This window comes from Nicotiana sylvestris, chromosome 7, assembly GCF_000393655.2.
Source record: "Nicotiana sylvestris chromosome 7, ASM39365v2, whole genome shotgun sequence".
NCBI lineage: Eukaryota > Viridiplantae > Streptophyta > Magnoliopsida > Solanales > Solanaceae > Nicotiana > Nicotiana sylvestris.
The window spans coordinates 164,178,822-164,250,910 of record NC_091063.1 but is presented as its reverse complement, the minus strand read 5'-3'; the positions used below and the strand labels follow the sequence as shown (position 1 = coordinate 164,250,910).

Genomic DNA, 72,089 nt, shown 5'->3' with positions numbered 1-72,089 from the left:
TCCAATGGCCAGGATCAAAACACACCCCCCGTATATAACCCCTCATCTCTCACCCCACACCCCCAAGCCAGACCCCTCCCTCATCTTCGTCTCCCTCACCATACCCAAACCCTACGAAACCCTAGTGCCGCCCCCTTTTCCCCTCACCGTAAACTCGGCGGCAAGGACGCCGGTGACCACCATCTTAACACCCTAGGACCACCTCGACCCCCTGAACACAGATCCACCAGCCGTGGGTCTCGAATCCTCCCCCACCATCTCGAATCTTCATTTGAAGATTCGAGCCGGACTTCGACCTACACCAAATCACCCCAAATCCATGCCAGGCACTCCCCTGACCTCCCTCATGACCAAACCAGGTTTGGTTTGGCCCGAATCCAACCAGGACAACCTGAATCCCAAATCTGCCCTTAGGAACCCTAGAAGTCCTGAGTCCGATTTTTGTCCGTTTGAACCAGAAAATTAGGGTCTAATGGACCTTAATTGAAGTGTTCTCAGTTGAGAACACTTCGATTAAAGTCCGTTCAACCCCAAGAAAGGTCGATTCAAATTCGAGCTAGGGCTTTCTGATTTTTCAAGCCTTTAAGGTATTTTTGTTTTCCTTTTCTTTGTCAGTTCATTTTGTTGTTGTTATAGTTAAATGTATGGTCATATGTCCAAATGTTTAGTTGATTTATTTTGAATTTTTGTGTCGATTGTTCTGTCCACCTTGCCCGGACCTCTATATTTGGTCAAGTCATTCTTCATTTACTGATGGTGTGTATGTGTGTAAACTATACAATCGACTGAAATTGAATTTGGTCGATTAATTAGTTTCCAGGGCAACTTTTGTTTGGTCAGTACAATTTGAATCACATGTTAATACTGTTGGATTCTGGTCATTGGTTTCGATTGTATGTGTTGTGATTCGCGTAGTCGATTCGATATATGTCGTCAATAAGTTTCAATTTGGAATGGTATTTATTTGACTCATATGTTTGATTTGTCGATTAAGGTCTGAGAATTAAATGCACTATGTCTAGTTTGTGCATTTGAATCGAAAATTGTTTAAGGATTGCTTATAGCTGCAGTTTTAACATAGGTTTCAAAGTTCAAATTGACATAGAATCTGTCCCTACGTGGACAGCATGTGCATTGTCAGTTATGAATGAGTTAGGGTGTATTTGGACAGCATGTGCTGTCAGGGCATATTCAGGCTGCCCATACCCTGATTTAGTTTAGAAATAATAAACCATATTTAAAGATAGGACTGTCAGGGGAATATCATGGGAGGGGGCTTTTATTTTATCTGGGAGTGGAAAAACAGCAGGAGATGGGAGGGATTTGATTTCGTTTAAACAGGCTATTCGAATGGGCTGGGGGAGGCTATAAAAAGAGAAGGGTCTCGATTAGTTAGGAGGGTTTTTTTCAGATATAAAAACAGTCCTAAAAAGAGAACAAATTCAGTTTTTGGTGGGCAACATAATTCCATCAGGCTTTGGTTTAGTTTGAAGTCTCAATAGTTGATACTGTTTCTTTTTTTTTGGTTTGACTCCAATTCGTTGAAACTTCCTATGCAATCTACTGGTCCAACCTTGGTTTGAGTTCAAGTCCATTTTGAGTTTTGCATGCTGTTTGTTGCTACCTGGTTTTCACAAATCTTTTCGGGTTTCGTTTGAGTTGTTCCTGGTGCACTTTGTTACTGTCACTGCTGCTGTATTTGTTGTTGTTGCTTCCATTCTTGTTGTTGTTGCTGCTGACTTCTCTGTATTCTTTTCTTCTGTTGTATTCAACATCCAGGTACACACTTTGAATCTCACACTAATGTATCAGTAACAATGAGTATGAATTGAAAGATGCAAAGGAGTTCAATCATTTGCTGCTGTAATTACAGCTTTAGAAACGTTGTTAGATTTGTGTAATTTTAGTTTGTAGTTCAATAGCAAACTCATGAGGTAGCTTGTACTTAATTGGAACCTTAGTTTGTTTACGCTGTTTATTTAGTTGTTTTAGTTGACCGCATGACGTAGAGTGCACATGTGTTTAGTAAATTGATAGGTGAATCTCATCTCTATTCTTATTCTAAACATGTAAGGCATGCTGCTTCTAATTTGGCAAGAGACGCAATTTAGTTCTAAGTCATTTAAACTAACTCTATCAAATTGGATTTCGTTAGGCAGTCTATAGAACCATGTTCGAATCCCATTAGTGGCAGTTTCTAGTAGTTAATTCCCTTAATCTAGTTTAAATAAATTAGTTAAATTCAACTCGAGAAACGTTTGGAGTAAGTTTAGCATTTCATCAAATCTTGTATGCAATTTCTCTTATCAAATTAAAAGCATGTTCACCCATGGAATAAGGCACGAAACAATTCCCGCCTCGTAAATAATTAATCAGATAATTAACAAGAATCCGGAGTTGGCCAAACATGTAACTCAATTAGTATGTATTTTTCTTTCTTCCATTTCTTAGAGACGAACATAATAGAAAATGTAGTCATTGTAGGCTAATCCTTTTTAAAAAAATAATGAGACGAGCCTCGCCAAATAAAAAATGCAAATTACGGGGCCCTCAATAATTGGTCATTATTTATACTTAGAATTTGGGATGGACTGTTTAGTGAATGTCACTGCCTTTCCCAAAGATAATAACGCGTTAGACCCTTTAGGCGCGATTTAATTAAATTACATTCTTAAATTCGGGTGCGCATTTATGTGACCCAAATTCAAATCTCGACGGAGTCGGAATGTATTAACAACCACGGGTGCATTGATTGTGACGTGGTTCGAGATGCATTTTCACGACGTTGCAATTCTATAAAAAATAATAATAATAAAAGCGGCTTAAACTTAATAAAAGCACATAAGTCATAACATGTATTTAAATCAGATATTTAGCCATTATAACAATTTAAGCGACCGTGCTAGAACCACGGGATTCGGGGGTGCCTAACACCTTCCCTCGAGTCAACAGAATTCCTTACTTAGAATTTCTGGTTCGCAGACTTCATTTGGAAAGTCGAAAATTTCCTCGATTTGGGATTCAAGATAAACCGGTGACTTGGGACACCAAAAGCCAAACTTTTCCCAAGTGGCGACTCAGAATTAAATAAATAATCTCATTTCGAATATCGTCACTTAAATTGGAAAAACTCCCTCGCGCATTTTACCCTTCGGGGCGGGCGCGCAAAAAGGAGGTGTGACAGCTCTGGCGACTCTGCTGGGGAACGAACCCAGAATCTTTGGTTCAGGGTTCAAGAATTCGAGCTTAGAATAATTGTTATATTTGGCTTTATTATCTGATCTTTATTACATGTTTGGTCATAACGTGCTAAATGTTGTCTTTTACCGCTTTGATATTATCTCAACTGTATATAAACTGTGCCGAAACCCTTATCTTCTTACCTCCGGGGAGGAGCTTGCTGGTCAATACTCCCTATTCTGTTAGTGTCATACCCTGAAATAAGAAAGAGGCCGGACAAGTTACAAAGCCGGACGATCTCGCGGGTCCCCGGTACGTAGCCCCCTCCTCGACTCGAGTTGTCCGCTCGGGTACACAGTCTAGAACATATACCCACGATGAACCTAGTATAACAAAATCTCATGTCGGATCCCTAGTAGGAACGCTTATTTGTATCATGTTGCATTAGACATAGGGGACTCAACACAGGGGTTGGGTCCGTCTAGGACAAGCAACCCGAAATGAAAAGACCATCCTGCTGCATCCTGTTTGTTTTGCGCATTTATTTGTTTCAGATCTGCATGCTGACCGGTTTCTGAAATTGAAAAAAAAATTAAAGAGAAAAAGAAAATAGCAGTGTAGGGAGACAACTACTTATTTTTAGAAAAATAAAACCAATGTCCAAGTAGTGTCAAAACCTCGCCGAAATTTTCTTTAAAAAAATGAAAACAAAATTTGTCTTTTAGTTTGATTTATTAAAAAAAACATATATAATACACTTTCAAAATCCAAAAAAAGTATTTGTTTAAAAATTTTAAAAAAAAAGGAAAATTCAAAATTCAAAAAAAAATATTTTTTCTTTTATAGTATCTCTTTCATAAATTTAGACTAATAGTCCAAATACTTCCTTAGAAGATTTTTTGAAATTTAAAAAAAAATGAAAAGAAGTTAAAATTCAAAGACAAAATGTTTCTTTAGTCATCGTCTCTTTTCAAAAGATAATGAAAAAAAACAAATAAAAAAAAATCGAAATCCAAAAATATTTTCTCCTTTTCCTTGTAAGTATTTTATTCAGAAAAAAGGGTTAGTTTATTTCCTCTACGCCTGATCGGACCGAACTACGCGGGTCTGATTCTCACCGGATGTGAGATACGTAGGCAAACCTCATCGGTTCCGACCCCAATTTTCAAAAAATCCAAAAAAATATTTTTCATTAGTTCCTTCTTTAGAAATCTTTCCTTAGAAAATTCAAAAAAAAAAGAAGAAGTTTTAAAAAAAAAAACTCAAAAAAGGGGTAGTTTCCTTCTTTCCGAAGTATTTCATATGGAAAAAGAAAAAAATAATAACAATAAAAAGATATAAAAAATCAAAATCCAAAATACGGGTTTCGTTTATTTTGAAGTATTATTCCAAAAAATCAAAAAAAAAATATCAGAAAAAAAGAGAATCAATATATATATATATGAATTCTTTAAAAGTCTTTCTTTCGTAAATGTCATAGAATTAAAAATTAAAGTCCAAAAATATTTTTATTTTTTCTGTAGAAGTACTTTTGTAAATTTAAAAAAAAAATCCAAAGAAAATATCCTTTTAAAATTAAGAGACGACAGCCAAAATCCAAAAAAAATATTTTCTTTCTTATTTAGAAAAAGAGAGAACAAATGAAAATTCAAACAAAAATATTTTTACTTTTAAAATTCTCAAAGTTCCAATCAAAAGAAAAGGAATTGTTTTTTTAGAAGTCTTTCTTTCAAAAAATAAAAATAGAGTCAAATTCAAAAATCCAAAAAAAAAATATCCTTTTATTCTTTTTTTTTTTAGAAAAATCCAAAAAAAAAAAAAGTTATTCACGATCGACCGAACTACGCCGGTTTGATTCTCACAGGGTATGAGATACGTAGGCAACCCTCATCGGGTCCAACCTCCCCTTTTTCAGAAATAGCCTAAAATGTCAGAATTTTAACTTCATCATAAATGAGTCGGGTGATGTCGTTTTGTCAAGAATAGCCGAATGTTCCCGAAAGGGACGCCGGAAGGTTGACTTTGCACAAACAACCATTTTTGGTCATTTTTGAACTTTGGCCAATTTGCCCAACAACCTTGGAATCCTCGTCCCCGAGGCTCTGTGAGGCCGTGTTCCCAATGTCGGGTCACCATTCTGAAGAAAAAAAAAAGAGGTCATAAATAAATCAAGTGATGATGTTGTTGTCAAAAACGGCCAAATATTCCCGAAAGGAACGACGGAAGGCTGACTTTGCATAAACGGCCACTTTCAAATCATCTTTTAAAGTTTTGATCGATTGAACCTCACAGCCTTAAAATCTTCATCCCCGAAGTGTTGAAAGGCCGTGTTCGAAAATCGGATCTTTCTTTCTAAAATAATAGTCAGGTCATTTTTAGTCAAATCATTTTTGCTTAGATCACCTTAATAAATGTGCAGGGTGGGCACAATGCAAAATGAACACTTTTTAACAGCAAATGTTTTGAACTACGTAATGATCTGATTCACGCGGCATCGTGATACGTAGGCAATCCTCATCGGATCCGGTCACATTTTTAACTGCAAAAATTGAAAACAGTAATAAAAAATAAGAAAAATAATAAAAAACAATAAAGGGAAGCCTAAAAAAGCCGGAATGACGCATGTCTTCGTTGCAAACATGTAGAAATTTATTTAACTGTATAGGTGCATCATGCCCCGATGTGAGATTACCTATCTGTTATTTGTTTCGAACTAACCGTTTGTTTGCCGTTGAGTCTTTCCAGGTTTTTAGAAAGGTGGTTGGTTTGATGGAAGTCTGGCCTCACATTCATACTTCACGAGGTCGAAAGGGAGTGTTCAGTTACCCGTTGTTAAGACAAGAGGGAGTATTCACACTTACTTCACAAGATCGAAGGGGAGTATAACGATGTCTTCGGAAATTCCTTTGCCGACAATCCCTGTCTCTAAGGAGAGTTCAATCTCGGCCGTCCCGACTTTCGAGTCAACAACTGCTGAGAAAAACAGAATCCTGAGGCTCCGCGTGATGGAGATGTTGGATGACTGGAATAATGGAAAGGATCCACCGAGTGTAATCCCTGGGTTCCCTGAGTTGTTCTACAGAACAAGTGGGACTTCCAATATCCCCATAAGCTATCCAACTACCCCATTCGGGTACCCGGCCATTTCAGCCCACTCCGCAGGATCACCCTCTGAGTCTTGCCCTTGGATGTCAACGACGGATGTCGCTACAAGCATATTCACCGCACCGCCCTGCCCAATCATGGCACAACCCACTACACACAGGCCCAATTTTGACTCTTCCTCATTCACCTTTCAAGCACCATCCTTCTCATTGGAACCAACTCGGTTCACCACCAGCACTCATCCTCAACAAACTCAATACGAGTTTGCACCTGGGCAGGATCAGAACCCCAAAATTGCTGAACAAGATGAGATGGCGAAAAGGATGAGGAGCCTCGAGCAAAGTTTGAAAAACATGCAAGGTTTGAGCGGACAAAAGAGCGTCTCCTATACCGATCTATGTATGTTCCCTCACGTGCACCTACCCGTGGGTTTCAAAACCCCAAAATTTGAGAAGTATGACGGGCACGGCGACCCCATTGCTCATCTCAAAATGTATTGCAACCAACTGCGGGGAGCCATAGGCAAAGAAGAATTGTTGATGGCATACTTCGGGGAAAGTCTGGTAGGAATCGCCTCAGAGTGGTATATGGACCAGGACATATCTCGTTGGCATATATGGGATGATCTTGCCAGAGATTTCATAGGGCAGTTTCAATATAATATTGATATCGCACCGGACAGAAATGCCTTGTCAAACTTGAAGAAGAAACCCTCGGAAAATTTCAGAGAATACGCCATCAAATGGCGCGAGCAAGCGTCAAGGGTAAAACCTCCCATGGACGAGATAGAAATGGTCACTACTTTCCTCCAGGCTCAAGAGTCTGATTATTTCCAAAACATGATGTCAGCCATGGGAAAGCCTTTCGCAGAAGCGATTAAGATTGGGAAGATGGTGGAGAATGGTCCGAAAACGGGTAGAATTTTGAGTCAGGCAGCCATAAGGGTAACCTCCCAAGCCGTCCAAAGTGTAACTGGAGGAATGGCAAGAGGGAAGAAAAAGGAAGAGACATCCATGGCGGCATCATAGGCAGGAGAATATCATAATCCCAGGCTTTGTTCTTCGGAAAGAACCCCGCAACATTATTTCCCCCACCAAAATGTGACCTATGCTCATCAGCTCTACATGGTCATGAGCACCCAGCCTTACGTCCAGCGGTTGCAGCCATCCAATCGGGGACAAGCTCCACATCCCAGAAATCAGCCTCCTCACCAAAACCACTACAATCCTCGACCTTCCTAGAATAATTTCCGTCCTCGGGAACCACCCAGGAGACCCAACTATACACCAATCGGTGAACCCTACTCCACCATATTCCCTAAGCTTGTCCAGATGAATTTGTTGCAGCCCATACCACCAAACGGGTAGAACCCGGGATCACCATCATATCAGCGGGGTGTTAGGTGTGCATACAATTTAGGGTAGAAGGGCACGACACCAACAACTGTTGGACATTGAAACAAGCTGTAGAGAATTTGTTAGAGCAAGGGAAGATTGTGTTGAAAGACGAGGACGTCCCAAATGTGACCAATAATCCGCTGCCCGCCCACAATAACGGGCCGATAATTGGGATGATTTGTGAAGACAAGGAATTTGATCCGGCGCTTAAGGCCATAATTGCTATTGCTAATACAGAAAGGAAGCCCAAGGCAACCCCGGAGCAAGAAAAGGGAAAAATTGATGTATCCAAGCAGGCCTATATGGTATGGGGGACGATCAAACCACCTCGGCTGAACGAGCCAGTGGTTGTTGGACGCATACCACAGAAGCCAAAATACAGTAAAGAGGAAGATGATAAGGCGTTCCCGCTCGAAGAGAGTGAGGAAATATGTGAGGCGATGGGGAAAAAGCTATGCGAAACACACGTGATCCAGCCAGGAGAGGGCACTAGCACCGCTGAGGTATCGTACATGGGACCAAGCACCAAGCTTCAAAACTGGAAGGCTACGCCATTCTTGATCAAACGGAAGTCCTAATGGACCTGTCCTGCCACTTTCTCTGCACCATGAGCTACCCTAGGGTGTAACTCAGATTGTTTTTCTTCAGTTCCTGTTTTTTAATTTCCCGAATGTCAACCCTTTTGTTTTATCTTCCCAAAATTCCAAGAAATGAAATGATGTTTCATCGCTCACTTTCTTTTCAGAGATCTGCTATATTTTCTTTTTTTAGTTCTCTTCAATTCTGATGATGCAGCTTTAAATAACATGACATGCCTACGGACTTCATGCCCAGATCCCGAGAACTCCGTCAGACTTCAAATAATGAGTCAAAATTTGAAATATAAAGAATTTGAGAAAATAGGAACAACTAAAGAAAATTGGTTCATGGTTTGGAAAATGTCCGTCACTGAAGCAGAGTTTGAGGACAGTAAATGGGTTTAGACCCGTACGGAATGTTAACCTTAATGACTGCATTTTGTCACGAGCAATTGTACTGACAAAGAAGGGTACATACGTCATTGGAAAATATTTCCAAGAGGAGCATTCGTATCTGGGCGACGTCGAAAGAAATGACGCCGACCCCACTTTAAGAGGTTGATTCTTGTCTACGTCATCCTCTAAAGCAGATGTAGTGCTATGTCTAAATCGCTCTGGCGATGTCTTTGCACAGTTTGAGATGACGAAGGCTTTCATTCTCGCTACCCAAACACTATCAACCCTTTGCAAGCCCTTTTGAGCCGGTTACTCTTCTTTGATTACCCTCTTTGGAACCTGAAAGTATTAATCGAAAAAAAAAATTGAAATGAAAAAGACCAAATAGAAAAAAAAAGGGAAGAAGAAGAAAGAATTAGAAAAATAAGAAAATATATATAGATACAATGAATATGAGGAAAGGAAAAGGAAGTGAAAAACAAAGTAAAGCAGAAAAAAAAAACCCAAAAAAAAAGTGGCCTGAACTACGTTTGACTTGATTCCGAAAGGATACGTAGGCAACCTCTCCCTGGGGTTCAGTCAGACCAAAATAAAAATCCAAGAAGTCCCCCAAAAGTGAAACTGGGGCAGAAGTTATAATGGTTCGGCAATGATCCCGCCCAAAAGGTTCCAAAGTTGTAGTTCAATCCCAATTCTTTTCACCCCAAACCTTGTCCAAGTCCTTCTGATCAATCGGCAAAGACAGGAAAGTGGAAAACATCATTGTTGGAATCTGATAGAAATCAAATTGAGAAGAATAAAGTGAGAGAGTCTTATCGGTGAAAACCTTCGGGCACCATGAGGTGATTGAGAGTAGAGAAATCAAAATGAGAGAGGTCGATTAGCGAAAACCCGCAAAGGGCGTGGTCGACCGGAAAAAGGATACTTCATCACTGAAAGTCCTGGAAAGGTTCTCCGGTTTAGAAACCCAGATCAATAGGTTCATGAGAAGCTGGAGTTTGATACGGATCGGACATCCAGTCCAAAAGGCATGTCATGTCAGTTTGAAGCCAGCATGCACTCCAGATAAGTCCTTCTTTTCTCCCCGAAAGGGACGCTTCTCTTTAAACTCATATGCTTTCCTTTTGCATAATTTTCTTTGAATCCCTTTCGATCTAACTCTGATTCCGTAACAATTACAAAGAAAAGGTGGCAGGACCGGTTTCACAGGGCCCCGCCTGGCAAGAGTCAAAGAAAATGCACGGCCTCAGTGGCGCGTCAGTCCCATCCCGACTGGCCATGGTAGTTGATTTGCTTCCCAAAGTAAAGACGTTCGAAAGAAAAGAAAAGCCTACGAAGGCAAAATAAAGTTGGAAAGGTTAAGTCCCACACGGTTAGCCACTGCAGTTTAGATTTGAGGATCAAAATCCCTGACGCAAAACCAACAAATCCCCACAGGGTCTCCCTTCGTAAAAATCCTTGTCCCCCTTGTAATATCCCCCAAAGAGTCTGCCCAGCAAATCCCCAACAAGTCTGCATTGTACAAGTTCCCACAGAGTCTCCCCAATAAAAAATCCCCACTGAGTTGGCCTCGTAAAGAATCCCCAAGCAGAATGGGATGAAAGAACCAAAGCCTTACACGAAGAAATGATCACAAATCCGGAAATGCGAGTCTAATCGGTTTAAAATGGGTAGCCTATGAATCCAATCAAGGGCAAAGTTTCTCAACAGGAATTAGTCCAAGACCAAGCAATTGAACGATCAAGACCACCGAATCAACCACCGTTTTCAAACTAACAATTTTTCTTTGCTTAGGAAAATTGAGACAGGTGCAATCCAAAGCAACCATGCAAGAAGCATGTGTAACCCAAAATAAATGAAGCGTGCGAGCATTGAAACAGCTTTGCAGCAGGAAAACAACCAAAAGTGCGTTTCCCCGGAATTCTTTCATGCATTTTTGATAAAAAAAAAATAAAATTATATATATATATATATATATATATATATATATATATATATATATATATATATATATATATATATGAAAACCAGAAAGAAGACAAGAAATAAAAATGAAAATCCCCAAAAGAAAAACAAATTATGGTAACATAGGACCTCATTCCTCAACTATCTCGGTATAAACCACGGATCTCCTTGGCATAATCCAAGGAGTCTTTTTTTTATCCAAATCCCCGGCATAACCTGATGAATCTCACGGCATAACCCGATGAATCTTTTCGGCACAACCCGATGACTTCCCCGGCATAACCCGATGAATCTTCCCGGCATAACCCGATGAATCTTCCCGGCATAACCCGATAAATCTTCCTGGCATAACCCGATGAGTCTTCCGGCATAACCCGATGAATCTTCCCGGCATGACCCGATGAATCTTCCCAGCATGACCCGATGAATCTTCCTGGCATGATCCGATGAATCTTCCGACATAACCCGATAAATCTTCCCGGCATAACCCGATGAATCTTCCGGCATGACCCGATGAATCTCCCCGGCATGACCCGATGAATCTTCCCGGCATGACCCGATGAATCTTCCAGCATAACCCGATGAATCTTTCCGGCATAACCCGATGAATCTTTCCGGCATAACCCGATGAATCTTCCCGGCATGATCCGATGAATCTTCCCGGCATGACCCGATAAATCTTTTCGACATAACCCGATGACCCACCGACATAACCCGAGAGCTCTTTCCCTTTTCCGGCATAACCCGACGAATCTTTCCGACATAACCCGGACAGTTTCCAGCATAACCTGGCAATCCTCCCAATTTAGGGCTCCGATCCCTAAGTTGAGCATTTTCCATTTAGCCAGCATTAGGGTTCCAACCCTGAACTAAGCATTTTTCTGTTAGCCAGTATTAGGGCTCCAACCCTGAACTGAGCATTTTACATTTAGCCAGTATTAGGGCTCCAACCCTGAACTGAGCATTTTACATTTAGCCAGCATTAGGGCTCCAACCCTGAACTGAGCATTTTTCTGTTAGCCAGCATTAGGGCTCCAACCCTGAACTGAGCATTTTCCATTTAACCAGCATTAGGGCTCCAACCCTGAACTGAGCATTTTTCTGTTAGCCAGCATTAGGGCTCCGATCCCTGAACTGAGCATTTTCCATTTAGCCAGCATTAGGGCTCCAACCCTGAACTGAGCATTTTTCTGTTAGCCAGCATTAGGGCTCCAACCCTGAACTGAGCATTTTTCTGTTAGCCAGCATTAGGGCTCCAACCCTGAACTGAGCATTTTTCTGTTAGCCAGCATTAGGGCTCCAACCCTGAACTGAGCATTTTCCTGTTAGCCAGCATTAGGGCTCCAACCCTGAACTGAGCATTTTTCTGTTAGCCAGTATTAGGGCTCCAACCCTGAACTGAGCATTTTCCATTTAGCCAGCATTAAGGCTCCGATCCCTGAACTGAGCGTTTTTGCCTTATGACGACATTAGGGCTCCAGCCTCTAAGCTGCGTTTTGCAGACTAGTTTTTTTTTTATCCCCACATCAGTGCTGTAGATTATTATGGCAATTAACTCACGAAATTTTCCTAGTGAAACTGGGGCAGAAAAATTTCGTTCGTTTGTTTTGTTTTGTCTCAGCAGGTTTGACCTCGAGGCGCATGGATCGAGATGACCTACGGGGTGAGTCTCAATCTTGAATAAAGAAAAGAAGAAAAGGATAAGAAGAAGATATTCCGAGATATTGGAACAAACAAAGGGCGGATCACTCCAAAATTTGATCAAGGTCCCGAACCCCGCCAATTCCGTCTCACTCAATATCGCAGAAATAAAACAGGCGCCTACAACTTGCAAGCATCAAGATTCGGATCGAAGTCTACAAGCAAAATCAGCTAAGACCCAAGATCAAGTTACAAAAGAATTATAGATAGGAATCTTGTAACTAGCAGTTGACAGGCATAAATAGTTAGTTCAGTTTCAATTTCCTTTGGTTGTAATAAGGTGGTCGGTAAGCAGTAGCAGCAATAACAGCAAGCATTGCAATCCCATGGTAGTCCCAGCTACCAAAGTTTCCCGAACTACATTGACCTGATTCCTGTTTAGCCCAGGATATGTAGGAAATCATCGAAGCAAAGATTCGGTCAAATCTTTCAAAATGTGCTTCACACGGAGTATTCCAATATGCAAAAATCGCTCATATCTGCTTACTTTATCTTTGCACGAAAACTCTTCGTGTTTTCGGACAAAGAGGGGCAGCTGTGAGCACGTGATTTTTGTTTACGCGACAATCACTCCAAAAGAAATCAAAAATAATAACAAATGGTCTTATTGTACAATTTTTGGAATTTACGTGGCATTTTTGGTAGTTATTTATGGTCCTGTCCATTTTTATTTTTTTTGTCAAACAAAAATACAAAAAATATATGTCGTGTGTAACTAAACCATAATTCGGTTATTAAAAGGAAAATCACAAAAAAATGCATCTTTCATTCTATCCGTTGCCATGGTATGATTTTACCTATTTAAATATTTTAATATATGTGTTATAATTGTGTTAAGTGTTAATTAATGGGTGTTTAATTTTACTTTAATTAGGTGTTGTGTTTTAAATTAGAAAATAAAGGAAAGAGTGCAAATTGTTTCAAATATCGGATTGGGCCAGGTTTTCTTTAAATTTGAGGCCCAAAAGCAGCCCAAGGCAGCCGGTCCAAGCGACCCATCTCCCAGGCCACCAAACGACGTAGTTTGACACCAAAACTACGTCGTTTCAAGGACAACCCATCTCAGCCATTCAAACCAGGTTGATCTGACGGCCATCGTCCCATCGCCCTTACCCATTACCTAACCCGACCCATTCCACCCAAAGACCAACCCGGTCTCACTTAACCAAACGATGTCGTTTCCGTTAACTGAGAGATCCAGGTCGTTGATCTCGACTGATCCAATGGCCAGGATCAAAACACACCCCCCGTATATAACCCTTCATCTCTCACCCCGCACCCCCAAGCCAGACCCCTCCCTCATCTTCGTCTCCCTCACCAGACCCAAACCCCACGAAACCCTAGTGTCGCCCCCCTTTCCCCTCACCATAAACCCGGCGGCAAGGACGCCGATGACCACCATCTTAACACCCTAGGACCACCTCGACCCCCTGAACACAGATCCACCAGCCGTGGGTCTCGAATCCTCCCCCACCATCTCGAATCTTCATTTGAAGATTCGAGCCGGACTTCAACCTACACCAAATCACCCCAAATCTATGCCAGGCACTCCCCTGACCTCCCTCATGACCAAACCAGGTTTGGTTTGGTCCGAATCCAACCAGGACAACCTGAATCCCAAATCTGCCCTTAGGAACCCTAGAAGTCCTGAGTCCGATTTTTGTCCGTTTGAACCAGAAGATTAGGGTCTAATGGACCTTAATCGAAGTGTTCTCAGTTGAGAACACTTCGATTAAAGTCCGTTCAACCCCAAGAAAGGTCGATTCAAATCCGAGCTAGGGCTTTCTGATTTTTCAAGCCTTTAAGGTATTTTTGTTTTCCTTTTCTTTGTCAGTTCATTTTGTTGTTGTTATAGTTAAATGGCTGGTCATATGTCCAAATGTTTAGTTGATTTATTTTGAATTTTTGTGTCGCCTGTTCTGTCCACCTTGCTCGGACCTCTGTATTTGGTCAAGTCTTTCTTCATTTATTGATGGTGTGTATGTGTGTAAACTATACAATCGACTGAAATTGAATTTGGTCGATTAATTAATTTCCAGGGCAACTTTTGTTTGGTCAGTACAATTTGAATCACATGTTAATACTGTTGGATTCTGGTCATTGGTTTCGATTGTATGTGTTCTGATTCGCGTAGTCGATTCGATATATGTCGTCAATAAGTTTCAATTTGGAATGGTATTTATTTGACTCATATGTTTGATTTGTCGATTAAGGTCTGAGAATTAAATGCACTATGTCTAGTTTGTGCATTTGAATCAGAAATTGTTTAAGGATTGCTTATAGCTGCAGTTTTAACATAGGTTTCAAAGTTCAAGTTGACATAGAATCTGTCCCTACGTGGACAGCATGTGCATTGTCAGTTATGAATGAGTTAGGGTGTATTTGGACAGCATGTGCTGTCAGGGCATATTCAGGCTGCCCATACCCTGATTTAGTTTAGAAATAATAAACCATATTTAAAGATAGGGCTGTCAGGGGAATATCATGGGAGGGGGCTTTTATTTTATCTGGGAGTGGAAAAACAGCAGGAGATGGGAGGGATTTGATTTCGTTTAAACAGGTTGTTCGAATGGGCTGGGGGAGGCTATAAAAAGAGAAGGGTCTCGATTAGTTAGGAGGGGTTTTTTTCAGATATAAAAACAGTCCTAAAAAGAGAACAAATTCAGTTTTTGGTGGGCAACATAATTCCATCAGGCTTTGGTTTAGTTTGAAGTCTCAGTAGTTGATACTGTTTCTTTTTTTTGGTTTGACTCCAATTCGTTGAAACTTCCTATGCAATCTACTGGTCCAACCTTGGTTTGAGTTTGAGTCCATTTTGAGTTTTGCATGCTGTTTGTTGCTACTTGGTTTTCACAAATCTTTTCGGGTTTCGTTTGAGTTGTTCCTGGTGCACTTTGTTACTGTCACTACTGCTGTATTTGTTGTTGTTTCTGCCATTCTTGTTGTTGCTGCTGCTGACTTCTCTGTATTCTTTTCTTCTGTTGTATTCAACATCCAGGTACACACTTTGAATCTCACACTGATGTAACAGTAACAATGAGTACGAATTGAAAGATGCAAAGGAGTTCAATCATTTGCTGCTGTAATTATAGCTTTAGAAACGTTGTTAGATTTGTGTAATTTTAGTTTGTAGTCCAATAGAAAACTCATGAGGTAGCTTGTACTTAATTGGAACCTTAGTTTGTTTACGCTGTTTATTTAGTTGTTTTAGTTGACCGCATGACGTAGAGTGCACATGTGTTTAGTAAATTGATAGGTGAATCTCATCTCTATTCTTATTCTAAACACGTAAGGCATGCTGCTTCTAATTTGGAAAGAGACGCAATTTAGTTATAAGTCATTTAAACTAACTCTATCAAATTGGATTTCGTTAGGCAGTCTATAGAACCATGTTCGAATCCCATTAGTGGCAGTTTCTAGTAGTTAATTCCCTTAATCTAGTTTAAATAAATTAGTTAAATTCAACTCGAGAAACGTTTGGAGTAAGTTTAGCATTTCATCAAATCTTGTATGCAATTTCTCTTATCAAATTAAAAGCATGTTCACCCATGGAATAAGGCACGAAACAATTCCCGCCTCGTAAATAATTAATCAGATAATTAACAAGAATCCGGAGTTGGCCAAACATGTAACTCAATTAGTATGTATTTTTCTTTCTTCCATTTCTTAGAGACGAACATAATAGAAAATGTAGTCATTGTAGGCTAATCCTTTTTAAAAAAATAATGAGACGAGCCTCGCCAAATAAAAAATGCAAATTGCGGGGCCCTCAATAATTGGTTATAATAAATACTTAGAATTTGGGATGGACTGTTTAGTGAATGTCACTGCCTTTCCCAAAGATAATAACGTGTTAGACCCTTTAGGCGCGACTTAATTAAATTACATTCTTAAATTCGGGTGCGCATTTATGTGACCCAAATTCAAATCTCGACGGAGTTGGAATGTATTAACAACCACGGGTGCATTGATTGTGACGTGGTTCGAGATGCGTTTTCACGGCGTTGCAATTCTATAAAAAATAATAATAATAAAAGCGGCTTAAACTTAATAAATGCACATAAGTCATAACATGTATTTAAATCAAATATTTAGCCATTATAACAATTTAAGCGACCGTGCTAGAACCACGGGATTCAGGGGTGCCTAACACCTTCCCTTGGGTCAACAGAATTCCTTACTTAGAATTTCTGGTTCGCAGACTTCATTTGGAAAGTCGAAAATTTTCTCGATTTGGGATTCAAGATAAACCGGTGACTTGGGACACCAAAAGCCAAACTTTTCCCAAGTGGCGACTCTGAATTAAATAAATAATCTCATTTTGAATATCGTCACTTAAATTGGAAAAACTCCCTCGCGCATTTTACCCTTCAGGCCGGGCGCGCAAAAAGGAGGTGTGACACCCATGTACCCCAATATCCAGTTTCCACTTGCGTTTCTGAATACTCCCCCCAGGCCTCCCTTGCTCGAATTCCCTGTTGCAGCTCCATCAGTATTTAGCTTGAATGAGTTGTTGTTTGGTGGCTCCCATTTTACCCAGATGTTCTTCATTTTTTTTGGGTTCTTTATCCAGCATCATTATAGCATATTCAGTAGCCTTTGTAATTGCACATTTTGAGTCTGCCCTATCTCCTTGTTATTGAAGAGGTTATTATTCCTTGTTAGCCATATTTGCCAGAAACAGAAAGGGAGGAGCTGTTCCTAAGTAATAATGTTGTTGTATGGTTTTTTCTTCAGGGTTGCCCAAGTGTTTGGCCAATCTATGGTGTTGAAAGCATGGATAGAAGTATTGATTTCCTTATTTCTTTTGGAGATGATGTCCTGCCATAAAGTGTGTGCAATGGTGCATTCAAAGAAGATGTGTATTGAGGTTTCATTTGTTTGGCTGTATTGGTGGCAAATGGGGTTTGATTGTACCCCCACATAATGGAGGTAGGCCCCAGTGGGGAGCCTTTCATGGAAAAGTAACCAGAAAAAGGATTGTATTTTTTTGGTACTTTTAGCTTCCAAACCCAAGTGAAATTGTGGTCATGGTTTCCTGACCTTGATCTAGGATCGAGTAGGCTGATTTTGTGGAGTATAGACCATTTGGTGTTGCTCCCCATATCATTCTATCCTCGTTGACTGGATTGGGTGGGATGAAAGTATTGTGGATGGAGTTTTGGACATTTTGAAGGATGATAATAGAGAGAGTAGAGAGGTCTCACGCTCCATGTTGATGGACATTTGCGACTGTTTTGGACAAATCTTCTCTTATTAGAGGACCTTGAATTAGTGACCTTATGGGAGGGAGGTTGTTTATCCAAGGGTCGTTAAAAAGTTAACTATGTTCCCTGAGTGAACTACCCACCTTTTTGCTTGGATGCATGTTTCCTATCCTTTCAGAATGTACTGCCATGTGTGGGACTTGGCCTTTTTGGGAGGGTTCCTCCAATTGCAGTGTTTTGCAATAAGCGTTTTTTCCCAAAGGGATGTTGTGGTTTGGTATAGTCTCCAAGCAAGGCCTAAGTGCTGGGCTTTATTCTTTAATTCAGCTTTCTGAATCCCCAGTCCCCCTTTCTCCTTAGGCTTTGTAACTGTGTCCCAAGATATCAGGTGCATTTTCTTTTTAGTAGTAGTGGTGCCCCAGATAAAGTTCCTCTGAACTTTATCAATTTCTTTAGTTATTTTTGCTGGCAGTTTGATGTATTGCATGACATGATTCAGAATTGAGTTTAGGGAAGCTTTTGCCAGAGTGGTCCTTCCAGTCAAATTAAGCATGTTTGTTTTCCAACCTGCCATTTTTTGAGTGAAGATTGTCAATAATGAACTGGAAATCACTATGAGTGGGTCTTTTGTGGAAAATTAGGAATCCCAGGTACTTCCCAAAGTTTGTTGATGCTTTTATGGAGAGAGAGTTTGAAATGAGTTCCATTTGATGAGGTTGGCAGTTAGCACTGAAACATACTTTGGACTTATTGAGATTGATTTTTTGCCCTGATGCTAGATTGAAAGAATTAAGGGTATTCATGATTGTGTTGCAACTTGGAAGGTTGGCTTTTGCAAAAAGAGTTAAATCATCAACAAAGAAGAGAAGTGATATTTTAGGGTCATTTCTGCTAATGCTGATTGGGTGTCATTTCCCTTGGGTGACATTGTTATCAATGGCTCTTGAAAGCCTTTCCATACACATGATGAACAGATATGGTGAGAGGGGGTCACCCTGCCTAATGCCCCTAGTGGGCATGAAAGGGGTGGTTTGCTCTCCATTGACAATTACAGAGATGGAGGAAGAGCTGACACATGACATGATGAGATTGATAATTGTGTTTGGAATTTGAAGCCATGGAGGGTTTGCTTAATGAAAGACCACTCAAGTCTGTCAAAAGCCTTCTCCAAGTCAATCTTTAGGAACATGACTGGATTTTTCCTTCATTTTCCCAAAGTGTGAGATGTATTCTTGGACTATGATGGCATTATCGAAGCTTTCATGTTGGATAGGAAGCTGGCCTGGCTAGGCCCAATGATGAGGGGGAGGAAAGGCTTGATTCTATTGACAATGATTTTTGTTACTGTCTTGTAGACAGTGTTGCATAAGCCTATGGGTCTGAAGTTTTTGATCATTGTGGCTTGAGGGCATTTTGGAATGAGGCATAGAAGGGTTTCATTCATTACTAGGTCCATAGTGGATGTGGAGAAACATTTTCTGCAGTAAAGGATGACATCCTTACCCACTATGTCCCAGTATTTTTGGTAAAAGAAAGGGTGAAGGCCATCTGGCCCAGGGGCTTTGAAAGTCTTGAAAGAGAATATGGCATTCTTGATTTCACTATCCCTTAGAGGCATTCCAATTGTTGTTTGTTGAATCTGAGAAAGGCATGGCCCTTGGATTTCAGTGGAGGATAAATCATTCTGAGAGCATGAGAAGGAGGAGGTATAGAGTTCTATGAAGAACTTTGAAATTGCGTCTTTGATCTCCCCTTCCTCAAACATCCACTGACCAGTGTTATTTTGGAGGAAAAGGATTTTGTTCCTCCTTCTTCTATTTAAGGTGGAGGTATGGAAGGATTTGGTGTTTGCATCTTCCTCGGAGAGCCACTGGATTCTAGACTTCATCTTCCAAAAATCTTCTTTATTTTTTAAGATTGAATTAAGCTCATCAATGAGATTGTTTTCAAGGGTTTGTAAAGTGGTGTTTGTGGGATAGAGGAAAGATTTCTGGATTCCTGCTATCCTTGCTAGTAGCCTCTTTTTATTGTGGAAGATGTTTCCAAAGGTATGTTTATTCCAGTTGAGAGCAGTAGCCTTAAAGAGAGAGGTGGAGGGGATTAGAGTAGAGTTAGGCTTGAAGGAATCCCTAACTAAGTTTTGAAACATGGGGTGGCTGCACACATTGCTTCAAACCTAAAAGGTTTATTGGTGGGACTAGGATTGGTACTGCTTAGATAGACAAGCATAGGGCAGTGATCAGACTGGGTCCTAGGAAGATGAGTGATGTTTGCTTCAGGGTGTGTTGACTTTGGTTGTGGGGTAGTGTCCATTTGGTTTGGGGTATTGGTAATGGGGCCAGTCTTTGCTTTTGTTTGAGTCATGGTCCCAGATCTGCAATTTGCGTGCATTTGGGCATTCCCTGGGTCCGCTTTCCGTTTAACACTTATGTTGGGCCATTCTCTTGTGGGCTGACCAATTTTATTTTGTTGTCCGGGTTGTGATCCCTTTGTGGAAGTGGGTTTGATCTGGTCCGTTTCCTTAGAATGTTAGATTTATTTGTGTAACAGAAAGTTTGGGTTTCAAGAAACTTACCAGATGTAGCATCGAACATTTTCACTTTGATGCCCTCTGGTTTTGTTGACGGATTATCCTTTTTAAATTTGCCTTGTGCTTCCCTTTGTTTTTTGTTTAGTTCTTTCTTGCGCCTTCTGGGGAAGGAGACCACCGTCCACTCTTCTTATTTTGCTTAGTATTTGAGCACTCTGGGCTGTCTTGATCTTGTGTTTGTTGTTGTCTTTGTCTATGTAAGCATCCTTTCAAGATGTGCCCTATTCTCCCACAGCCAGTGCATAGAACGTTCTCTCCTTCATAGAGCACCAACTGTTTATGGTCCCCTATTGTGACTGAGGTAGCGACTGGTGTTTCCAAGGGTACTTATATGCATATCCTTGCATATCTTCCTCTGAGAGTGGCTGAGGTGCATGTATCAATTTTTAGTAGCTTTCCTAGTTTCATGCCCACCTTTTCAAGGACTTTCTTGTCATAAAATTTTGTTAGTAGTTGTGGTAGTCTTACCCAAATTGCAGTAAAAGATAAGGTTGCTTCCTGTGGGACGAATTTGGGTTCCCATCTTCTTACTGAGAAGAAGTTCCCTAATATGAACCAAGGCCCTTTTTGTGTAGCTTTCATTAGATTCTCCTCTTTACTAAATTTGACTATGAAAAAATCCCATCCTAGGTCAATCAAGATCAACTGTTCGGATGGGTTCCATAAGTCAACTAGTTTAGATCGGAGAAGATAGTGTGGCATTTTTTTGCCGAATAGCTTTATGATAACTGAGTAACGTCATGGTTCATAGAGCATGTTTTATCCTCTTGGGAGAGTACTATAGATCCTATTGTTTCCTTGCCTTTTTCTTGTGTTAAGGTGGATTGAATTTCTGTAGCGAAATAATCCGCTTGTATAGTGCTTTGCTTGTCTAGCAGCATTTCCTTGTAGGAGTGGGATTGGGTAGCTTCTTCTTCCATGACAGTGTCATCCGGTGGTATGTTGGGTGATTTGGGTGGGTTTTTCATTGATTGTTTGTAGTGATGGATGGGAATTTCTCTCTCTATACAAATGTTTATGGCCTAATTTGGGTGGATGAGAGTTTCTCTCTCTATTTTGGGGTAACATGTAAACTCATTGAAATTTTGATTTAGAATATAATTTCAGCAATTAAACAAAGGACGGATTAAACAACAAAAAATAAAATAACTGTTTGGAATCAATAAAAGAAGCTAAAGAATAATATTTATAGAATATTGGAATTTATTTAAAAAGCTACTGTTTGCTTCACTTTTGAACTTCAAAAAAGTTGGGTATTAGTGAACGATATCAGCAACGATATACTAATTGAATATGGTGACAGAATGTCACTTTAATTAGTAACAGCTTGTTTGGATGGTTGTTACTTATTTTATTGTATTTTATTGTTACTTCAAATACAATACTTATTTTGATTATTACTTAAATTTTATTGTATTGTATCATTAAATTCATTGTTGCGTAACGAGGAAAATTATCACTTTATGTAACGACAGATTTGGTATGGTGGCGTCACTACATTATTTTTTTCTCTCATCTTGCCCTTCCTTACTATTAAATAATTATATTTTATCCTTTATTTTATTTTTTAAATAATATTTCAACTTTGTATCCTATTTTTTCTTGGTAATATTGCAAGTCTATTCTTGATATTGTTGGTACGTGACATCATGAAACGACAACAAACGATACAATCTCTAATCAAATGTTGTATTCATCGAACAATGTAATAGAATTCATTACAACATAATACTGACACATTATGAAACGATATGTAACAATTATCAAACAAGCTGTAAGGAAAAAGTAGTTTTGGGGTTTAGAAAAAGCGACAGGAATATTAAAATAAATTACTTGGTCAAACATAAGGAGCTTATAAGCCAAAAAACAATAAATTGGTTATCTCAACTTCTTGTTTTTAGTTTGTTTTGAATATTCTAGCTTAAAAGTATTTAACTTAAAAACACTTTTATGATCTATCCAAACAGTTAAATAAATCCAAAACATTTTTCAGCTGGTTTGACCACCCAATCCAAACGCAGTAAATCTAAAATGAGAAAGTTGATTGTATAAAGACAGCCGTCATAACGCTAGCGTGTCGCCTCGTCATCAATGAAAACTGATCAAGGCAAGTAACTACTACAAGTAATGCTGTATTTTGTCCCGGGCCCGGGCCTTAGTGGGCCTAACGGGCCGGGCCTCGCGGTCCCGGGCTTCGTGGTCCCGGGCTCTGGCGGTCCCGGGCCTGGCGGTCCCGGTCTTCGTGGGCCTAATGGGTGGAACCGGCCCGTGACGGGCCTAAGCCCACATGGTCCTGTGCTTAACGGGCCGGGCTCGTGGGCTTCGCGGGCCTAGCGGGCTTTTTTTTTTTTTTAAGACAATTTCTTGTAGTATCATGGCTATATTAATATGTAGTATATATGTATATCTAATTATTAAAGTGCTTGACGAAAAAGAAAATAACAAAACAATAGTAAAACACTAAATTGTCATGCATAAATATCACTTCTTGAAGTATATTATATTGTATCTTATGTATATATATTCTCTTATATATTTTCTTTTAGTATATGTATTGTATATTATGTATATATTGTAGCATAATATATTTTCTTGTAGTATATTATATTGTATCTTATGTATATATATTCTCTTATATATTTTCTTGTAGTATATATATTGTATCTTATGTATATATATTCGCATAATATATTTTCTTGTAGTATATATATTGTATCTTATGTATATATTGTAGCATAATATATTTTCTTGTAGTATATTATATTGTATCTTATGTATATATATTCTCTTATATATTTTCTTGTAGTATATATATTGTATCTTATGTATATATTGTAGCTTATAAATATATTTTCTTGTAGTATATATATTGTATATTATGTATATATTGTAGCATAATATATTTGCTTGTAGTATATTATATTGTATCTTATGTATATATATTCTCTTATATATTTGCTTGTAGTATATTATATTGTATCTTATGTATATATATTCTCTTATATATTTTCTTGTAGTATATATATTGTATCTTATGTATATATTGTAGCTTATAAATATATTTTCTTGTAGTATATATATTGTATATTATGTATATATTGTAGCATAATATATTTTCTTGTAGTATATTATATTGTATCTTATGTATATATATTCTCTTATATATTTTCTTGTAGTATATATATTGTATATTATGTATATATTGTAGCATAATATATTTTCTTGTAGTATATTATATTGTATCTTATGTATATATATTCTCTTATATATTTTCTTGTAGTATATATATTGTATCTTATGTATATATTGTATCTTATAAATATATTTTCTTGTAGTATATATATTGTATATTATGTATATATTGTAGCATATAAATAATTCTAAGTATAGACAAAGAAATATTGCGAAAAGAAGCTCATGGGTAGAAGCAATAAATTTTATTACCAAAAAATGACATATCTTTCTTAGTCATCCTTCCCCCAATGGAATGAGCACAACAAGGTACTAATACCACCATTAGAAGGAAAAAAACTAAGGAAGATGTGCCAAAATACAAGTTACATATTATTCTATGTATTATCTCTAACAAATCTCATAAATCCTTCAAGGTTCGGAGGAGGTTGCGTTGGTGGTGGTGGAAAAGAAGCTTGTTCATCACCACTTCCGGGCGAAGCCGAATCCTCCGTAAGTTCCGCTATCATTTCTTCATAAGCTTCATCTATCGCCGGTTGTGCTTCTGCAATTCCAAAGTTTCTTCTTTCCGAGCGGATCCAATCTCTAAACAATACTGATTTTTCCAAGCTATCCCTCATAGACGCTCTATGATCACCTATTTGCAGTCTTGCTTGACTGAAAGCGCTCTCTGATGCAACAGTTGAAGCTTGAATTGATAAAATATCCCGAGCCATCCTTGCAAGAACAGGAAAATGTTTTTCCCTTGCCTTCCACCATTCCAAAAGATCAAAAGAGCCGTCTGGATTCTCCTTTTCAAGTCCCTGAGACAAATAAACTTGAAGCTCATTTAGATGTGAAGTTTCATCATAATTTTCACCTTGAGACCCCCTGAACTCCGTCCAAGATTTAAGAGCTTTTAAGCCCGCAACTCTTTTAGAGGATTGTGAGCTAGACGAAGTAGGGGTTGGAATAGTTGGCCTAGCATGCTCTAAGGCAAGTTGATAAGCATTATAAACTGTTTGAGCGTTAATCTTAATTGAAGCTTTTGCATCTGCAAGTGTCGCAATTTCCTCATTTGAAAGATCTAAAGCCTTATAAATATTTGAATACCAAAAATGAGGACCTCCCAATTTCATTGTAGGATTTAGCATTGCAGCAAGACCATAAATAGGAGGGATAGGAAAAAAATATTTTTTAAACTTTTGTTTCATTTCATTTATAGCAAGTTCATAAATATCCCCACCCTCACTAAATTCAACAAACAAATCAGATAGTGCTGCAATATAAACTAAACAGTTTGAAATAGTAGGATAATATTGCCCAGAAAATGCATTTGTTGCAATTTGAAAATGTTCTAAAAAATCTAAAAGAATTTTAACATTAGTCCAATCTTGAGTGGTAAGCATTTCATCATCATCTTCACCACCTACCCGAGAATTAAACGTTGCATTAATTGGGTTTCTATATTCATATGCTACTACTAAACTTTCGTACATACAATTCCATCTAGTCGGGCAAGGTTTAGGAACCTTTCTTTCTCTAAGGCCATATTCATCACATTTTTTAAAATACTCTCTAAGTCTACTTCTACGGTTTGAATAAAAAAGCCAATTAAGAGCCATTCTAACCTTTTCAATTTCTATGTTTAATATTCGCATACCATCACCGACAATTAAATGATAAATATGACAAATACATCTAACATGGAAAATATTAGTAAATGCAGGATTTAGTGTTGTTGTAAGCATGCCTATAGCACTGGTGTTACTAGAAGCATTATCCATTGAAATTGCCATTATTTTATCGCTAAAGCAAAAATATCTACAAATATCTGCAACAGTGTTAGCTATAAATTTACCTGTGTGACGCGAATTAATTATTCTATATGCAATTATGCGTTTTTGCATTATCCATTCTTCATCTATCCAATGACTTGTAACAGTTAGGTAATCACAATCATTACCACTTCTACCAATATCAGTAGTAATAGAAATCCGATTAGGTATATGAGTAAATAAATAACGCAAATATTGTTCATATTCATGTTTGAATTTATAAATATCACTCTTAACTGTTGCGCGAGGCCAACCTTTATAAGTAGGATTAAACACTCTTCTAATATAATGAACCCAATTAGGATTAGAAGCAAAAGTATAAGGTAAGCACATAACAGTAATCATCTTTGCTAATTCTTCACGATCTCTATTTGGATCGTAATATAAAATACCTCCAGTGACAGTGTTAATTCCTGGTTGAACTAGATTTGAACCTGTACTAGGGTTAATCGCAGAATCTACACTTGTCCCCTCTAGATGCGCTTTCATTTGAAAAAATCTAGCCTTATCTCTAGGGTGTGTTTTTATGTGCCTAGTCAAACTACCTGTGCCGCTACGGTCTCCTACATATTTATGCGACATTAATTTCCCACAAGTTTTACACTTAGCCTTATTTTTTTCTCTTACTTGAGTAAAAAAATTCCAAACTAATGATGTTTCTAAGCGTTTAGCAGGTTCTCTATTAAAAGTAGGAGTTTCTACAGGTGGGTCGACCGGTGCATCACTTGGGTTATTAAGAGGACTAGTAGGTGTATCATCTAAATCCGGTGCTTGAGTTTCATCATCATCCTCATTTTCCTCATTATTTTCTAAGATGGTTTCATTAGGATAAAGAGCATTCATAATTTCATCATCTAATCTATCACCTGGTGCAACATTATGATAAAATTCACTATCGGTAAATTGAAAACAAGGGTGATCACTATCAAGAATTACGGAAGGAGGAGGACGTCTAGGTTGGCGACTACTTTCAACTTGCTTATCTTTTCTAGGTCGGGGAGCCGGGGGAAGGGTAGTTGGTTGGCCACTACTTTCACCGGTTTTATCTTTTCCTTTACCAAACATTTTTTTCAAAGTAAATGCCATATTAATTATAATTATGCAAACTAAACCACACAAAAATATATTCTAAAAACGTAAGAGTTGAAACGAGTTTACCGGATTGCCGAACAACTTCTTGAAAATTGAAAATCGTTGAACACTTGAAAACTTCAATTCAACAACTTCACAATTTTTCACGAAATTTCAACAATAAATTAAGTAATTGTAGTAGAGAGATTGAGAGATATTGAGAGATATTGATGAATTGGTGAATAAAAATGAAAGAATGAGGGGTATTTATAGTTGAGAAATGGGGAAAAGTGTAATTATATAAAGTTTGGGGTTAAAATAAAGTTTGAGGGCCAAATGGCCATTTTTTTAACTTAAAAAACGGTCATATTTTCAGCCCAAACGGCTAGATTTTAAATATGGCCGTTTGATTTTTTTTTTTTTTTTTTTTTGAAAAATAGCCGTTGGGCCCGCCAGGCCCGCCAGGACCGGCCCAGGCCCGCCTGCCGGTCCCGGGCTCGTGGGCTCAACCATGGAGACCAGCCCGTGACGGGCTCAGAGGCCCACCAAGACCGGCCCACCCAGGACCGGCCCACCAGGGCCACCAGGCCCGTTAGGACCGCGGGCCCGGTCCGGTCCGGTTCAGGCCCGGCCCACCGAGCAGCATTAACTACAACAATGGAAATCTATGGGCTATACATTATATATAGGTGGGGGTTGTATTTTTTTTATTTTTAATTACAAAAAAGTTGTTTTTTATTATTGCACTTGATTGCAGCTTTTTAGTTTCTTCTTCTTATCCACAAAAAACTCAGTTCAACATAACATTACTATAATCCAATAAAGGTTTTAAATCCCTTTTTCAGTTAAAGGTATGATTTTTACTAATTTAGTTTTAAATATTCTTTTTTTAACGTCTGAATTCAGTTTATCTTTTGCCATTACTTAAAGGTCTGATTCTTAGTTCAGTTTCAATCTTTTTACTGCCTGGATTTTTGTACCTTTTTTTCCGTAAGTAAAGGTCTGAAGTTTGCATACTTTTGTCATATTTAGAGGTCCGTTTTTTAATGTCTGAATTCGTACATTTTGTTTTTATATTAAAGGTCTGATATTTAGTTCAGTTTCAATCTTTTTTGTTTGAATTTATCTGATTTTTAGTTCACTTTCAATCCTGTAAGAATTTGTGTATTTTTGCTCATAATTAAGATTTTTTCAGGGATTCTAAGTACCAATTGGAGGAAGTTTCTTCGTTCAGTAGAATTGATTAAAATTTAAAGGGATGGAGATGGATTCTGGGAGTTATGGGTAAGTTTCTCTGTTTTTTTTTACTTTGTTAATTCTATGAAAAATTTCAAATGTTAATTCTATGAAAAATTTCAAAGTTTATTTTCACTATTTTTTGTTAATCTTTTGATATTCCTTATAGGTGCTCACATTACAGGAGGAGATGCAAAATAAGAGCACCCTGTTGTGATGAGATCTTCGATTGCAGGCATTGCCATAACGACTCAAAGGTAGAAACTTTTTTCCAATTCAGTTAAATATTTTGATTTTATCTTTTGTTATGTGAGAATTAATGGTAGCTTTAATAATCCTTGATCAGAATTCTTTAGAAGTTGATCCACTCAAACGCCACGATATTCCTCGCCATAATATAAAAAGGGTTAGTTTTCAATGTTTTCCTTCTTCTGTTGTATAAAGATTCTGTAGTTATGCTTGGATTCTTTAAATAGGTACCCTCTCTTTCATTCAAAAGGGGAGATGAATACAGGGTAGGTGATTTAGAAAGTATTTAATTCTATATAATATTGGACTGAGATGAGCGTAAATGAAGTGACATGGACAGTGAGGATTCATATAACCGACCTCAACTTGCTTCGTGTTGTGGTATAGTTGTTGTTATTGTCACATCTAAGTTCTGGTCAATTCATTTTTAGCGTTCAAAGGTAGACTTTTTTAATTATATGGAGCTTTGTTGTGCGACATGAGTTTGGTCATCTTTGTTTTTTTTTTTTTTGGAAATTTGCTTTGTTTGAACGCGGCTAGCTCTTTTGTTTATCACCTGATGATGATCAAATAGAGAAAAAGTACTTTTGGAACTTTGCCGTTTAAGTTTCTTTATGTCATTTTCATTTGGGATTGAGGCATAGTTGATTGTTGGGTTGATTATATATTGTGTGAGTGATCTTGTTTGTCAGACCTTTTGCTGTTGACTGATTTGAGTATGCTGCTCTATATATGTCTTTCAGGTTATTTGCTCATTGTGTAATATGGAACAGGATGTGAGTTTCCTCGATAGTGGATGATCAATTCAAGTCTTTAAAGGGTAGCCCGGTGCACTAAGCTTCCGCTATGCGGGGGTTCTGGAGAAGGGCCAGACCACAAGGTCTATTGTACGCAGCCTTACCCTGCATTTCTGCAAGAGGCTATTTCCACGGCTCGAACCCGTGACCTCCTGGTCATATGGTAGCAACTTTGCCAGTTACACCAAGGCTCCCCTTCGATCAATTCAAGTCTTTAATTTCTTTGTATCTTTTGAGCTGTGACAAAGCTTGCTTTTTGTTCCTGATTGTCCTTTAGGTTCAACAAACCTGCATTCAGTGTGGGGTTTGCATGGGAAATTACTTTTGCTCAAAATGCAACTTCTTTGATGATGATGTAAGTCTCTTTAGATAGTTCTACTATAATATTATGCTGTTGGCTCAATATTTGTACTATGTTTAAACAAGATGATTTGTATCTTTAGGTTTCGAAGAATCAATACCACTGTGATAAATGTGGAATCTGCAGGTTAAGATCTTTTTTCATGATGTACATCATTATCAGTTCTTTAATGCATTTTCCTAAATTACCACATTCGTATAAACACAACGGCAATAACCTCTGAGACATAGGCCTGATGTGTGGTCGCAAAGTGTTTTTTCTCTGCATTATCAATTTTCTTCACCAGACTCCATATCAATCGACTTGCATCAGTAGGTCTTCACGTGTCATTGTATCTCTCAAGCGTGACAGCATTGTGTCTAATATATTATTTTTCATTTTCCTCCATAAAATATTTGAAAACAGAACGGGTGGCAAGGAGAATTTCTTTCACTGTGACAGATGTGGTAAGATGCTCAACCTTGAATTAGAACTTAATCCAGCGGCCAAATCTCTTATTGTGTTGTAATTAGTGGATTAATTGTGGAACATTTGACCCTTTTCCTTCCCTTTTTCAGGATGCTGCTATTCAAATTTGATGAAGGAATCACATATTTGTATAGAAAGAGCAATGCACCACAACTGCCCTGTTTGCTTTGAGGTAAGGGCAAAATCCGAAACATAAAGATTTAAGAAGATAAGCATGAAATGAATGTTTCTTGATTCTTATCACTTGATGCAGTATATTTTTGATACAACAAAAAATATCACAGTCTTGCCTTGTGGTCACACCATGCATCTGGAATGTGTCATGCAGATGGAACAACATTTCCAGTAAGTTTAACTTGTTATGTTTTTCTATAAAAGAAAATTCCATAATGATCCTGTAATGCAACACTCCCTCGATTTTGACTATGGCAGCCCAGTGCACTAAGTTCCCGTTATGCGCGAGGTCCGGGGAAAGGCCGGACCACGAATGTCTATTGTGCGCAGCTTTGCCCTGTATTCTTGCATTTGCAAGAGGCTATATTTCCACAGCTCGAACCTGTGACCTCCTGGTCATATGACAGCAACTTTACCAGTTACGCCAAGGCTTCCCTTCCCCCTCGATTTTGACTGTGTTCTGTTTAATTCTAACAATTTTGTGCTTGCAGGTATTCTTGTCCTGTTTGCTCGAGATCATATTGTGACATGTCTCGTGTTTGGAAGAAACTGGACGAGGAGGTACAGACTACATAGTTATTACACTAGTTGACATTGTTTTCAAATCTTTTTCTAAACTTGACGGGCTTTATCCACAATTCTAATTCTAGGTTGCCTCGACGCCTATCCCTGAAATTTATCAGAACAAGATGGTAAGAAACCAGTTTGTTCGACCCGTTGTAATTTGGTACAAGAAATTCAACTTATCTTATACTCCATTTGATTTTCTCTGAAAATTGTTTAGGTTTGGATTCTTTGCAATGACTGTGCAGAAACATCCGAGGTTAACTTCCATATAGTGGCACATAAATGTCCTTGTTGCAAATCCTATAATACGCGGCAGACAAGAGGAGGCACCAGTTCATGCACTAATATTACTGAAATGGTCCGATGAGGTTCTTATTTGAGATCTGCTTCAAAATTTCTCATGGCAAGCACGGAATGATGAATTCAACGCCCACGTCTGCAACATTTGGTATAATTGTACCTTTATTTTTCCGGGGACTAGTTTTACAGGTCATTACTTGCAACCAGGGAGCAGTGGGACATTCTTCGCTTATTCTTTCAAATGTCAGCCATGATATTTCTCATCAAATATTATCTCTTGTTTTCATTCTGAGGGGAAATACAAAAAAACATTTCTTATGAACTTAGATGGTCGTCAACAACAACAACAATGACATACCCAGTTTAATCACACAGTGGGGTCTGGGGAGGGTAGTGTATACACAGACCTTACCCCTACCATATGGAGATAGAGATGTTGTTTCCAATAGACCCTCGGCTCAGAATTAGATTAGTTGGTCCTGGAGTTGTTTAAAGCGTAAGGAGTAAAGGTAGCAACGTAATGTATTTTGATGACTGCACCTCTTGCTATGATGGTGCAGCTTAAGACAACAGTGTAGAGTTTTTGCTATATTTATCTTTGAATAAGGTATTTGAAATTCACTGGTGCAACTAATCTGGATTCGTGCTAAGTAGGGCCCGTTAAAGTAGAAGCATTTTATACCACAATTTCTCCACTCTCAACAAGAAAGATGTTGGGATTTGTTCATCCTCAACAAGAAAGTCTCATGTTCGAGCGCTGAGAATGCAGAAATCCTTGGTAGAAGTGCTTCTTCCTTATGGACACTACGCGACACGAATCCTGATTAGTTGTGTCAATGCGTTCCGGACACTTGCGTACTAGCTTGGATTGTGATCTTTAATATCATAATATTCTTCCATCAATCGTCTGATGAAATTTCAGGACAGACGATCAAATAAAATCTTGTTTTCTACATCCTTTCTTTATTTCTATAAATTAAAAAAATAGTTCTAAAAGAGTACTAGTAATGGTGGACTTTTGTCACACGTTCGGCAGTAAAAGACGGATCTCTCTTTCGTTATGTGGTTGCACTGGCCTTGCATTCTTCTCAGCAGACTGAAAACAACAATCAAATACAAAAAAAAAAAAAAAATGTTAGTAATATAATCCATTCAATTCACTAAAAAGATATTAACTTAAAAATAATAACACATTATTTCTCCATCAAGAATATTAGACCAATCATTTTTCTATCGTCTTTTTATCTTACACTAGTATTTGTACCCGCGTTGCACGGAAAATATTAAATATAATTTTTTATAAAAAAATATTACTTGAGAAATACAGTAGATTAAGGAGCATGTAAATGTTATTATTTTATGAACATGTAAATGTACTGAATATTCATACATTCAAGTCATAAGGAAACACATGTACCCGTTAGAAAACAGCTAGTGAGGAAAGCATTTATAAAAAAAAAATTGTAACCATATTCTAATTTTCGGATGAAATAGATCTTTGAAGGCCAGCCATTGAAAACACAATAAGGTCTTTGTTAACAAATTCAATGTATGAGATATACTTTTCTTTCTGGTCTAGATAGGTACTAGGCTGCAGAAAAATAGAGAAGAAGATTTTATAAGTTTTTTTTACGCACAATAAAAATGGTACAATCAAATATAAAATTAGAAGAAGACTTCAGTCTAATCCACTCTGTTAGAAGTTGTTATAATTTGAAATTGAAGCTAAACACTTTCACATCTATTGTAAAGAATATATGCTTTATTTAAATTCAAAATTTTCTTTTGTTATACAAATTCGAATTTCCATCAAATTTTTTATTAACTTTTGTCATAAGGTTTAAAAGGATTTCCCTCCCCCCCCCCCCCCATATATATATATATATATATATATATATATATATATATATATATATATATATATATATATATATATATATATATATATACCAATCATTTTTCTATCTTGTCTTTTTATCTTACATTAATTTTCTTATTTCACTTGATGGAAAACTTTGCCAATTATTAAGTAAATCAAGATGTGATGAAATTTATTTAGATAAAACAGATAACATTAAGCCAAATCAAAAACATTATAAAGCTAACATTTTCTATTCTTATTTTATTTTATTTATTTTTCACTAGGTATCCGGTATCCGTTTGGGGCCACAGCAAATCCAAATTCATAGCGTGTAAGATCCATTAAAAGGAAAATTGCTCCCTATTATGATTTTTTTCCATTCTCACAAGTCGAATTAGAAACTTTTAACCAAAAGAGATAATATTCATTACATCACAAACTTTGAAAGGAACATTTTCTATTTAGTACAAACATTCGAAAAAATTAATTTAAAAACTTAAATATATAGAAATGTTTAGCTTTCGTATTATTGTGATTTGTGAGGCTAAGAAAATAAAGAGTAGAGGGCAACTTACATCATGGACAGCTTTTCGGAGCAACATCACTTGACCTCTTGAAACAGTTTGTACCTAAAATGAATAAGGTTTAATAATAATAATAATAATAATAATAATAATAATAATAATAATAATAATAATAATAATAATAATAATAATAATATATCCTGTGAATTTTAAACGTGGAATTTTACCTTCTTGTTGACTATCCAAGTGACACCTTCTGTGCAAGGAGGGGTAGTGAGTGAACCCATGTACCTATAGTATCTTTTGCTTGGACTACTAATTATGTAATTTGGATCAATCTTGCCCAACTTCCTCTCTTTACCTTCTTGATCAATCATAGATGATATGTGCCTCCTCAACTATAGTCATAAATTACAAATTATGTCATTTTTTTGTTGAAAAAAACGGAGTCAATGGCGGAAGTAGGATTTTCACCACGAGGATTCAAAAATATATAAAAAAATATGCAAACAAAGAAGCTAAGGGAATTCAACGTCTAATATATATTAAATAAAAAAAATAACTTTATATAAAGAATGCTTACACTAAAAAGAAATGGATCTGGTTTACCAAATTTGTAAAGGACAGCATTGACAATTATCTTATTTTTCACCTTCTCCACATTGCTTTGGTGAACCATATGCATTTCCAAGGGGTACCTATCATTCAATTGATAGCAGAAAGAAAGTTGACAAAAGGGTCAAAAAAATAATTTAAATGACAATTATATATTACTAACCTCCAAATTAAAAAATTATCCTAAATAGCCACTTATGCAATATGTATAATTCATATATATAATTCACCGGAGCCTTGGCGGTAAAGTTGTTGCCATGTGTCCAGGTGGTCACGTGTTTGAGCCGTGGAAACGGGCTCTTGTAGAAATGTAGGATAAGGCTGCATACAATAGACCCTTGTGGTCCAATCCTTTCCCGAACGCCGCATATAGCGGGAGCTTAGTGCACCGAGGTGCTCTTTTTTATATATAATACGTAACAAATATACTATAATCAGTGTATAATCTATGTATACTGACTAGAAATAGTTAATAGTGAATCCAATCGGTTATTTGTGTAAAAATTCCCTACTAAGTGACAGCATAAAATTTACTTATCAGACCTAGCCAGTAGCTCCTTAAAGATGCACATTTGCATAGTTTAACATGTAATAGCATAATGGTTACCATTTTTATCGAGTTACAAATTATTAATTTTTATTATAAAGACTAGATACTTCTAATTTACCCCTATTCTAGCTAATTCAAAAGATAACATTTAAAACAATTGACAGTACAAATAACAAGAAGTAATTTAGTATGTGTGTGTAATTAACATATTAATAATATGATATTATTGATACCTTCTGCCATTGATAGTATGTTCAGAAGGAGAATGCCAGTGAACTTGTTGAAGAGGGTATTGTGTGCCATTCACCCAAATGGATCCAGCATCCCCATGCCACTTCAACTGCATATTACATGATTTAATTATGTAAAGATTATTTGTCAGTGAAAATTGAATTTGATCAAAAATTCTTCATATCACTAGATGGGGGACAGAGGGAGGGAGATGAAATTAAGGGGAGGAAAATACAATATAAAAATTTGAACATTTTACCTACCTATATTAGCGGCAAAGGCATAATTTTTACCAAGGGATTCAACAGCTACTATATATACATAAAAAAAATTGACTTTATATATATATATATATATATATATACACGAAGGGGGTGCCTGTCTATACCTCCGCCCTTTACCTATATGGATATATAGCAGGGTATGTCAAGCGGCCGAATCGTCAAAAATATTCGTCAATATGTATAAAAAATAAGAAAAATGAAAACATTTGGTATAAATATAAAAAATGACAACGCTTATTATATAGTGATTTATTCATTTGTTCACTTCTTCAAATGTTGACACTGCTTATAATAATTCTTGCGTATGCCACTATCAATTTGTCTTACACCGACAATCCTCACTAGTTTTTTCGCTAAGAGTTTAAGTTTTATTTATTAGCGGAACTCATTTATGCAAAAATCGTAACATTAAATTTTTTTCATGATATCAAATGTAAAAGAAGGAAAAAATAACAATAAATTAAATTAGTTAAAGCTAATTATGGATTCTAAAACTTCTAATTAATACTTATTAGCAAAATAATACAATCTTAAACACTTACTGAAATGTCATGGCCTCTATTCTTTATAGTAGAATTAGAGAGCTTGTAAACTTTCTTGTGATCAATATTTTTGATGAATTTCACTTTATAAGTTGAAATATCAATAGGAGACTGCATCCTCCCATTCTTGCAAACTTCCCATTCTCTCTTTAACTCTCCCCATTTACTTGGACCTTTCTCATGCCCTTCCCTATAATGAAACTCCACCTCATGATTCTCTACATCACACAAAATCAAAAAGGTCAAAATAATGTCGAGATCAAATCAAGTGATAGATAGATAGATAGATAGATAGAAGAAACACCGGAACAAGCATCATAGAGGAATTCAGGATCTAAAGTCAGTGAATTTAGCCTATTAATGTAGGTTTATTTGACTCATAACTTTTAGTATAGAGTAGGATTTATCTTTGTAAAATCGATTGAAATTGCTGAAAATATTGAACTATGAACCCAGAACTCAAATAAGGTGATAGGTTCTGTAGTCGGAAACTGAGTCATGAACCATAGAATTAAAAACTATCGAAAAAAACCTCTATACGTAAGGCTGCGTACACACTATCCTCACTAAACCCTACTTGTATAGTCGGAACCTGAGTCCTGAACCATAGAATTAAAATCTACCGAAAACAGCCTCTCTACATAAGACTGTGTATACACAATACCCTAACGAAACCCTATTTTTGGGATTACACTGAGTTTTTTGTTGTTGTTGTGTGTCTGTGAAGTCGGTGGGTTCAAAATGAGTAATATCTTCTTGTATGTATGCATTTAATATAATTCGAGCCAAAAGCTAACAGATTCAGTTGAACCCACAAAAACCGTCTTAGATCCTTCCATGACAGATATGTAATTACCTGCTTCCTGAGGACTAATGGAAGTTGCATTCAGCAATAGAGGCAAATAGAGAAGTGATCCAAACATGAACAGAACTGAATAATAGTGGCTTTGTTTCCTCATATTGAGAAACTAAAACTATTATGGTTCTTGAACGGAGTTAAGTATATTCTATGTAAAAATAAAATCAAGAATATATGGATTAATGTAATTACTTTATCAGTAGAGTAGTAGCAGCAGCTTGAAGTGGTATATTCTCATATTATGCGAATAGAATTACATATTTATAGGCAACTTTACAACTACTTCCTAAATAATAGGAGAAGAGATAGCTACTGACTAATTCACTAATAACAAATATATATCCCTAGTTTTGCTCTTAATTTCTTGAACTGGTCTGCTGGCAAATGTTTAGTTAAAATGTTAATTGCTTGTTCTTGGTACATATTCCAAGTTATTTTTCAATGTTATCTCTGATAAAGGGAAAAGGAAAAAACACAAAAAGGAAAAAGAAAAGGAAAAAAGATAAAAATATAATTATGTATTTTATGCACTTATGCTATTTTTATTTATTCATAAAAATTTAATACTATTTAATGTATAAACATTTGTTAAATTTTGTATTTCAATTTAGCTTTGATTATTTATTTTTAATTTAATTTGTTTTTATCCCCTTAGTTATGTGCACGTCCTTTTTTGCACAATTTTCGTTATTGTAGGTGAAGTGATTAAATTCTAGATTATACAGATAACTGTAATATCCGTGTAGAATTTCTATTAATTCTATAAGTGATTTAGTCGTTTGATTTAGACATTGAATGGGTTTATCTTATAGCTATATCGTTGGTATTTAGGATAATTAACTCTTTTTATAAAAACAAATAAAAAAAAGGAGAAAATAAGGGGAGGAAATATTTTGTTCCCTATTCCACCTTTTTTCTTTCTTTCAACGTTCCCTAATCCAATTTGAATTGTAATAATTTTAAGAGCTCAATCACGTATCCTACTTCAACTAGGTTTCTAAACATAATAACTTCTCTCTCTCTCTCTCTCTCTCTCTCTCTCTCTCTCTCTCTCTCATATATATATATATATATATATATATATATATATATATATATATATATATATATATATATATATATATATATATATATTTGTTATATTTTGTGTTTGCTATAATCGCTTTATTCTTTCTTCCTTTTTAGAAATCTTTTGAGAGAGAATAAAATGGGATTGATGCAGATTTTGAGTGAAGAGGTAAAAAGGATTCTATGGTTTTCGGTAGGCCTAACTGATTCTACAATTCATCGTCTTTTTCTTTTAAATTGTTACTTTCTCCCTTAGCATATTAATGGCTCTTTGATTCTTTTATTTTGTTTGATTTCTCATTCGGTATACGATACTCATATTGAGGTTCGATTAAATTCGAATTTATAGCGAAATAAAGTGCTCTCAAACAAAAGCTACTTTATACTCAGGGCTCGAACCCGAGAATAGGAATTGAACGGAAACACAAGCTCATTGATTCTTTCTTTGCACATAATAACATGCTTAGCATTTGCAATTGCCACGAAATTAAAAAAGAAATATCTATTTTTTAGTATGAATATCCCTCGAGACAAAAACTATTAATAATAGTAAGGGTGGTTCAAAAAATGCTTTATATCTAACTAATTTGTATAATCCCTCAAGACAAAAATTATTACTGTAAGTCTGTAATGGTAAGGGTGGTTCAGAAAATGCTTAATGTTGTATGTTTAAAATCGTACTTGCAGCATTCTAACATTATTTCGAATCCTTTTGTTAAAAATCTTGGCTCCGTTACTAACCACGTACATTGATATTTATATGTCAGTAATTAATAATGACAACTTCGATTAAATTAGGAATTAAAATTCATGTATTTAAATGAATTTTTTTTCTTTTCCTTCCACCTTTTATTTTAATATAGGTGATATGAATTTATAACAAGTGTTTGATCTTTGATTATATGTGCAGAAAAAAGATAAGAGTGAAGATTGCAGTGATCAGAGCAAACAAGCTTCAAATTTCAATAATGTAAGTGAAAACAAATTCACTTACATAAACATTGAAAAGGAAACAGATAACGATAAATTGGCAGAATCAAATCTCAGTGGAAATTATGATCAAACCCCATTAATTGGTGAAAATAGCAAGAACAAGAATCTCTCCGGTAAAAAATGCGCGTTAACGTTAGCTTCAAATGATGATATTATTGAAAGGGATAAAGTTAAATCAAGTACAATTATGAAGATCAAGTGCCAAAAAATATTGAGGAAATTATTGAAGCATCAATTTGGATGGGTATTTAGCAAACCAATTGATGTTAAGGCATTTAAACTCGACGATTATTACGATATAAAAACACAACCTATGGATCTTGGAACTGTGAAATTAAAGCTGAAGAGGGATGAGTACAAAACACCAGAAGAATTTGCAGATGATGTGAGACTAACATTCAACAATGCCATAATTTATAATCCAAAGGGTAGTGATATTTATACTATGGCACAAGTATTACTTGGTAAATTTGAAGAGATGTTCGAACCAGTTTACGCGCAATATTTATCTCAGCCTGAGGTATTTTTAATGTCAAATAATGAGTTATCTCAACCATTGCCAATTGCAAAAAGATTAGAGGAACTTGAAGAGAAGCACAATGGTTTAGTTAATGAAGTAAAGAGATTAAAAGCTACATGTGATGAGCTTCTTCAAGAGAAATTGTCCTGAGTAAAGATGTTATTAAAAGAATTCTGTCTTTGTTGATTAATTAGTCTTTGATGACTATAAATTTTGTGTTTATATCCCTTTTTTCAGTAATGTTGGCTTGTTGTAAAGTTGTAACTAGAATAATATTTCAGTAATGTTGGCTTGTTGTAAAGTTGTAATTAGATCATTATTCCAACAAGTTATTATTTATTTACTTTAGTATTATTATTAGTAGTAGTAGTATCTATACTTTGATGCTAAAATGTTGTTACTTTTATCCTTGTGTCTCTTTTTCTTTCATTATTGTTCTCTTGGAGTGCATTCATGAATTAAAAGTATTTACTCAAAATAAATATACACCATAATAGTCGAGGGTCTATTGGAAACAGCCTCACTGCCCTTCCAAGAAAGGGGTAAGGCCAAGGCTGCGTACATCCTATCCTCCCCGAACTCACTTGTGGAAACTCACTGGGTTTGTTCTTGTTGTTGTTGTTTTAAATATACACCAAAATTATCTAATCTCAAGAGGTCAAAGAAATAGAAAAACAAAAATAACACAAAACTGAGCTACATAATAGAGGCATTTGCCAAAATAAACTATAGGAAGCACCCCAGATGCATCATGATCAACTCCCTTCTTCCCAATTTGTTTCTTGTAAAACCAAACACATAGTAAATAACAACCAAAGTTCAACACTCCGATCACAGCAAACAACCCAATAAACATTAGTCATTCTCCCCCGGTTTTACCTTCGATCTAAGCATAATGGTAAAAGCAGCTTCTGGCTAAGAAAAACAACTACACCAAGAAAATGGACAGCTACACATATAAAATCCAACTTTCCAACTGAGGTTGTCTTCTATATAGATAATAACTGTGCATCCTATCACAGTGGCTGCGCATGTGGTGAAGAAGAACCAACGGACAGCACTGCTTCTGTTGTATCTGAGTTGGTTTAGCTGCTAGGGTTCAAAGGTGGAACCAGGTTTTGAAGTTTATGGATTCTGGACTTATCATCGAACCCATAACATGTCCTTAGTTATTGGGTTCGCAGTTAAATAGTTATACACATTTAATGAAATTTTTAATATAAATACAAAAACTAAGCAAAAGTTACTAGGTTCGTTCGAACCCGTAGGTAGTACTCTACCTCCGCCCCTGATAGGGTTATTCAAGGAGCTTGGTCCTGAGGTTGAGCTGCTGTTCACATAGGACAGGGAAGAAATCACGCAATTAAGTCTCATAGTAGTTGAAGATGCTCTGGTATATTTATCAAGCAAATATAACTCTCTGAATTCCTATCTGCATTCAACATACCAAGATCTGTAGAGGATAGATTCTATCCATTTGTTTCCTTTTTTTGAATGCAGGTAGGAATTCAGAGAGTTAGATTTGCTTGATAAATATACCAGATCCTATCCATTTGTTTCCCAGTGGCAAACTAAATGCCAAAAAGTTATCCCTATACTTGTGCTCCTCTTGTTCTGTTGTACACTATCAGCTTCATGCATGGTTTTGAATCGCTATGCCCTTCATAGAGATTCAGACTAAATGCAAAAAGCTCTACCCTTTTGTCCTATTTCAGCATTTTTGTCCCCATATAATCGGTCACGGGTTCGAGCCATGGAAACAACCTCTTGCAGAAATGCAGGGTAAGGCTGCGTACAATAGACCCGTGTGTCCGACCCTTCTGCGGACCCCGCGCATAGCGGGAGCTTAGTGCACCGGGCTGCCTTTTTGCCCTTTTTTGTCCCCATATAAATGGGTGAGTAGCTCTGTAGAACTGTTTTAACACTATTATGTTAAATGGAGTGAACGTTGGACCTCTAAATCTTAAGATGATTGTCACATAAATGCAGATATTAAGATGAATGTGAAGTTAAGAGTAGATAAAATTATAAATGATCACATCCAATGAGGGAGCAAATAGCACGCGTTTAGGATAATTTAAGTCGTCACATGAGATAGTTTGGCCATGTCCTAAGTAGACCTACAGATTCATCGGTCTGTAGGTGCAACAATATGATCATTAAAGGTGATAAAAGAAGACGAGGTAGACCTAAACTCACATGGAGGAATGGTGTCTTAAAAGACCTAAAAACCCTCAAAATCAATTTGGATTCAACTAAGAAAACACAATGAAGGTAAAGGATCCATATAGGTGATATCAACTAATTGAGATCAAAATAATCTAACGTGCAAAAGTGCATATTGAAGACTGTCACTTTCCAAATAATCAGTGTGCTTGGTGATTCAAATATACTTAGCAGCCATGGCATTAGCAATAATATTGAAACATAATGTTTTGTTTTTTTTGAGTATTAACTTGACATCAGTCACTAGCAACTTACTATAACGCAATTGCTTGTGGGTAACAAGCTCTAACCTCCATCTGTAGGGATGTCCAAACTTGGTCGCACCGTTCTTGCTTTGTCTTTATATGAGTCAAAAATGCCTCTGCCCATGGCTCATTCATTCCCTCCAAGCTCAAGTCATATGGCACGGAGAAACTCATTAGTTCCTCTTTTTGAGCCTGAGATCCTCTACTGCACCTGCAAACAAGGACTTGGAAAAGATGCAGAGACTTTGTCGAGAGGTTATATATGGCATGTTCAATATGAGCCATCCCAAATAGGTAAACTATAGGATAACCAAGCAGCCATCCATTTAGAGTTGGGATTGTAACATGAGTTTCTTTAATGCAATCACTGAGATCAATTGCTTCAGAAGACTGTGACGAAGTTGACTCATAAACGGAGGAGTCAGTGTTTGCTCTAACTTCTGGTTTCTGATGTTCCAAGTGATCAGTCTTTATTCCATCTTCAGTAAAGACAGAGGAAAATGTCTTTTGTGCCAATACAAGTTCTGCGCCCACAGAGCTTTCTTCCATTTGTGTTATCATCTTTGGAGGATCCTGTTCAAGGTCTACAAAGATCAATCTCGTCTCCAAGTCCAAACTAGACTTAACAAACTCTGCAAATGCTCGTGCATGAACCAAGTATATCATATCTTCTATAACCATAACATGCAAAGGCTTAAATACTGAGCAGCCCTCTTGGCAATGTTTAAGGAATGCAGAGAGCCGGTCTTGCAGTTCAGGCATCTTCCCTCCATAGTCCACCATTACAACTGGCCTCATCTCAGTGCATAAGGCCAAAATATCTGTTTGAAGACGACGCTTTGATGGAAGTTTGAGACGCCATTTAATTTGGGACAAAGCAGATTCAAAGGCCCTCAGTAACAGCTCCAATTCCGCAACCTCCATTCTTGACTCCTTCAATTCCTCAAGTTTTCCCTGGTTGAATAGAATTACTACTGCTAGTTCAGAGAGTATGAACATCAAATTGATTGTAAAGATAACTACCAAAGTATCAGTGATAACGTAGGAGGCTTTGCATGCCTGTTACTTGTCGGGAAAATGAGAAGCAATAAATTCAGAAATGGCACACACTGGTAACTCAAACCATCTCGATATCATTAGTAAACACCTCAAATCACCAGTTTGTGAGCTAAATTCTCTAAAGAAACAGCTAAAGACCCAAAAGTATAAAAGAGAAAAGATCAAGAGCAAAGAACTTGGAAAGATCATTCAAGCAGACTAGGCAACACACATATGCATATACGGTATATACCGAACACTTGAATAATAGTGTGTACATATGAGGATCCTTACATTGAGATGTTAATTTTAGAATGTTGAGTCCTTTGCTGGCCCTCAATACGTGAAAAGGAAAGAAAAAATAAGGAAATTATGCGGTATAACAAGATTGACATTTATAAACAATAAACCTCTGAAACTCTCTTTCCATCATCAACTATATCTCGACATATTTAAGAAGAATGTAGGAAACGGGCGTCGCTCTTTCAGCTCAATTTTATAACTTGTAGAAATTGAAACAACAACAACAACATACCTAGTGTACACCACAAGTGGGGTACTGGGAGGGTAGAGTGTACGCAAACCTTGCCCCTGCCTTTAAAAAGGCTTTGTAGAAATTGAAAACGAGTTAAAATATAAACATATGATAGCAGGTGGAGGTCCTTCTTGCTAAAGGAATTTGGTATTTGATACAACGGACATGCAGGGCAGCCCGGTGCACAAGGCAGCCCGCATTCATGCAGGATCCGAGGAAGGGCGTCACCCTAAGAGGTGTAATGTAGACAGACTATCCTAATGCAAGTATTAGTAGTTGCTTTCACGGCTCGAACCCGTGATCTATAGGTCACACAAAGCAACTTTACCATTGCTTCACAACGGACATGTATTGTTTATAAATAAATATGCTAAATCAACAAATAAATCGAAAACTGAGCAGTTCAAAACAACAATTTAATTTTCGGATTAACCCATAAGAGCAGTGAAATACCAGCTTGCATAAACAGAAATATCCATCGAAATTAGTCTGAAATGTACCCTCCAGAACCAATCAATCAATCAATTAACTATACCTCAATCCCACATATTAATCTTAGAGTTTCATAGCCATGAATAAATATAGAAAGTGACACCATATATAGTTATAAGAATCCTAATTTTCTAATATATGGTGTAAAAAGGACAGCCCAGTGCACCAAGCTCCCACTATGCACGGGGTTCGGCCCTTGCATAGCGGGAGCTTAGTGCAACGGGTTGCCCTTTTTACACCATATATTAAAAAATTAGGATTCTTACAACTATACATTCCTTCCGTCCCAATTTATCCGATGCACTTTCACTGGGCACGAAGTTTAACCATAGCAATTTCTGTGGCTATAAATCATTAAAGCTAAATTCTTTCTAAACATAGAAAGAAACAGTAATGTATAAACTGGGACAGAGCGGAGTATCTTGTTCTACATTGTAAAAATGCCGAAATGCAAATCGTGATCATTGAACGGAATTTCATATGAAAAATATCAGATATTTTTCCTAATAAATAGAAAGCAACAAAAAGTTCAAACTTTACCAACTTTGGATAGTAAAATCGGGGAATTTCTTTGGATTGGAGTAGCAGTAAGTGATTGAGGTGATAAACCGAATCTTCTGAGCAAATTAGCAGATGCTTATCATTTGATTAAATCCGAAATTGAATTGAATTTACTAAAACCCTAAAACCTTATGAAGGACACGCGTCGGTTGGAGTGTCGTTAGTTTTGTTAACAGTACCTCGCATAAATTTTATGAGATGTACTTACTTTAAAATATAGCATCTTTACTTTGGGTTTCACTATTTGTTTTTCCAGCCAGTATATAATAATTATACATAAAATATATTGACTTTATCAACTATATTTTAAGTTAATTATTCTAAAATATGTTCTTGATGAAATAATATTAAAATAAATTAGTGAAGTAGTGGAGTGATCGATCACTTTTTTAGTATGAATTGCTTGTTTCTGGTTTGCACAATTAGGGATAGAAAAGGATTGAATTGTGAAACAACCCCTTTGCTTCGCCTGTGTCCAACACCTTGGTCGGAAATTTTTTACTGAATATAATATGCAAAGAATAATATATAAATAAAGTGAAGTGACACTGTTTTATACGAAAAGCTCCTAGATCATCGGGTGTGTTTTTGACTAAAATTGTCCCTTATGTGTAGGATAGGTTCATTTTTGTCCTTCAAATATAATTCAAAACATTTTTAATCCCTTAACTATGCTAAAGTGGAACACCTTTAGTTTCACTAATAACATAACCAAGTTTAAAAAAAAAGGGAAAAAGGCCATTATTACCCCTGTACTTTTGAAAATCATCCACGTTCATCCTCCGTTACACTTTAGGTTCAATCTCCACCTTACCGTTAATAAAGTCTATACAATTACCCCTAACCCTAACGCTCGTCCAATTGGCAGCTGACCCCATCTCTTTTTTCCAACTCAGCTGCCAACTAAGCTGCCAATTGGGACTTCCACTCACTTATTAGACCCAAACCCAACGGCCATTTAATCCCCCATAACCCAATTTCAGTCAAATAAATTTGATATATACCCAGCGTCTTCTTCTCCCCAAAATAAACTCCAACCTTCCATCCGACTGAAATCTTCCCAAAAAAATCCTCTTTATTTTATTGTCGTCGTTGCTTTGGTTGTTAAATGTCGCAAGCTAGCTGTTCATCACAGATTAGGTGTCGTTGTGGCATTATAGCCAAACACTTCACTTCGACTACTCCATATAACCCTGGAAGAAAATTCTACAAATGTTCGAGGCCCAAGGTTACCATATTTTTCAGTTCTCTTCTTCTTTTTTTGTTAATAATTTTATTTCAATTTTGAAACTTAAATCTTCTTTTTGATTTATGTTTGACAGGCTAATTCATGTGGGTTTTAGGAATGAGAAGATGAAATCTTCCCGCAAAGTGATTGGACTAATATTAAAGATGTAACATCGTCGATTGAGGAGATTAAGATGCAAAGGGACAAATTGAATGAAGAAGTAATTGCCATGAAGGCTATACACCAATATGAAGTGGATAAAGTTGTCAAGTTGGAAGATAAACTTGCAAAGACAAGGATGTTGCTTATGATTTCTTGGGGATTGTTTATTGGTTATTTTGTGGCCTCGATGATGAAGTGACTATTTTGCAAATTCAAAGTTGCTGATATTGAGTTTTATATGTGTAGCCATGTTGTACTAGTATTTGTATGTTCTTTGATTATGATGTTGTAGTAGTATTTGTTGTGAAAAGGACTTTTCCTTTATTGTATACTCCATTTCCTAAACATGTTTGTTTTCTTTATAAGATATATTTGGTTGTTCCTAAACATGTTCTTTGTTTGCTTTCTAAATAACTACACTCAAGTGCAAAATTAAAAAACAAAATAAAACAAACTACAGCAGCAAGTTGCAGATAACTGGATACAAAGCTTTAAAATTGAAACACTTACAAAATGAAAAACTGAAAAACTAAATACCACATTATCTAGATGTAAAAATTGCTAACTACATAACCAGAATTCCATCATTGAAAATGGAACACCAACTGTCAACATTCATAACATTAATAGCATTCACCTACATTCACCAACTATCAACATTCATAAAGTGAGTTTATAAGACAGTTGGATACCATATTATAACCCCAAAAAGATGTCTAATACCTAGCTATATCATGGCATCCAACTGTCATAACTAAACAACCACAACCAAAATATAAAGTTTACTGACATGGCAGTAATTACAATACATCTAAAATTTACAAATGTTCAATACTTGAAGCAAAGTCCCATCATTTTTGCTCCTTACCACTACCCTTTCTTGCATTCAACTTCTTCAACCTTTGCTTGTTCAACTGATTTCCAGTGATGGCAGATGTTCCCAGCCATGTTAGGCCTTTTGCTGAGAAAGTAAGCTTTGAAGGATGACTTGCACCACTTGAATCACCAACAAATCCAATTTGCATGGTTGTATTTGGTATACTTTGCTGCTTCAGCTGGAGTCTTGTCCTTGCTTCTGAGATGCTCTTTGGCCTTACAGCTATGTCAGGCTCAGGTTCAAAGTTAGGGATCTCAAAATCTAGTTGGAAGTTGTTGTTGAACAGTAGGGGTTGGCATAAATACAAAGTTGCTGGACTGACTGTTTTGACTTGGCTGGGGTGCTGATAAATGGAAGTCTTCTTCAGTTGGGATATCTGCAGCTGCTGGTGATGTAGGCTGTTCAATAACAGGTTCATCAACCAAAGTCCTTTGCTTTTTGTTCTGCTTTCTCCTTGAATTGCCACCCATTTGTTGTTTTCCTTTAGAGTGATATTATCAAATAGAACACAATAATATGTTAGAACAAGGCAGAAAAAAACATAACAAGGCACACTTATATTCAACAAACAAGATTACCTTGGCACAACCCCTAGCATTATGTCCAGTTTATCCACAGTTATTACATGTCATGACTCTCCTTTTTTTGGATTGAGACCATTACCCTTGCCTATTGGTTGATTCATTTGCCTCTCTTGTTCTTTTTACTTTTGGTCTGCCAGCTTGCCTTACAAATTAAGGTGGGTCCATCTTCTGAGAGGGCTCTATCTTCCAGAACTTTTCTCCTCTCACGGGTTGCAACTTATGACAATAAGTCTGGAGATATGCCTCTTTTGAAAGAAACCAGTGAATCTCACTCAAAGGATCTTGCTTCTTGTACAAGAGGGCACAGATTGCATGAGGACATGGGATTCCGCAAAGGTCCCATGTCCTGCAAGTGCATTTTTTTGCCCCCAGATTGACAATATGCCTATCACTACCTTGCCATTCATATGACACTTTTGTGCAATCCTTATAAATTGGTTATACAAGTTTAGAGTCTTAGGACTGTGCTCACTTCCCCACCCCATAACTTCAGCTTCAGTATCATTCAACATATTCATAACCTTGATTCTTATCTTCTCTAACAACTTTATAATTGGCTTCTGTCTAGCTTGCAGTATTCATGAATTGAAGGACTCAGTCAAGTTATTATCAACTGACTGGTTTTTGCATGTAGTATCAAAGAAGGCCCCACTCCAGCAGGTAGGTGGATACCTTAACAAATCTTCAATGGCAGTTTTATCATCATCATCCACTTGGCTCATACTCTTCAACTGATCTTCAAAGTCCTCCTCATAGGTACTCCAAGATGCCCACCACAGATATTTCTTGTATTTCCCAGATCCCCATCTCTTGCACCAGTTTGCTTATATGTGTCTAACACAAAATCTATGGTGTGCCTCAGGAAGCACTCCTGAGATTGAGTCAATTAGCCCCTACATATATAGGAAAGAAGAAGTATGAGAATCTATATGTACAGATTGGAAAAATAATAAAATAATAAAGGAAAATAGTGAAGTAAAATGTTCATACCTTTTGCATATCTGAGAAAAAAGTGATTCCTTCACCGATCTTAAGGTCCAAAGACATTTGGAGAAGAGTTAAAAACCACTTCCAAGTGACTTTTGTTTCTTTATCCACAACAGCCCAAGCTAATGGATAAAAGTAGTTTGCAAAGTCTTGACCAACTGCCACCAAGAGCTGACCCTTAACTTTCCCTTTCAAAAAAGTTCCATCCAACCCTATAAAGGGCCTCAACCCACTCTTAAACCCCATCTTCATTGCATGAAAACATATATACTTCCTTAGGAACCTTTTCTTGCATTCAGCAAGAGCATCCTTTGATAAGTTAACTACTACATCACTTCCAAGATTACTACACTTCAATTCATTAACATATGCAACCAACTTATTATACTCATCAGTAAAACTACCTTCTAGATTCTCCAAAATCAATCCTTTTGTCGCCTTACACTTTGACTCACTAACATTTACATTAAATGCAGCCTTCAAGCTTGCCCTCATCTCTTTAACCTTAATGGTTGGATTTTCTTGTAACCCTCTCTTGAAGTATTCAACAATGGTTTTGGAATTAACCCTATGATTCTCATATGTAGGTTTACAAGTGTGCTCAGAATGTAAAGTCCTGAATTCAGCCCCACTCCCTAAAGTATTCCTAGATATGTGACATACAAAAGGGCAGTCAGCTTCACAAATGTACCTAAGCCTAGTTGGGTCACTTTTAACTTGCTCAAACCCAACCATTTGCAAGTGCATACATATTTATAACTTTCCTAGCTTCAGCAATGTCTTTGAATGTCATTGACTTATCCAACTCTTTATATTCAGTTAATTTATCATTAATGTCTCTCTTCTTTTGTTTAAAAAGTTTCTCTAGTGTATCACAGTCATAGTCAGAAGAAACAGCATTTTCATTGTCATCACAACTATCAGTTTCATCACAACCAGTGGCAACTTCAAGTTCATCAGGTTCATCATTCTCATTGTGATGGATTACATTAGGTACATTAATGCTTGGCTCACAATCCTCTATAGCAAATATGTTAATAACATTAAATTGTTCATTCACAAGGTCCAGTAAAGTCCTAATGCCATATTCACCTTCTATTTCATAATATGAACCAGAAGGACCATTAACTACTAATTGTTGGACTCCTATGTACCCCAAGTTAGAAACATATTCATCCACTAAATCATTGTAGGAAAGCAAGTCAGAGTCAAAACCTTTCTTAATGTGCTAGAATTTTCTTGAGTATGCTATGAGTGGCTTCTTGACCCACTCTCCACCATAATGAAAGACCAAATCTAGTAGGACCATTGATAGTAAACTGCAGAATAAATTAATACTGAGAAAATTAGGATTGGGAAAAAGAATAAGGACAGTTAAAATAAAGGCTTAAAGGCATAAAGATAGTAAAATAGAATCAGCCACAAATTCAATAATGCAAGTCAACATTAAGCAACCATGGATATGGGGACCATACATTAAAGTATTATACGGAATAAAGTGTCTCAGCCCCACCCTTCAATATTAAAATTCTGATTCACTTCTTTTCTCCAAAAAATAAACAAAATAATTTGGGACCACAAAATATTATAATCGAAATCCTAAACCACCAAAAGGCTTCCAATACCAGATGAGGCACATGCAAACAAAAAAAGTAAAGAAAGGGTTTATTACTGTAAAACTATATGCAAGTGAATACAAAAGCAAAGCACACACTACCAGCTTGAAATTATCGTCAAAAATAGGAGAAGTGAAAACCATAACCAACAAAGAACTATTCAGTAAACCATAACTTCAATAAATACAAAATTGGAAAAAATTAGAAACCCTATGACAACTACAAACACCTATCAGTTTCAAATAATCGAAAAAGAAAAGGGTTTATGAAAACCCTAACCAACAAAGAACAAATCTGAAAGGGATTCGGAAAACTTTCTTTGGAAATTTTTTTGGGATAACTCAAGATAAGAGATTAAACTAACAGAAAAATCAATTTTGGAGAAAAATTTCTTGTCTTGCTTAAAATCGCCACTGGAAGCAAGGATACTGACCGGTTTTGATTCTCTTTTTTTCTTTGAAGTACCAGAAGGTTCGAGCAAATGAGTGAATAAGGTTTTGATTTTCAGACGGGTTTAATCTATTTATTTGATGGGTTTTCGGTTACGGGTTATGGGTCAGTACGATTTGGGAGTAGGTTTGGGTTTGGGTCTAATAAGTGAGTGGAAGTCCCAATTGGCAGCTTAGTTGGCAGCTGAGTTGGAAAAAAGAGATGGGGTCAGCTGCCACTTGGACGGGCGTTAGGGGTAATTGTATAGACTTTATTAACGGTAAGGTGGAGATTGAACCTAAAGTGTAATGGGGGACGAACGTTGACGATTTTCAAAAGTACAGGGGTAATATTGGCCTTTTTTCCCTAAAAAAAATTCTAACAGTGCTTTCCCTTAAGCTTCTTAAATGATATCCCTATAGGTTCTGTAATTTTATTAGTTTAAACTTTAAAATAGCGATAACTCCACCTTTAACCAAGGAATTAATGTATGAAACATATTTTTTTTTAAATTAGCTATCATATGTGGAGATTTCAACTAACAGTGCTATCCTTTTTCTTGACTTAGGCACGTTTTCTTTCCTTCTTCATTTCTAAGGGGAAGGTGAGAATAATTTAACCTTTATCAATAGCAGTTGATATCAAATAATGAGTAACTTTTGATGGAACCAACATTCAATTTGGACTCACACATGGAATTGATCGAACCATAGTACTTAATGTTAGTAACGTTTGGTGCTAACATTAAGATCTGTTTGGTGCGTGGTCCCGTAAAGTTAACTGTTGGGTATACAAACAACGTCTTACAATGGTAGCTGAAAAGATTGAGAGCCTAAATATAAGGTGCACGGATCTCTTAATGGTGTGAGACATTTTGGGAAAAACCGTGCGTGTTTGGCCTAAAACGGACAATATCACACCATGTTAAGAGTATCATTGGATTGTTTTAGCCCAACATTAACAATTTGAGAAGCTTCAGAGAAAGCACCGTTAGAAAATTTGTCTCTTCCGTTAGTTTTTAACTTGGTTATATTAGTGAGACTAAAGGTGCTCTACTTTGACAAAATTAAGGGACTAAAGATGCTCTGGATTATATTTGAAGGACAAAAATGAACCTGCTCCTATAAATAAGGGATAACTTTAATCAAAAACTCTCATATGGTCGAGCGCTGCTATTTGTTAGTTAAGAAGTACTTTGTATTAATTCTGATGATAAAAAATTTGTCGAGTAGAATTGTATTTTATTCATATATTTTGGTTGTTTTAACTTTTTTTAATATAATGTCACTACAATGATTTGTTCATTTATTTACGTCTTTAAATGTTGATATCGCTTATAAAAAATTTTGTTTACGCCTTGGACTTGATGGTAAATACAAGTGGCTTTTCTCGTCATTGCAAGGTGTCTTTTTCTAATTTGCAAACCTGATTTATTATTTTTGTTTTGTAATAGAAAAACATCCATAGGTAACCAAAAAATGGAGCATTAATTAGATCAAGCACTCACTTAATTAACCTATTTAGAGCTGACTTTGGTGGGAAAACCACATTCACATTTTTTTAATCTCTCTCCTGTTGAAGTTTGGCAAAATGCCAAAGTCCCACATTGGTTGGGAGTTAAGTTTGGAGGGGATTTTTCCCCTATAAAAGAAGGCCTAATGTTTAGGATTGAAACACACCTCTCATTTGCCTTCTCATCTGTTTAAGGCATTTGTATCTTCTCTCTTTAGTATTATTTCACTTGTATTTTTGGAGTGGAATAAAATATTTGGTTGTGTCCGAGGAGTAGGCAAAATTAGCCGAACCTCGTAAATTCTGGTGTTCCCTTTATTGTTGTTTTATTGTCTTATTTATTATTTGGTGGCTGTCATAATTTTTGGTATAGTAGTTGTGACTTATTCACACTATATACATTTGGCTTCCGCAACAATTGGTATCAGAGCCAAGGTACTGTCTAAGTATGCTCTGTGGTTGCAGCATAGTCTGATCTTCCACATCAGAAAAGATTTATCTTGGTAACTGAGTCAAGGTTCTGTCTGAGTATGCTCTGTGGTTGCAGCTTAGTCTGATCTTCCACACCAGAAAGGAAATAATCTTGATTTGTGTCGTCAGCTATTAAATAATATTTGTGTCAAAGATGGGAGACAATAAACAAGAAGAATCTACATCAAGTGTCAACAATACGTCATCATTGGCATCTTCGCTTATGACAAGAATTGTGTCAAATGCGAAATTTGCGGTCGAAATATTTGACGGGTCCGGACATTTTGGGATGTGGCAAGGCGAGGTTCTAGATGTCCTTTTTCAACAAGGGCTAGATCTGGCCATTGAAGAAAAGAAACCAGATGTTATTGGAGAAGAAGATTGGAGAATTATCAACCGTGTTGCTTGCGGTACCATTCGATCCTACCTTGCTAGAGAGCAGAAATATCCATACACAAAGGAAACTTCTGCAAGTAAATTATGGAAAGCACTGGAGGATAAATTTTTGAAGAAAAACAGTCAAAATAAATTGTACATGAAGAAGAGACTGTTTCACTTCACCTATGTTCCTGGTACCACGATGAATGAACATATCACCAGTTTCAATAAGTTGGTTACAGATTTGCAAAATATGGATACAACTTATGATGATGGTGACTTGGCCTTGATGTTGTTGGCGTCACTTCCTGATGAGTACGAGCACCTTGAAACTACTCTACTCCATGGAAATGACGAAGTTTCTCTCAGAGAAGTTTGTTCGGCTTTGTACAGCTATGAACAAAGAAAGCGAGAAAAACAGAAGGGCGGAGAAGGAGAAGCACTATTTGTGAGGGGTCGTCCTCAAAATCAAACGAGGACAAAGAAGGGAAGATCCAAGTCAAGATCCAGACCCAGCAAAGATGAATGTGCCTTTTGTCGAGAAAAAGGGCACTGGAAGAAAGACTGTCCGAAGTTGAAGAATAAGGCCAAACATAACAATGGAAAGGCCATTATGGATTCAAATGTAGCTGATTGTGATGATTCAGACTTCTCATTAGTTACAACAGAGTCATCAACATCATCAGACATATGGTTGATGGACTCGGCTTGTAGCTATCATATGTGTCCCAACAGGGACTGGTTCATGGAATTTCAAGAAGGAGAATATGGAGTCATCCACACAGCGGATAACAGCCCTCTTACCTCATATGGCATTGGTTCAATACGATTAAGGAACCATGATGGAATGATCAGAACATTGATAGATGTTCGATATGTACCGGATTTGAAGAAGAATCTCATCTCTGTGGGAGCCCTAGAATCAAAAGGGTTCAAAATCATTGCAGAAAATGGAGTGATGAGAGTATGCTCCGGTGCACTAGTGGTAATGAAGGCTAATCGGAAGAATAATAATATGTACCGCTATCGTGGCAGTACAGTTATTGGGACAGCGACAGTAACATCCAGTGACGACAAAGAGGCAGAAGCAACCAAGCTATGGCACATGCGCTTGGGACATGCTGGAGGAAAATCCTTGAAAACTCTATCAGATCAAGGATTGTTAAAAGGAGTAAAGGCTTGCAACTTGGAGTTTTGTGAGCATTGTGTTAAAGGGAAACAGACAAGGGTTAAATTTGGTACAGCGATCCATAATACTAAAGGCATTTTGGATTATGTACACTCTGATGTTTGGGGTCCTTCCAAAACACCTTCATTGGGTGGGAAGCACTATTTTGTAACCTTTGTTGATGATTTTTCCCGAAGAGTATGGGTGTATACAATGAAGAGCAAAGATGAAGTGTTGGGAATTTTTCTCAAATGGAAGACGATGGTGGAAAATCAGACAGGCAGGAGAATCAAGTGTATTCGCACAGACAATGGAGGTGAATACAAAAATGATCATTTCAATAAGGTCTGTGAAAATGATGGCATCATCCGACACTTCACTGTTAGACATACACCACAACAGAATGGAGTGGCAGAACGTATGAACCGGACCTTGCTGGAGAAGGTACGGTGTATGTTGTCCAATGCTGGCTTGGGCAAAGAATTTTGGGCTGAGGCAATTACATATGCATGCCACCTCATTAATCGTCTACCATCTGCTGCTATTGATGGCAAAACACCATTTGAAAAATGGTACGGAAAACCTGCTGTAGATTATAACTCTTTGCACGTGTTTGGCTCAACTGCATATTATCATGTGACGGAGTCAAAATTGGATCCAAGGGCAAAGAAGGCTATTTTTATGGGAATTACTTCTGGAGTCAAAGGATATCGCTTATGGTGTCCTATGACAAAGAAAGTAATATTCAGCAGAGATGTTACCTTTGATGAATTTGCTATGGTAAATAAGGTAACAGAAGATACCAAACAAAATGAAGGTGCTTCTAAGCAGGTGGAGTTTGAGGGAAAATTTATTTTTCCTACACAAGAAGCAGAGGAGGAAACAAATGAAGATTACCCTCTGGAAGGAGAGCCAGTAGAGGAGATTCCAACTCAGGAATCTCAACAACAACTTGAATCAATAGCAACCAGCAGGCCAAAAAGAACAATAACGAAACCTGTTCGTCTCATAGAGACGGTTGCTTGTGCAACCTCAATTGTAGCTGATGATGTTCCTACTACTTATAAAGACGCTGTCCAAAGTTCAGAAGAAGATAAGTGGAGGATTTCCATGAATGATGAAATACAGTCCCTTCATCAGAATCATACATGGAGATTGGCCAATCTCCCGAAGGGAAAGAAAGCAATTGGGTGCAAATGGGTATTTGCAAAGAAAGAAGGATTTCCTAACCAATTAGATGTTCGCTACAAAGCAAGATTGGTGGCCAAAGGATATGCTCAAAAGGAGGGAATTGATTACAATGAAGTGTTTTCTCCAGTTGTAAAACATTCCTCCATTAGAATTATGTTGGCTTTGGTAGCACAATTGGATTTGGAACTAGTTCAGATGGATGTAAAAACTGCGTTTTTACATGGAAACTTGGAGGAGGAAATCTACATGACTCAGCCAGAAGGATTCAAAGTTGCTGGAAAAGAAAATATGGTGTGCAAACTTGAAAAATCGTTGTACGGATTGAAACAATCTTCTAGACAATGGTACAAGCGATTTGACGAGTTTATGTTGCGGCAAGGGTACAAGAGAAGCAAATACGATCATTGTGTGTATTTGCACAAGCTTAAAGATGGTTCCTTTGTATATCTTCTCCTATATGTTGATGATATGTTGATAGCTTCCAAGAATTTGGAAGAAATTGATAAGTTGAAGATTCAACTGAAGAAGGAGTTCGAGATGAAGGATTTGGGTGAGGCAAAGAAAATTCTTGGCATGGAGATAATTAGAGATAGACGTTCAAAGAAACTCTGTTTATCTCAAAAGGAATATTTGAAGAGAGTACTTCAACGTTTTGGCATAGATGACAAGACTAAGCCAGTTAGTACTCCACTTGCTTCCCATTTTAAGCTAAGTACTACTATGTCGCCAATGGATGAAGCTGAACGAGAGTATATGTCAAAGGTACCATACGCAAATGTTGTTGGTAGCTTGATGTATGCAATGGTTTGCACAAGGCCTGACATTTCACAAGCTGTTGGAGTTATTAGCAGATATATGCACAATCCAGGGAAGGAGCATTGGCAAGCTGTGAAGTGGATTCTACGGTATATTCATAATACTGTAGATGTCGGGTTAGTTTTTGAGCAGGAAGACAATCAGTCTGTAGTTGGATATTGTGACTCAGATTTTGCGGGTGATATGGACAAACGAAGATCAACTACTGGTTATGTGTTTACTTTTGCAAAGGCACCAGTTAGTTGGAAGTCTACTTTGCAGTCAACAGTTGCTTTGTCTACAACAGAGGCAGAGTACATGGCTATTACAGATGCTGTGAAAGAGGCAATTTGGCTTCAAGGATTGCTAAAGGAGCTTGGTGTTGAACAAAAAGGTATCACAATTTTTTGTGATAGTCAAAGTGCTATTCAATTAGCGAAGAACCAAGTTTATCATGCAAGGACGAAGCACATTGATGTTCGGTATCATTTCGTACGAGAAATCATAGAAGAAGGTGGAGTCACGGTGAAGAAAATTCATACTACAGAGAATCCTGCTGATATGCTGACAAAGGTGGTGACTGCGGTCAAGTTTCAACATTGTTTGGATTTGATCAACATTGTTGAACACTGAAGATTGAAGATGAAGACACAACCAAAATTTGTTATTGAGAGAGAATTGAAAATGTGGAATTTTGCCAAGGTGGAGATTTGTTGAAGTTTGGCAAAATGCCAAAGTCCCACATTGGTTGGGAGTTAAGTTTGGAGGGGATTTTTCCCCTATAAAAGAAGGCCTAATGTTTAGGATTGAAACACACCTCTCATTTGCCTTCTCATCTGTTTAAGGCATTTGTATCTTCTCTCTTTAGTATTATTTCACTTGTATTTTTGGAGTGGAATAAAATATTTGGTTGTGTCCGAGGAGTAGGCAAAATTAGCCGAACCTCGTAAATTCTGGTGTTCCCTTTATTGTTGTTTTATTGTCTTATTTATTATTTGGTGGCTGTCATAATTTTTGGTATAGTAGTTGTGACTTATTCACACTATATACATTTGGCTTCCGCAACATCTCCCTCCACCTATATTAGATATCTCTATCTAGTCTTTCCTCCCCACTTTCCTTTCTATAAATAGTAACACCCTTAAAATCACCAATACAACATTTTACAAAACATAAACTTGGGACTCATTATTGACCATGAAAACTATTGTGTTCTTTCTGCTTTTTCTTTTTATAGCAACAGACTTGGCTCTTGCTATAAATAGAAAGATGGTAATGGTATGGAAAGAGGCACAAAGCAAGAAAGAGAACTTATTTGACTCAAAACTCACAACGTCTGATGATATGAAAACTATCATTCAACAGCCAGATATAAATAACCACCATTCAATTCCTAGGGAGTCTTGGGATAATAACCGAAATCCCACTTCTCCTGCAACCACTACTACTCAAGAAAAGGAGCTGCTGCTGCTTTTGTCAATAGCCATGGTTAGGATTTATACAAAAAGTTTAGTTTTGTATACATATATATGTATATATATTTATGTGCAAAGGGTATTTTTATTGGTGGCACTAGAGTTTAGGTGCTATGAATTTGGAGGACAATTAGTAGCTGTTTATAATGTGTGGTCTTATTATAATTGTGTATTTGTGTTGTTTGTATGTGGAGTAGTATCTTGTATCCTTGAATGTGACAAAGTTGATATGGTTCGGTTGTCTGTTACGGTTGAAGTAGTATCGTCAAGAAGGTGCAGTTTACTTCTCCATGTAATATAGTGGGAAGTTTGATAAAAGATAAATGCACTAATATTTAAACAATTTAAATTATATATATTAATAGTGTAAAACAAATTGCATCACCACAGGTTATTACTATAATTTTCAGATTGCCAAATCAGGTTTGCTATGAAAACTTAATTATTATTGTAAGTGTACTTATAGCCTGTTTAGCCGATCTCCAATTTAAAAAAATGCTTTTTTTTTTTTCAAAGTTGAAGCGTTTGGTCAAGCTTTTGGAAGAAGAAAAAAGTTCTTTTGAGAAGAAACAGAATAGTTCTGGAAAGCGGAAAAAAATAGCTTCTTTCCGAAAGCACTTTTGACAAAAAAAAATATACTTAAAAACAGTTTTTTAAAAGCTTGACCAAACAATAATTGCTGCTCAGAAGTGCTTTTCAAATAACATAGTGTATATTGGGACGAAGAGAGTATGTGTGGTTGGCAAGATTATATTTTGCTAACACATACTGCAACTCCAACCTCAATAGAATATCTTCCTTGCTGTCCTTCAAGAAGAAAATGCGCATTTCTATCATTGCAATATGTCACTTTTTCAACAGGATATTCACCACCTTTCATCTTTTAAATACAAAATTATCGACAGAAAACTAGAAAATGGAGCATTAGAGCTAGCACTAATTACAAATACATATTTTAGGAGCTGACTCTGGTGGAAAGCCCACATTGAGAATTTTCTTAGTTCTCCAGTCACTTATATTTATCATCTTTATCTACTTTTGCTGGAACTAGGGCATGATTTATGAGTTCGTCCAAACTCAATAGTTTTGGCTCGAATCATATATATTTATCTAGAAATTTATTAAACAAATGTTAGCTATATTTGTCAATAATTTGGCTCGAACCATATATATTTGTCTAAAAAGCTATTAAATTGGTTGCGGTAGAATCACAAACTCAAACTTTGAATCCGCCTCTGCTTTTGTTTCCCTACTTTTCCTTATATAAATATATTAGCTACCTGCAAACAAATGTACTATTGAAAAGGCAACAACTTCTTATCCTAAAGCACATATTTGGTTCTAGTCATTAACCAGAAGATGGTTTTGTTGTAATGAAAGGCATATGCCAAAGTTGTTTACCCTAAAATCGGCGTAACAATTAAACTTGTTTTGTTGTTTTAAAGATATGTGATCTAACCCAATACTAATTGATAAACAAGGAATCTAATGTGTAAATTTAAGAGTAAGGCAAGTCAAACCAATCGTGTAAGCAGACCTCAACCTTGAGCAAGAGCGACCTTGAGGAAACGAACAAGAACAATAAAACAATAATAAGACGATTCAGATGAGCAGTAGGCAAGAAAGTGAAAACGTATATAATCTTCTCAATGATTGACGGTCTTTACAAATGATTGGGGTCCCTTTTATATAGTGGGGGAATCCTCAATAAGGGCAATTCTAATTGTAGCAGGAAATCTTATTATACAGCTGTCTAACCGCATAGTACAAATTCGTTCCGGAATTTATGCCGTGATCCTAGGGCCACTGCGAGAATCTTGCTCTTTCTGTTATGGGACCACAACGGTATTATCTCGAGATCAATCATACTTGGACTTGGTGTTCATCGAGCACTTCGATCTTCGAAGCTAGCCATCGGGCTCGCGTCTGGTCTATTTCGATCTCGCTCTTGAAGTGACCTTCGAGCCCACGAAATCAGGTATCCTCGATTTCTACGGTATACAGATAGCCCCCTCATTTTTGGGAGTATAACGACAAGAAACAAATTGAGTCCTTGATCTCTACCCCGATTTGCCACGACTCAATCATCGTGACGTAAGCGACTGAGGACACAAAAGCTTGGAAATTGGCCTTTCCTGAGGAAGACTCCGAGAACTCTAGCGAGTCCGGGGGTGGAGAAGATTCTAAGGGTGAAGACACTTCTACCTATAAGGATAATGTTGTTTAGGTTTCGTGCTCTTCGTAATTTTTTTTCTTTTGAGGTTGATCGACCCTTGCGAGAAACTCTTGACCGTGACCTATAGCCCTTGTAAAAAGGTTTATACAAAGCTTTTTTCCTTCCATGGCTTCTGAATATGTTACCCTTTTGTGTAGGGCAAAGTGCCTTAGCATAAAATTCTTTTGAATGTCCAAAGTTTGAGATGGTAATAACCGACAATAAGTACTGCCCTTAAACGTTTCTAATCAATGGACCCCGAATGACCATTTGAACTTGAGCTTGAGTAGTTCTTAGGCTCAACAATCGATGACGTAAGGTAGCCCTTGGGCTTGATGGTTGAGTGAGTGCATGCTCGAACTTGAAATGAAAATAGCCCCTAGGCCTTCTGGCCAAGTGAGGACATACTTGAACTTGAGATGAGGTGGCCTTTGGGCTCAAAAGATAGTCCCCGAGTGAGAATTTTTTCGAACTCGGGTAGCCCTTGGGCTTAGTAGTCGAGTGAGTACTTGCTCGAACTCGAAATGAAAATAGCCCTTAGGCTTTATAGTCGAGTGAGGATTTGATCGAACTTAAAGTAAAGTTAGCCCTTAGGCTTTATAGATAGTCCCCGAGTGAGGATTTTCTCGAACTCGGGTTAAGATAGCCCTTGGGCTTTTATGATCGAGTGAGGACTTGCTTGAACGCGAAGTAAAGTTAGCCCTTAGGCTTTATAGATAAGTGAGGATTTTCTCGAACTCGAAATAAAGTTAGCCCTTAGGATTTATAGATAGTCCCCGAGTGAGAGTTTGCTCGAACTCCGGTTAAGATAGCCCTTGCGCTTTTATGATCGAGTGAGGACTTGCTCGAACTCGAAGTAAAGTTAGCCCTTAGGCTTTCTAGTCGAGTGAGGATTTGCTCGAACTCGAAGTAAAGTTAGCTCTTAGGCTTTATAGACGAGTGAGGATTTCCTCGAACTCAAAATAAAGTTAGCCCTTAGGCTTTATAGATAGTCCCCGAGTGAGGGATTGCTCGAACTCGGCTTAAGATAGACCTTGGGATTTTATGATCGAGTGAGGACTTTCTCAAACTCGAAGTGAAGTTAGACCTTAGGCTTTATAGTCGAGTGAGAATTTGCTTGAACTCGAAGTAAAGTTATCCCTTAGGCTTTATAGATAGTCCCTGAGTGAGGGTTTGCTCGAACTCGGGTTAAGATAGCCCTCGGGCTTTTATGATCGAATGAGGACTTGCTCGAACTCGAAGTGAAGTTAGACCTTAGGATTTATAGTCGAGTGAGGATTTGCTCGACCTCAAAGCAAAACTAGCCCTTGGGCTATTGTATTTGTCACAGATTTCGTACGTCTCCGATCCGCATTAATTTGGTCACAGCCTCTTTGGTTCGGCACTCGCCCTTTGGGCTTATTTTCTATTTTACTTCGAGCTTGTCTGAAGTGTCAGTCCCCGAGTGGGGTGGCCGTGGCCTATAAAATCGAGGGTCGCCTTTAAGGTCTTATGGTCTTAAAATTTAGTAGTTTGATTTCGTTTGTTTTTCGGACGGCAGTCCTCAAGCGTGGGGTTAGTTGTTCGAACTTCCGTCTCGGTCGGCCCTTAAGCATGTTTACACAATATATCAAGAGTATAAAATAGGAAATTTTTCTAAAGGCATGAGATATCGGCAAGGAAAAATACTTCTCTCAATAGATGACTATACATTTGCACATGTTTGATGTTAGGGCTCGAGTAACCTATACTGGCACGGTTCATCTGACCGTTTGATCCTTACAACATTTTCCTATTGAGACCCGTTGTCAATAAGTGATTTCCTTGCAAAAAAGTATACATTCAAGGGTAATGCCCTCCAGTACTCAAGGCTTATTATAGGGAACCTCGGATACTTTTGAATTGCTCTAAGTTAACACAAACAATGGTTGCCTTGTTAAAACCCTCACCGGAAAAACCCATTGGGGACAAAACCAGTCTAAGGGGAAAAAGTGCAGCACGTGCTTTAAGGTCCAAAGCTTCATGCCGATCCTTGTCGAAAACCTACAAGTATTAGTCGAAAAATAGAAAGGATTGGACTGGGGTCGTACCTTTATTCGGATTTTGGATATTTAATACGATCTTCCTCGGCATCAAGCCCCTGTGAATTTTGACCTCGATCATTTCTCCTCTCATTTCGTGCGAAGCTTTGCCCAGATCCGCAGCCTCTACGGTCTTCGTTATACGGTTGATATTGATCTCTATTCGACCTTGGCTCTCGATCGATGTCCCTTTTGATCCTATCCATGGGCCTGCTAGGATAAACGGACTAATCTTCGACTGATACCGATTATGTACGTCAACCCAAGTGACATCCGGGTACTCGAGTAAACTTTGCTTCAATTGCTGTGAAGCTATGGACTCCGGGTGTTGAGACCTTGAGTGAAAGCTTGAACAACCAGTCATCGGTGACCGGGGGCAAATCTATTCTCTCCGCTTGGAACCGAGATACGAATTCCCTGAACATCTCGTTATCTTTCTGCCTTACCTTGAAAAGGTCCGACTTCCTCGTTGTAATTTTAATGGCTCCGGCGTGTGATTTTATAAAAGAATCTGCAAGCATATCAAATGAATCAATAGAATTAGGGGGTAAGTTATGATACCATATTAAGGCACCCTTGGATAGAGTCTCTCCGAACTTCTTCAGCAGTACGGATTCAATTTCGTCATTTTCCAAGTCGTTTCCTTTTATGGCGCACGTATATGATGTGACGTGTTCATTCGGATCGATCGTCCCGTTATACTTGGGAATCTCAGGCATACGGAACTTCTTGGGGATTGGATTCGGAGCCGCACTAGGGGGAAAGGTTTTTGTACGAACTTTTTAGAATCTAGTTCTTCCAATATCGATGGTGCCCCTGATATTTGGTCAACCTAGGAGTTGTATGTTTCCACTTTTTTGTCATTATCCTCAATCTTTTTCTGTCCCGACTCGATTTTTTTGGTGAACTCCTCGAGCATCCTCATAATCGTGGGATCAGTCCCTGACCTATTACCGTTTGATCTTGCTGGAATCGGCTCGGTTCGGCGAGTGATTTCTGATTCAACAACACTTGGAGTTTTATGTTGGCTTTGAAGCTGAACAATAGCAAGCTGTTGAGCCTGTAGCATCTCGAATATTACCTGGAGACTAACTCCCCCGTCTCCTATACCCTGCGTTCCTTGGCCACCAGATCGGGCTTCCTTACGTACACTTCCTCCGGGGTCTGCGCCTAAGTCCTCATTCAAAGCAATGTGTGAACTAACGTCGACTGGTTTCACATTTAATACTTCCCCAGGATTAATCAGTAGTACACCGTCTCCCGGAGCAGCTACATTATTATTTTTCCCATGAAATCCAAGACCATCATCATCGTGTACGGGTGCATTTTGTGAGTTTGACATATTTTAACCTGAGAATAAAAATTTTTGACAAGAACAAGTGTGAAAATAACGTGTGTTATCAGAATCAGTACTGAAATAACCACTATTATCTTTATCCCCATGGTGGGCGCCAAACTGTTTACCCTAAAACCCGAGTAACAATTAAACTTGTTTTGTAGTTTTAAAGATACATGATTTAATCCAATACTAATTGATAAACAAGAAATCTAATGTGTAAATTTATGAGTAAGGCAAGTCAAACCAATCATGTAAGCATACCTCAACCTCGAGGTAAACGAACAAGAACAATAAAACAATAATAAGACGATTCAGTGAGCAGTAGGCAAGAAAGTGAATATGTATATGCGCTTCTCAATGATTGATGGTTTATACAAATGATTGAGGTCTCCTTTATATAGTAGGGGAATCCTCAATAAGGTATAATTCTAATTGTAGCAGGGAATGTTATTATACAGCTGTCTAACCGCCTAGTACAAATCCGTTCCGGAATTTACGCCGTGATCCTAGGGCCACTGTAGGAATCTTGCTCTTTCTGTTATGGGACCATAACGGTATTATCTCGAGGTCAGTCATACTTGGCCTCAGTGTTCATCGAGCACTTCGATCTTCGAAATTTGCCATCGGGCTCACGCCTGGTCTATTTCGATCTCGCTCTTGAAGTGACCCTCGATCCCACGAAATCAGATAGCTCCGATTTCATATACAAAAGTTATGGTAAAAGAGCAGAAAACTTATCCATTCTGCTAATTAAACTTATATTGCATGTGTTTATATGGTGGAAACAAAATAAATATTACATGTGTTTATACTAGTAGTCACTTTCAGGGCTGGTTGATGTTCAAAATATAACCAAAATTTATACAGTATTTGAAAATTAACCAAAAATAAACCACGTATCGCACAGACGTACTACAACAATTAAACTTCAAGCCCCAAAATTGGTGCAAATCCCTCTTGAATTCAAATATTCTTCCATATTCCATGTTTAACTCTTTCAAATAACCCCACAGTTTCACCTCTGTATCACGGGAAACACAAGTTTCTCAAGCTCAAATAGTGACCAATTTTTAAGAGCACTGTAAATTGTGGCTATGTGTTAAATAACACCATTAAAAGTGACTAACTAGTGTCAGTCGTCTACAGTATTTAAACCGGCAAGTTACACAATTAACCAGTCAGTCAAAAATAATTATATTCGCTAGCCAAAATATATATATAAAAAAAGTACATTACTTATGTATAAAATATGTACAATATAAATATATAAAAAAATATATTGTCAACTATTATTTTTGGAAACGGTTATACAGTGTAACTTTCTCTATTTATTAAAGGGAAACTTACACAAATGTCCCAAATAAGTTTCAACTTACCGACCTCTAGCCATTAGTCATAGACTTACCAAAACTAGCCAAGCACATATAAAAATTAAAAAAACAAATAAATAAGGTACTTTCTCTCAAAGAATCACATGCAAAAATCTCCTTCCATATTTTTAAGCGTAATTAGCAAACATTAGATGCACGACGGAAAGGAAATTTCATGGATGATGTAGCAAATAAGGTGATGAAATATAAAAAAAAATACAATATTCCAAAAATCTAAGCAAAGAATGAACATTTTCATGGGTATAGTTGAAATTCATTAAAAACATATAGATAAATCAATATACAAAATTTGAGCAAGTTTGGAGGTGATTTGGACGGGTTTTGTATCAAAATTCATAATTAAATCAAGTTAAAAAAATTCTTCTGCGACACATATATCAAAAATGTATCACGCATGTATCTCACACACATATAAACATTGATATACATGTGATACACAATTGATACAAATATGATACATATGTAATACACAAATGATACACATATCATTTTTTTCATGTTCAGTTTTTACTTCGAATTTTCAATTCAAACACCTCAAAAATTCACCAAATTATCCCAAAATTGAGATTCAAGCTCCTTAAGATGTACCCAATATATTCTAACAAAACCTACTCAAAAGAAAGCAAAAATTTGACCTTTTTTTGCTATAAATAGCTAATTGGCTAATATTAGTAAGATTTGGCTAATATTACTAATATTTTATGAATTTGCCAATTTTTGTAATGAGCTACTTATAAATGAACGTAGCTGGTAGTTTTCCTTTATTATAAATGTATCCACTTAGTAGCCTAGTGGCTCCTTGTAACGGGGGAAGTGCACAGTTAGCCAATAATAAAATATGTATTTACTTTTAAGCCACCGTTTAAAATGTATTTAGTCTTTAGCCACTGCTTTAGTAAACTTTACCCCGCCCAGACGAAAATACTCTTCTGCTCATAAATTTCAGGACCAAGTGTCCTTAACTTACGAGCTTGTTACTGTAAGTTCAAGACTAGTTGTCCTTAATTTACGAGCTTGCAAGTCTAAGTTTAGGACTATCTGTCCTTAACTTTTTAGCTTTTGAAATTGGAACTCGAAGTTCAGAACTACATGTCCTTAATTTCTGTGCTTGTAACTTTAAGTTAAAGACTACATGTCCTTAATTTCTATGTTTGTAACTCGAAGTTAAGGATCAAGTATCCTCAATTTTTGAACTTCTGTTGGCCCAAGTAAAGGTTATTTTTGAAGACTGACAAGGGAAATCAGGCATGAACCAGGTTCATCCCGCAGGTCGATCCCTCGGGTGTACAAAAACGGGCAGATTCTAACATGTGTGATGCACGTGAAAGAGATAAGCTTAACTTGGTGTATTTAATATCTCCTGATCGAAAAGGTTGCACAATTGATAAGGAGAAGAACTTATTAATCAAAGAGAACACTATCTAAGATAGGGAAGGAGTTAGAAGTTGAAATCAACATCTTCCACCAAGGAAGAGTTACATCAGAACTCTAGTTATTTCTTCATCTACTAACTCTATAAATTGCAGGATGTTCTCATATTACAGTGTTGCACAAAAACGCACAAGTTAAACGTGAATTGAGAGCAAAATAGCAAGGCTTTTTGCAAACAGTTCGTATGTGGTTCAAGTGTGCAAACCTGAAGCTACATGAACCAGATTGAAGAACCAACTTCATAAAGAGTTTTATGTGTCTTTCTTTATTTCTAGTTCAATTGTAGTAGGTATTTTTATATTGTACCTTTCAACTTTATCTAGAAGCAATTGTATTAAGTACTCAGAGTTTTCAAATTAGAGTTAACTTGAAGTTGTCGTAACAATTGAGGTCGGTTGCTACAACAGGATTAGAGGTAATCCTTAGGTTTACAAAGAGTTTTGTAAATACTTTTTTGGCTCAGTGATTTAGTGAAGTGTTGGGGAAAATCCTACTGAGTAGTAGGTCGTAGTTTTTTCACCTTTTGAGCCAGGTGTTTTCCACGTAAAATACTTGTGTTCTTTACTTTCTACATTTATTATTTCGCAACAATGGTAGATGGAACACATAGAAGAATCAGGTCCTTCCATAATCAGTTTAAGCGAAAAATTGGTCACCACACAAATCACCCCCCTCCTTCTTGTGTGGTATTGAAGTATAAAACATTAATTGGTATCAGGGCAGGTTATCCTTGAAGAGGCTAATACCTTAGGAAAAGATCAAGATTAGTGCACCACCTGGAAACTGGGAAGGGTAATCCACCGCTAGGCCTCCATTCTTTAATGGCCAGTACTACTCTTGGTGGAAAAACAGAATGAGAGATCACATCATCAGAGAAGACTATGAGCTATGGGACATTGTCGTTGATGGTCCCCTGGCTACCATGAAGAAGACTGCTGTAGGAGTAGAAGTGTCAAAAACAAGAGCTGACTGCACTACTGAGGATTTGAGGAAATAGGAAAAGAATGCTAAAGTCAATAAATGGCTTGTGTGTGGACTTGGTCTAGACGAGTATAGTAGAATTCAAAGATGTACCACTGCTAAGGAAATCCGGGATACTTTACAAGTGGCTCATAAAGGAACACCTCAAGTTAAGAGGTTCAGAGGAACACTACTGTAATCTCAATATGAGAATTTCACCATAAAGGAAGGCAAAACCATCAAGGAGATTTATACAAGGTTCTCCACACTGACAAATGAACTTAAGTCTCTTGGAAGGGTTATTCTTGAAGAAGACAGGGTTGAGAAAATTCTGACAGGGGTTTTGCATGTTACTTGGGAAAGCAAAATCACTGCTATTCAGGAATCAAAGAACATTGTCACTCTTAAGTTGGATGAGCGAATTGGAAATCTCACTGCCTATGAACTTAGAAGGTAAACCATGAAGATGAATGACCCAAGAAGGAAAGGAGCCTGGCATTCAGAATCACTGAAGGTGCTGATCTAGAGGAGGATGAAGTGACCATGATCACAAAGGACTTCAAGAAGTACCTAATGAGAGGAAAAGGTCCTTCAAGAAGTGGAAGCTAAAATAAACCAAGGGTTCCTGAAAAATAAACCAATGAGGGGTGTTATAAGTTTGGGAAGACTGATCGCCACATCAAAAACTACCCTCAATGGGAAATTGAGTGGAAGAAGGAAAGAGCTGAATGAAGGAACATGAAGAAGGAACAGGTTCAACCCAAGAAGAACAAAGGATCAACAAAGGCAATGGTTGTTGCATAGGGAGAAAGCTCAGATGAGAACTCAGAGGGTGAAAATGGAGATGAACAAGCACTTATGGCAATTGGAGAATCTGATGAGGAATCTGAGGTAAGTATAATTCATCTCAAAGACAAGATTAAATTTTGTCTAAAAAGGCTATCTGAGTTACTCCTGGATTTCATTGATGAATCTGAGGATCTAAATAGTGAAAAGGAACAGCTGTCTAAGGAGTGTATTATTTTGAAAGCTAAGTGCAAAAATCTTGAACTTAGGGCTAGTGAAAGTGAAAGTAAAAATGCTGAGTTAAAGAACCAGGTTCATGAACTTGACACCACTATCCTAGAGCTGAGATCTAAAAATTTAAAATTGAAATTAGGAACTGGTAAAAAGAAAGCTGATCACACACAACTAATTTTAGAAGAAAATGTAAGAAAAATAAAGGATGAGTTATACAAAAGAGATGAGCAGATAAGAATCCTTAAGGAGGATCTAAACAAGGTTAAGCATGAGCTAGATAGAACCTGTAAATGGAATAGGTCATGTGATGCACTTTCATGGCTACATGAACACCATAGTACCAATAAGAGAGGACTTGGCTACGGGACCCCTGCACCTAAGTGGGATCCCAAAAGCAAGTACCTCACACTTCTTGAGAACATAATTTGCACGCACTGTGGTAAAATTGGTCACTATAAATCTGAATGTATTGCAAAAGAAAATGCTAGTCAAAAGAATAAAGAATTTGTTCAAGGAAAAAATAGGCTGCGAGGTTGGGCTAAAAAGAATCTGATTCACCCCTTTGCCTATAGAAAGGGACCCAAACTAGTTTGGGTTCCTAAGACTAACCTCTGATTTCCTTTTGCGGGTCCAAGTGAAGGGGAGCAACCAAATATGGTACATGGACAGTGGCTGCTCAAAGCATATGACAGGAAGCAAGAACTAGTTCCTTTCACTTGAGGACCTCAAATGAGATAATGTCTCCTTTGGAAATGGGAAGAAAGGTGAGATCATTGGGGTTGGAAAGGTAGGTAAGACTGATTCACACTCTATTGAGAATGTCTACTTGATAGATGGCCTAAAATACAACCTAATAAGATAATCACAATTGTGTGATAGAGGTAACTTGGTAGCATTCACCTCTACCAAATATTTTGTAATTAATCTTACCACTGACAAGATTGTTTTGCAGGGAAAAAGAGTAAACAATATATACATTATAGATTTGTCCATACTTTCAGAAATGAACTCACTTGCTTAAGTGTGTTGGACAATGATCCCCTCCTTTGGCACAAGAGACTTGGACATGCCAGTCTAAGTCAACTAAACAAACTAGTCTCCAAGGACTTTGTGATAGGACTGCCTAACATTAAGTTGAAGGAAGACAAAATTTGTGAGGCTTGTGCAAGGGGAAGCAGGTAAGATCATCTTTCAAAAGCAAGAAAATGGTAAGCACCACTAGAACGATGGAACTGGTCCATATGGATCTCTGTGGTCCAATGAGAATATTAAGCAGAGATGGTAAACGATATGTGATGGTGTTTGTTGATGATTACTCTAGGTTTACTTGGACATTGTTTTTAACATCTAAAGATGAAGCATTTGACATGTTTACTTATTTTGTTAGAAAAACTCAGAAACAACTAGGTAATCAACTTGTATCAATTAGGTCTGATCATGGAACTGAATTTGAAAATGCTAAGTTTGCTGAATTTTGCATGCTACATCATAAATAGTTGCATGACTAGACCTCTTGTTAAGAAGATTCCATATGAGTCACTTAAAGGGAGAAAGCTAAATGTATCCAATATTAGGGTATTTAGATGCAAGTGCTTTTTGCACAATAATGGTAAAGACTCCCTAGGTAAGTATGATCCCAGAAGTGATGAGGGAGTATTCTTGGGATATTCTTCACATAGTAAAGCTTATAAGATATATAGTAAAAGAACTATGTGTGTAGAAAAAATATATATGTTATTTTTTTTAAAACTAACATTCTTTATGAGAGGCAGGAACAAGTAATGAAGAGATTGGGCTGATAAGAAATTCAAATGGTGAAACCACAGTTCAGCCTGAAGATGCATCACAGAAAGGAACAGGTGATGGAACATGTCCTTCCACCCAGGGCAACATGACAGGGGCAACTGACTAGAGAGGAATTGATCCTCAAACCTCGAGGGAACCTGTCCATGAACCTATTCCTCAGTAACAAAACCAGGAAGGAGCATCCAAAGAAATTGACACTCCTATTGCAACATCCACGAAATTGGATATAGATGAACTTGGTTCATCTGTTGATCAGAAGTTGTATAAGGGAATGATTGGTTCTCTTTTATATCTTACTACCAGCAGAACTGGCATTATTTTCAATATTGATCTTTGTGCTCGATTTCAGGCAAATGCAAAGAAGTCCCACTTGACTACTGTCAAGAGAATATTGAGATACTTGAAAGACACCACTGAACTTTGCCTTTGGTATCCAAAAGGTAGTAATTTTAACCTAGTGGGATATGCTGACGCTGATTATGTAGGGTTCCTTATGGATAGGAAGAGCACCTGAGGTATGGCACACTTCCTTGGTTCATGTCTTGTGTGATGGGCTACCAAAAAGCAAAATTCAGTGGCCTTATCTACTGCTGAAGCTGAGTATGTTGTTGGTGCCTCCTGTTGTACTTAATTGTTGTGGATCAAACATTAGTTGATGGATTTTGGTATTGAATTTAGTTGCATCCCTATCTTTTATGATAACACTAGTGCTATTAGTATGACCAAGAACCCAGTTCATCATAAGAGAACTAAGCACATAGATGTTATACACCATTTTCTTGAGGGTCAACTATGAGAAAGGCTTGATCACTATGGAGTTTTGTGCTACTAACAAGCAAATTACTGACATTTTCACATAAGCCTTAAGTAGAGATCACTTTGAAAGGAACAGGTTGGAATTAGAGATGACTAAGATCACCTAAACGGGACTAGTTCAAGGTTAAACGAAAAAAAATTAAAAAAAAAATTGGTTAGAAAGTCTGTAAATTATGTCTAATTAGATTAAATCTTGCTCAGTCTTATACTTTCCATAGTATACTCTTGTTCCATGTGTTAAAATGACTCATTAATCTCTAATGATATTTTTTCTATTTTGGCAAATTTCGACTTACACAAGAGAATTATCAGTGAAGAATCTGGTTCATCAAGATAACACAGTATGTTTTCTACACTCTGCATAATCTGAAATAACTATATTTGGATCATGAGCAGAGTCCTACCAAATACCAAAGTTCTTTTGAACTTATCCATTACAAGTGAACCAGTTATGTTCAAGACTCCTGACCGTATTAAACTACCTAGATTCTTTTTAGTCTGCTACTCAGGGAGAAGAAAGTGGTTCTTCCGAAATTGAACAGGTATCTTCTTATTCTAAAGTTTATCCTGAGACAATTTCTAAAGTTGCTGCAAATTTGGAAAATAGATTTGTAGGATCTATAGCAGGTGTTGAGACTACAGAATCTGGAGAAGTTTGTGGTAAAAATGAAAAAGAAAAAAAGGAGAGCAAGGGTGCTAGGAGTACTGTGAGGGGAAAGGGGACAAGAGTGGTTGATTATTCACCCACTCCTGTGAGTTTAACTAAAGATGTAGGTGCAATGGTTGTTTGGGGAGATGAAACCGGTTTATCTGTAGAGAAAACCCTCGCAAACCTGCTGAAGAAAGTGACTGAAAGTTATAATCTAGCCTCTTAATAGAGTTATCAATGGCACCAAAACTCATACCATTCCCTATGGGTTCATTCTCACAACTGTGCTTGCACATTTCAATGTACCTATGAAAAAGTGGGAGGTTAGTACATGCATGGATCATTTTTGGGTTAATACTCTGCTTACTTGCGATTATGAAGTCAGTATCACTCCTAAAGAACCTAGTTCATCCAAAAAGGTACCAGTGAATAGCAAGGTCAGAACCTTGGTGCAAGAAAGTGAGTCTAAGGATGCTAAGATTGAAAGGCTGAAGAAGAGGTTGGTTGAGGTGGAGACTAAGAGAGATGATCTCAGAACTGAGCTAACAAGAGAAAAAGAGAAGAATGATGGCATTCTTCAAGGTATGTTGAAACTCCTCCAAGTAAAAAATCAAGCACCTAGTTCATCCCAGCTTTAAGCCTCCTAGCCTAGTGTAGATCAACCAGTGACCCAGTTCGGGACGTTTTATTTCTTTTGCTCATGTTTTCTGTATTTTTATTTCTTCTTATGCTTTGTGGTAGAATCTTATCAATCATCAATGAAATTCACTGTCTTTTTCTCTAATTGTTTATTTATATTTCTTTGATGGTTAAAATTCTTATCTTGATCTATGATGATTAATCCATGATTGTGTTTGAAGTAGCCCCAGTGGCCATGAGTAAGTTTTAAAATCTGGTTATCTCACATTTTTATGCAACTTTTTGATGATGCCAAAAGAGGGGGAAAAGGTTGTGCTTTACATGCTTTACACTTTGAACAGTGATATTTATAACCTAATGTACATGGTCTTTGATGATAAGTGATAAAAAGAAAAAATATTTCTAACATTGTGTTGATGTTGAGCTGAGTTGAAACAAGGCATAAGCTTATGAAAAACACAGAGTTTTTCATCATCAAACGGGAAAATTTATTGGCCCAAGTAAATGTTAGTTTTGAAGGCTGACAAAGGAACTCATGCATGAACCAGGTCCATCTCGCAGGTCCATCCCTCAGGTGTACAAAAACGAGCAGATTCTAACATGTGGGATGCACGTGAAGAAGATAAGCTTAACTTGGCGTATTTAATATCTCCTGATCGAAAAGGTTGTATAATTGATAAGGAGAATGGCTCCTTAATCAAAGAGAACACTATCTAAGATAGGGAAGGAGTTAGGAGTTGAAATCAACTAGAACTCTTCCACCAAGGAAGAGTTGCATTAGAACTCTAGTTATTTCTTCATCTACTAACTCTATAAATTGCAGGATGTTCTCACATTATAGTGTTGCACAAAAACGCACAAGTTAAACGTGAATTGAGAGCAAAATAGCAGAGCTTTTTGCAGGCAGTTCGTATGTGATTCAAGTGTGCAAACCTGAAGCTACATGAACAAAATTGAAGAACCAGCTCCATAAAGAGTTTTATGTGTCTTTATTTATTTCTAGTTCAATTGTAGTAGGTGTTTTCATATTGTACCTTTCCGCTTTATCTAGAAGTAATTGTATTAGGTACTCAGAGTTTTCAAGTTAGAGTTAACTTGAAGTTGTCGCAACAGTTGAGGCTGGTTGCTACAACGGGATTAGATGTAATCATTAGGTTTACAAATAATTTTGTAAATGCTTTTTTGGCTTAGTGATTTAGTGAAGTGTTGGGAAAAATCCTACTGAGTAGTAGGTCATGGTTTTTTTTACCTTTTGAGCCAGGTGTTTTCCACGTAAAAATAGTTGTGTTATTTACTTTCTACATTTATTATTCCGCAACAATAGTAGAAAGAATACATAGAAGAACCAGGTCCTTCAGTAATCAGTTTAAGCAAAAAATTGGTCACCACATAAAT

At 37.1% G+C, this 72,089-nt stretch overlaps 4 protein-coding genes across 9 annotated transcripts; 2 read left to right on the top strand and 2 right to left on the bottom strand.

Moving 5' to 3' along the window:
- Positions 1 to 26,935: 26,935 nt before the first annotated feature.
- On the top strand, positions 26,936 to 31,209 carry LOC104218503 (E3 ubiquitin-protein ligase RZFP34-like). 4 transcript variants are annotated; one of them, XM_009769019.2, is made up of 13 exons: positions 26,936 to 27,050; positions 27,395 to 27,483; positions 27,605 to 27,692; positions 27,782 to 27,841; positions 28,428 to 28,460; positions 28,759 to 28,836; positions 28,925 to 28,968; positions 29,248 to 29,288; positions 29,400 to 29,482; positions 29,564 to 29,655; positions 29,976 to 30,045; positions 30,135 to 30,176; positions 30,297 to 31,209. In XM_009769019.2, the coding sequence occupies exons 2-13, from the start codon at positions 27,458 to 27,460 to the stop codon at positions 30,321 to 30,323; spliced, it is 684 nt and encodes a 227-aa protein (XP_009767321.1). In that variant the 5' UTR covers positions 26,936 to 27,050; positions 27,395 to 27,457; the 3' UTR covers positions 30,324 to 31,209. The 4 variants fall into 4 exon arrangements, with proteins under 4 accessions (XP_009767321.1, XP_009767317.1, XP_070007089.1 ...); XM_009769015.2 differs by having other exon boundaries at positions 30,269 to 31,209; XM_070150988.1 differs by lacking the exon at positions 26,936 to 27,050 and adding an exon at positions 27,109 to 27,129 and having other exon boundaries at positions 30,269 to 31,209.
- Positions 31,210 to 31,307: 98 nt separating this feature from the next.
- Positions 31,308 to 36,035, bottom strand: LOC104218502 (carbonic anhydrase Nec1-like). Its single transcript, XM_009769014.2, has 7 exons — positions 35,815 to 36,035; positions 34,959 to 35,176; positions 34,135 to 34,241; positions 33,320 to 33,434; positions 32,964 to 33,134; positions 32,788 to 32,841; positions 31,308 to 31,447 (listed from the first exon to the last, which is right to left on the bottom strand). The coding sequence occupies exons 1-7, from the start codon at positions 35,915 to 35,917 to the stop codon at positions 31,373 to 31,375; spliced, it is 843 nt and encodes a 280-aa protein (XP_009767316.1). The 5' UTR covers positions 35,918 to 36,035; the 3' UTR covers positions 31,308 to 31,372.
- Positions 36,036 to 37,024: 989 nt separating this feature from the next.
- On the top strand, positions 37,025 to 38,548 carry LOC104218504 (transcription factor GTE5, chloroplastic-like). Its single transcript, XM_009769020.1, has 2 exons — positions 37,025 to 37,054; positions 37,796 to 38,548. The coding sequence occupies exons 1-2, from the start codon at positions 37,025 to 37,027 to the stop codon at positions 38,546 to 38,548; spliced, it is 783 nt and encodes a 260-aa protein (XP_009767322.1).
- A 2,152-nt stretch (positions 38,549 to 40,700) lies between these two features.
- Positions 40,701 to 43,676, bottom strand: LOC104218501 (uncharacterized). Of its 3 annotated transcripts, none has more exons than XM_009769010.2 (2): positions 43,475 to 43,676; positions 40,701 to 41,823 (listed from the first exon to the last, which is right to left on the bottom strand). In XM_009769010.2, exon 2 carries the CDS (start codon positions 41,791 to 41,793, stop codon positions 40,879 to 40,881), a length of 915 nt encoding a protein of 304 aa, XP_009767312.1. In that variant the 5' UTR covers positions 41,794 to 41,823; positions 43,475 to 43,676; the 3' UTR covers positions 40,701 to 40,878. The 3 variants fall into 3 exon arrangements, with proteins under 3 accessions (XP_009767312.1, XP_009767314.1, XP_009767315.1); XM_009769012.2 differs by having other exon boundaries at positions 40,701 to 41,840; positions 43,479 to 43,671; XM_009769013.2 differs by having other exon boundaries at positions 43,479 to 43,671.
- Between the last annotated feature and the right edge of the window lie 28,413 nt (positions 43,677 to 72,089).

Excerpts from the sequence above, each read along its gene's own strand:
- LOC104218503 (XM_009769015.2), top strand. The coding sequence starts at position 27,458 with ATGGAGATGGATTCTGGGAGTTATGG. Across the intron at positions 27,842-28,427 it reads CTCGCCATAATATAAAAAGG|GTTATTTGCTCATTGTGTAA; the intron begins GTTAGTTTTCAA and ends TATGTCTTTCAG. Across the intron at positions 29,289-29,399 it reads CTTTCACTGTGACAGATGTG|GATGCTGCTATTCAAATTTG; the intron begins GTAAGATGCTCA and ends TCCCTTTTTCAG.
- LOC104218502 (XM_009769014.2), bottom strand. The coding sequence starts at position 35,917 with ATGAGGAAACAAAGCCACTATTATTCAGTTCTGTTCATGTTTGGATCA. Across the intron at positions 35,177-35,814 it reads CATTAGTCCTCAGGAAGCAG|AGAATCATGAGGTGGAGTTT; the intron begins GTAATTACATAT and ends TGTGTGATGTAG. Across the intron at positions 33,135-33,319 it reads CAGATCCATTTCTTTTTAGT|TTGAGGAGGCACATATCATC; the intron begins GTAAGCATTCTT and ends TTATGACTATAG.
- LOC104218504 (XM_009769020.1), top strand. The coding sequence starts at position 37,025 with ATGGGATTGATGCAGATTTTGAGTGAAGAG. Across the intron at positions 37,055-37,795 it reads TGCAGATTTTGAGTGAAGAG|AAAAAAGATAAGAGTGAAGA; the intron begins GTAAAAAGGATT and ends TTATATGTGCAG.
- LOC104218501 (XM_009769010.2), bottom strand. The coding sequence starts at position 41,793 with ATGGAGGTTGCGGAATTGGAGCTGTTACTGAGGGCCTTTGAATCTGCT.